The sequence below is a fragment of the Lycium ferocissimum genome, chromosome 2, assembly GCF_029784015.1.
Source record: "Lycium ferocissimum isolate CSIRO_LF1 chromosome 2, AGI_CSIRO_Lferr_CH_V1, whole genome shotgun sequence".
Taxonomy (NCBI): domain Eukaryota; kingdom Viridiplantae; phylum Streptophyta; class Magnoliopsida; order Solanales; family Solanaceae; genus Lycium; species Lycium ferocissimum.
The window spans coordinates 1184036-1256124 of record NC_081343.1 but is presented as its reverse complement, the minus strand read 5'-3'; the positions used below and the strand labels follow the sequence as shown (position 1 = coordinate 1256124).

Genomic DNA, 72089 nt, shown 5'->3' with positions numbered 1-72089 from the left:
TCTTAAGCGAGTCGTAATCGAACCGTACGCACGGGAGTATATCGGACAAACTCATCATCAGAGTCAGACATACTGAACTGTATCGAATAGGTCCGTAGTCAGAGTCGGACATACAGACATTTATATAGATCCGTAGTCGATCAGACTAAACAGATCCGTGATCGGAGTCAGACGTACAAAAATATATCAGACAAATTTGCCATCAGAGTCAGACGTACAAAAGTATATTGGACAAACGTGTTCAGATTCGGAAGTACCGAAGTACAGCAGACAAAATCATATTCCGACGTCATATCGAGCAGATTCGTAACCGGGGCCAAACGTACAGAAGTATATCGAACAGACCGTAATCGGAGTCAGACAGACGAAGATATATCAGACAGATTTGTAATCAAAATCAGACGTGCAGAGCTACGTCGGACAGATTCATAATCAGAGTTAGGCATACAGAGGTATATCAAACAGATTCATAATCAGAGTCGAACGAACGGAGGTACATCAAATAGAAGCGTAATCGGATTCGGAGATACAGAGGCATAATAGACAGAGTTTCATCGAAATCGGAGGTGTAGAAGTATGGCACACAAAATCTCGATCAAAGTCAAACCACTTTTCACTAATGCTTTGGGGTTTACGGAAGTTCCCTTGCTAACGTTTCATTACTCACTCTAATTTTTGTACCTTGAATCGTTGCATCAAAGTATCCAATCGGCTATAGCAAATAAGTCTGTATCCTTACGGAACTCTGTTTACCCTGTACAATAGCCTTTAGGTCCTTTTTGTACTTTCTCATACCTACGCACATAACCTTTTCTTCTTACCATCGTCTTCTTACCTTACATCCTACCCCAATCCATTTACAATACCACAAATATGCATCTTTTATTTATCACCTTAACACACTTCCCAGGGGGTCACCCATCCCAGAATTGCTCTGACTCCAGCACGCTTAACCTCGAATCTTTAAGGCATTCTAGTGTCCTAATGCTGGGATGGTCACGTCCATTCCCCCACACGACCTTTGTCACGTAATTTCAGGGCGCAGATCGGGGTCTCGGCAAATTTTCGGACGGTTCCCGTGGCGGGTCCCACCCCGATCTAGAGAAGAGTCTTTCACTTTTTTCGACCATATGCATATCGTGTCGCTCCTTATGTAAATCCTCAATACTTACCTTCGTCTATATATCAAATTCCACACATCCCACAAGTTTAAATAAGTTGCAAATTGCTGTCTCACATATCCTTTCTCGAAATAGAATTTCCCATACAAGGACGGTGCTTCTTACGAATAGCATAGAGGATATCTCTAAAAATTTTTCGTCCAATGTGATAAATTTACTCTATCAGTGCCGACGTTCAAGGCATGTTAAGAACGTACATCTCATTTTCCTTTTTATAATCTTTGAAGAAAATCGGGCGGAGGTTCTCTCGTATTTCTTACTACTCCAACACCCGTACGCGGTACATACCAATCATGCCTCACGGGGCCAACATATATACGTACGTATCACATCGTATCATAGCCACACACGGCTAATAATTTCAAGTAGAAATATGGAGACGTCGAGACTTACCTTGCATACTTGCATACATAATTCAAACGGCACCGATGGCATTTTCCTATTTATTTTCCTTTTCGATCTTCGACTTGACATTTCAATCATACTTCAAGCATACTTCAAATAACTTTCCCAATACACATCCTCCGTGCCATTACTTACCTGCATACTGTGTAGCTTCCAATATCATCAATCATTGTCTTCTATCGATGCCGTTCTCTAGCTGAAATCAAGGATTAGTAAAAATAAATGCATTTCCTACTTAAACTGGCTCTATCGCACGATCTAAGATCCAAAGAAAGGTAACATCCTAAATGTCCCGTAGCCTCCGCTTATAGATGTGGTGCACAACACACCGATAAACAAGACTCTACGAGACACGGCCGTAGACATTCCGAGGACGGATCGCTTCCGATACCACTTTTGTCACGACCCAGCTCCGTGGGCCGTGACTGGTGCCCTACGTAGGCACCCGAACAGACTTACAAATCAAATCGTCAAAATACCACACGATCGGATTTAACAGACATTATTCATACTGATAGTCGAAAGCAGGTATCATACAAATGCGGTCCTGAGCGGGCACCCGTGTCAAACATCACATCAGAATCAAAGTTGGCGGAATGTACATCGCCCAAACACACTCATGCAAACAGATGGGCCGTATCGGCCATAATAGCATACGGGGCCGCTTAAGGACGCGAATCGAAATCATATACGGACAAACCGAACCACACACACAACCAGGCCCGGACCCACGACCCACAAACATGACTACGTGCCCTCTACAAACAGAACAAAACAGAACATACGAACATATGACGGGACAGGGCCCCGCCGTACCCAAACAGTAGCAAATTTACAGAATACCCAAAGCAGAGCATATATGCCAAATGTGGGCTCCGGATCGAGGGGAGCACTCCAAGTAGCAGAATAGGTAGCCTAAACCGGGGAATCACCCAACCGAGCACCTGTACCTGCGCGGCATGAAACGCAGCCCCCCACAGAAAGGAGGGTCAGTACGGAAAAGTACTGAGTATGTAAAGCAGAAGATACAGTAATCCGAATCATAACTGGAGTGAGAAGATACAAAACAAATACAGAAGTAACAGAACCAAACCTGTACGGAATGCAAGTGTGCAGAATGCAAATAAAAATCGTGCATAACGCTCAGGAACGTGGTCACCCCCTGACGCTGGTGCCACAACACATCATACTCCAGAAGTTTTCAAATCTCCGTACATCTCCGAACAAATCACAATATCACACACATCATCAAATATAACAAAGGCCATATCACATCATAACTCCAAAACGGTAACCGGCCCTATGGCGAGGTCACGGAAACCGTAACACATCATACTGCCGAATATATCACAGTGCGCACGATCACAAAACCGGCCCGGGTACCGGCGAACGAAACCATAACAGTCGGCACGAGCAGAGTAGTGCAGAACTCATATGCATATTAAAAGTAAGTTCCAAAACTTGACACATAGTTTCATTTTCATATACATTAGTCTCAGAAGGCTCAAAACGAATATTGGGTAAATAGGAATTTGTATACGAAAGTCGCGGACTTTTAAATTATCAATTTTTTCTCAAAAACACATCGTAGATCATTTTCGGAAAATTTGGCATCATTCTTAGTGACGAGCGTTCGGATAACATAATCAGACATTTCGAACGGACCATAGAGTCGTAGGCAAACATTTCTTTTCGTATCATACAGAAAGGAGTCAGACAAACCAGATAAGGGAAGCCTCGGGACTTGCGGGCCCACCTCGGTCAGGCCGAGGCGACGAACATAATTTACAAACATTAGGCTCCATATAGTTGTCTATAAAAGTTTCGGAGCCATTTGGATTCATTTACGAAAGATACAAGGTTTATGCGTTCTTATATCCAAAGGTAAGCATTTTGATTCAATTGCACTGAATGAATAGTAACCAAAAGCAAACTCGGATTTCTAGGAGCAGAATTGGTCCCGAGGTTCCGTTTTCGGCCTAGTAGGCCTAGGACATGCCATATGAAGGAAAGGTGAGCTTTACATACCTTACGGACGTCGTATACTCGCTTGAACTTGAATCCCGTTTCGTCAAAAATCCGCAAATGGTCATCTTTACCAATTACTATTCATGCAAGTTGACATTTCAATCTTTGGTTTTCATTTGGCTACCGAAATTTCGGCAGCACTTCCCCTATAAATACGACACCCCCGAGACTTAGCTCGGCTGCTATATCAACAACAACAACCCAACAACAATATCCACAATACCAACAACTACAACAATTGTCATGAAACGCACTATAACATAAGTAGTCCTTCTTTTCGCATACAATGATACTTTTCATTCCAACTTCACAATATCAAGTTAATATCATTATTCTCACATTCATTTACCAACTCAAGGTTATTCAAACACAATTCGGACACACTTCTCATCATTTCACAAATTACACAAAATTCCCATCAAACCATAATTCATCCCAACTTCCAATTTTTCAACATAAGTATTCATAACATATTTCCATCTTTCAATTTCGTCATCCATAATCATAATTCATATCTATAACCTTACTTTCATAATTACATAAAATTACATAAAAATCTCATAACAACATACAACCAACTTTCATGCTAACTTAATTCATTAAACCTTTCTTTTCATCACAAACATCATAACAACACAACTAACAACTCTATAGAATTTAATTCACTTTACCTCACCATAACAACATCACACGGCCACCTTCAATTCTTCAACTTCATCCAAATTTTCGTTTCCAATACAATTTCCATAATTTCCACAACTAGAATACTACTAAAAAAAATTCAACACACCATGCCTACATAACCATGCATACACACGGCTACACTTGCATGCACACACAACACACGGCTAAGCACATACACATCACAACTCCATGTTTATTTTCTAATTTCAATCCTCATAACATATATACTTATTTCATAACATAAAACATGGAAATCTTACCTCTTTCTTGAAATTCCAACTTGCCGCAAACGTAACTTTCTCGCATGAATAACTATACCATGTTGGAGAGCACTTCAAACTTGCCAAGAATTCAAGAAGAACCAAATTTTTGAATCAACGACCAAGGCTCCAAATTTTTTTTTCCTTTTCTTTCTCTTTTCTCTCCATGGCCGAACCTCATCTTTCTTTTTCTCTTGATTTTTCTTTTGTTCTCTTGAAGTTTCTAAGGATAAAGCCACTTATATAATTAATTTGGCACATGGAGAAATTAATTAAAACATGGGTTGGGCCAAAGGCCTTGGCCGGCCAACCCCTCCTTTTGGGCCTCATTTTTCTTATTTTTTTTTTGAGCCCAATTCACTAGAATTCTCGTTTGCAAATTCCCGAAACATATCTCCAAAATTCCAATTTTGCCCTTAGGCCTTCTCCGGTGTTTTCGCATTCAAACTTCCATAACCGGCTCACACTTGCTAAGAAAAATCCAAATATGGCCTTATTTCTTACAAGCAAAAATTATTCCAAATTTTCCAAATGTGCAAAAATGCCGGATATAACATTCTCCCCCCCTTTAGAACATTCGTCCTCGAATGTTAAATTAGCCTTATGGGTCTTCCAAACACTTCGGGGGAGGCCTTCACTTTCCAAGTCCTTCTATCATTTTCCGATATTACTGTATTAGGGCTTTTCGGAATCTTTCTTAGTCCAGCGATTCGCAAAAACCTTGAATAAGACATATGACGAGCAGAATCTTTATCAGAGCCAGAAGATCAGACGGATGTTGGACGGAATCAGATTCGGAGTCAGAAGTAAAAGTACGACAGACAGGAGCATAACCCGACATTATCTTAAGCAGAGTCGTAATCGGAACCAGGCGCACAGAAGTATATCGGACAAACTCATCATCAGAGTCAGACATACTGAACTGTATCGAATAGGTCCGTAGTCAGAGTCGGACGTATGGTACATTTATATGCCGACGAGGTCGGACGTACGACGTATGGAAGAGTCGACGGTCGTACAAAAATATATCGGACAAATTTGCCATCGAGTCGACGTACAAAAATATATTGGACAAACGTGTTCAGATTCGGAAGTGCCGAAGTACAGCAGACGAAATCATATTCCGACGTCATATCGAGCGATTCGTAACCGGGCCAAACGTACGAAGTATATCGAACAGACCGTAATCGGAGTCAGACAGACGAAGATATATCAGACAGATTTGTAATCAAAATCAGACGTGCAGAGCTACGTCGGACAGATTCATAATCAGAGTTAGGCATACAGAGGTATATCAAACAGATTCATAATCAGAGTCGAACGAACGGAGGTACATCAAATAGAAGCGTAATCGGATTCGGAGATACAGAGGCATAATAGACGGAGTTTCATCGAAATCGGAGGTACAGGAGTATGGCACACAAAATCCCGATCAAAGTCAAACCACTTTTCACTAATGCTTTGGGGTTTACGGAAGTTCCCTTGCTAACGTTTCATTACTCACTCTAATTTTTGTACCTTGAATCGTTACACCAAAGTAATCAATCGGCTATAGCAAATAAGTCTGTATCCTTACGGAACTCTGTTTACCCTGTACAATAGCCTTTAGGTCCTTTTTGTACTTTCTCATACCTACGCACATAACCTTTTCTTCTTACCATCGTCTTCTTACCTTACATCCTACCCCAATCCATTTACAATACCACAAATATGCATCTTTTATTTATCACCTTAACACACTTCCCGGAGGGGGGTCACCCATCCCTATAATTGCTCGACTCCACAGCACGCTTAACCTCGAATCTTTAAGGCATTCTAGTGTCCTAATGCTGGGATGGTCACGTCCATTCCCCCACACGACCTTTGTCACGTAATTCTGGGGCAGATCGGGGTCTTAGCAAATTTTCGGACAGTTCCCGTGGCGGGTCCCACCCCGATCTAGAGAAGAGTCTTTCACTTTTCTGACCATATGCATATCGTGTCGCTCCTTATGTAAATCCTCAATACTTACCTTCGTCTATATATCAAATTCCACACATCCCACAAGTTTAAATAAGTTGCAAAATTGCTGTCTCATATATACTTTCTCGAAATAGAATTTCCCATACAAGGACGGTGCTTCTTACGAATAGCATAGAGGATATCTCTGAAATTTTTAGTCCAACGTAATAAATTTACTCTATCGTGCTTTCGACGTTCAAGACATGTTAAGAACGTACATCTCATTTTCCTTTTTATAATGCTGAAGAAAATCGGGCAGAGGTTCCTCTGTATTTCTTACTACTCCAACACCTGTACGCAGACATACCAATCATGCCTCACAGGGCCAACATATATACGTACGTATCACATCGTATCATAGCCACACACGGCTAATAATTTCAAGTAGAAATATGGAGACGTCGAGACTTACCTTGCATACTTGCATACATAATTCAAACGGCACCGATGGCATTTTCCTATTTATTTTCCCTTTTCGATCTTCGACTTGACATTTCAATCATACTTCAAGCATACTTCAAATAACTTTCCCAATACACATCCTCCGTGCCATTACTTACCTTCATACTGTGTAGCTTCCAATATCATCAATCATTGTCTTCTATCGATGCCGTCCTCTAGCTGAAATCAAGGATTAGTAAAAATAAATGCATTTCCTACTTACGGCTCTATCGCACGATCTAAGATTCAAAGAAAGGTAACATCCTAAATGTCCTGTAGCCTCCTGTTTATAGATGTGGTGCACAACACACCGATAAACAAGACTCTACGAGACACGGCCTGTAGACATTCCGAGGACAGACTGCTCTGATACCACTTTTGTCACGACCCAGCTCCGTGGGCCGTGACTGGTGCCCTACGTAGGCACCCGAACAGACTTACAAATCAAATCGTCAAAATACCACACGATCGGATTTAACAGACATTATTCATACTGATAGTCGAAAGCAGGTATCATACAAATGCGGTCCTGAGCGGGCACCCGTGTCAAACATCACATCAGAATCAAAGTTGGCGGAATGTACATCGCCCAGACACACTCATGCAAACAGATGGGCCACGTCGGCCATAATAGCATACGGGGCCGCTTAAGGACGCGAATCGAAATCGTATACAGACAAACCGAACCTACACACAACCAGACTGGACCCACGACCCACAAACATGACTACAGGCCTCTACAAACAGAACAAAACAGAACATACGAACATATGACGGGACAGGGCCCCGCCGTACCCAAACAGTAGCAAATTTACAGAATATCCAAAGCAGAGCATATATGCCAAATGTGGGCTCCGGATCGAGGGGAGCACTCCAAGTAGCAGAATAGGTAGCCTAAACCGGGGAATCACCCAACCGAGCACCTGTACCTGCGCGGCATGAAACGCAGCCCCCACAGAAAGGAGGGTCAGTACGGAAAAGTACTGAGTATGTAAAGCGTAAGATACAAGAATCCGAATCATAACTGGAGTGAGAAGATACAAAACAAATACAGAAGTAACAGAACCAAACCTGTACGGAATGCAAGTGTGCAGAATGCAAATAAAAATCGTGCATAACGCTCAGGAACGTGGTCACCCCCTGACGCTGGTGCCACAACACATCATACTCCAGAAGTTTTCAAATCTCCGTACATCTCCGAGCAAATCACAATATCACACACATCATCAAATATAACAAAGGCCATATCACATCATAACTCCAAAACGGTAACCGGCCCTATGGCGAGGTCACGGAAACCGTAACACATCATACTGCCGAATATATCACAGTGCGCACGATCACAAAACCGGCCCGGTACCGGCGAACGAAACCATAATAGTCGGCACGAGCGAGTAGTGCGTAAATCATATGCATATTAAAAGTAAGTTCCAAAACTTGACACATAGTTTCATTTTCATATACATTAGTCTAAAAAGCTCAAAACGAATATTGGGTAAATAAGAATTTGTATACGAAAGTCGCGGACTTTTAAATTATCAGCTTTTCTCAAAAAACACATCGTAGATCATTTTCGGAAAATTTGGTATCATTCTTAGTGACGAGCGTTCGGATAACATAATCAGACATTTCGAACGAACCATAGAGTCGTAGGCAAGTATTTCTTTTCGTACCATACAGAAAAGAGACAGACAAACCAGATAAGGGAAGCCTCGGGACTTGCGGGCCCACCTCGGTCAGGCCGAGGCGACGAACATAATTTACAAACATTAGGCTCCATATAGTTGTCTATAAAAGTTTCGGAGCCATTTGGATTCATTTACGAAAGATACAAGGTTTATGCGTTCTTATATCCAAAGGTAAGCATTTTGATTCAATTGCACTGAATGAATAGTAACCAAAAGCAAACTCGGATTTCTAGGAGCAGAATTGGTCCCGAGGTTCCGTTTTCGGCCTAGTAGGCCTAGGACATGCCATATGAAGGAAAGGTGAGCTTTACATACCTTACGGACGTCGTATACTCGCTTGAACTTGAATCCGTTTCGTCAAAAATCCGCAAATGGTCATCTTTACCAATTACTATTCATGCAAGTTGACATTTCAATCTTTGGTTTTCATTTGGCTACCGAAATTTCGGCAAAGCACTTCCCCTATAAATACGACACCCCCGAGACTTAGCTCGGCTATATCAATCAACAACAACCCAACAACAATATCCACAATACCAACAACTACAACAATTGTCATGAAACGCACTATAACATAAGTAGTCCTTCTTTTCGCATACAATGATACTTTTCATTCCAACTTCACAATATCAAGTTAATATCATTATTCTCACATTCATTTACCAACTCAAGGTTATTCAAACACAATTCGGACACATTCTCATCATTTCACAAAATACACAAAATTCCCATCAAACCATAATTCATCCCAACTTCCAATTTTTCAACATAAGTATTCATAACATATTTCCATCTTCCAATTTTCATCCATAATCATAATTCATATCTATAACCTTACTTTCATAATTACATAAAATTACATAAAAATCTCATAACAACATACAACCAACTTTCATGCTAACTTAATTCATTAAACCTTTCTTTTCATCACAAACATCATAACAACACAACTAACAACCTATAGAATTTAATTCACTTTACCTCACCATAACAACATCACACGGCCACCACAATTCTTCAACTTCATCCAAATTTTCGTTTCCAATACAATTTCCATAATTTCCACAACTAGAATACTACAAAAAAATTCAACACACCATGCCTACATAACCATGCATACACACGGCTACACTTGCATGCACACACAACACACGGCTAAGCACATACACATCACAACTCCATGTTTATTTTCTAATTTCAATCCTCATAACATATATACTTATTTCATAACATAAAACATGGAAATCTTACCTCTTTCTTGAAATTCCAACTTGCCGCAAACGTAACTTTCTCGCATGAATAACTATACCATGTTGGAGAGCACTTCAAACTTGCCAAGAATTCAAGAAGAACCAAATTTTTGAATCAACGACCAAGGCTCCAAATTTTTTTTTTCCTTTTCTTTCTCTTTTCTCTCCATGGCCGAAACCTCATCTTTCTTTTTCTCTTGATTTTTCTTTTGTTCTCTTGAAGTTTCTAAGGATAAAGCCACTTATATAATTAATTTGGCACATGGAGAAATTAATTAAAACATGGGTTGGGCCAAAGGCCTTGGCCGGCCAACCCCTCCTTTTGGGCCTCATTTTTCTTATTTTTTTTTTTGAGCCCAATTCACTAGAATTCTCGTTTGCAAATTCCCGAAACATATTTCCAAAATTCCAATTTTGCCCTTAGGCCTTCTCCGGTGTTTTCGCATTCAAACTTCCATAACCGGCTCACACTTGCTAAGAAAAATCCAAATATGGCCTTATTTCTTACAAGCAAAAATTATTCCAAATTTTTTGAAAATGCCAAATTTGAAGAAATTTGTGCTGAAAATAGTATAAGTCACAATTTTTCTGCTCCCAGAACACCTCAACAAAATGGTGTTATGGAGAGGAAAAATAGGACACTTGAAGATATGGCTAGAACAATGCTGACAGTAATTGGTGTGTCCAAAAGTTTTTGAGCTGAGGCTGTTAACACTGCTTGTCATGTGATTAATAGGTGCATGATGATATCCTTGCTTGAGAAGGCTTCTTATGAATGGCTAAATTGGAGAAAGCCTAAGCTGACCTACCTAAGAGCCTTTAAATGCAAATGTTTTGTTCTCAACAATGGTAAGGAAGCTTTGGAAAAATTTGACGCAAAGAGTGATGAAGGAATATTTCTTGGTTACTTGTCTTAAAGCAAGGCATACAAGGTCTACAACAAAAGAACTCAGTGTATGAAATAATGTGTGCATGTGATCTTTGATGAATCAAATGAATTGAGTGACAAAGGGACACACGATGATGAAGATGTAGATGGGGAGTTTTCAAAGGTTCCTGATGAAGCCATTGAAATCTCAAATGGAAAGACTAAATTGATGAGTCAATTCAAGTAGGGCAATGAAGAAGATGGAGCAAAATCTCAAAAAGGCACAGATGAACCAGGTCCTTCCATTACCCCACTTGAAGCTGAACATCGGGTAGTTGATGCTGTGTCAGGCACTCCTAGAGATGAACCAAAAAGCAGAAGTCATACCTCTATAGATGTCCATGACGGATCAAACGTGGAGGAACCTAGTCCCCCGAATCCTGAAGTACAAATATCCAACTGGAAGCACAAAGGTTCTCATCCACTCCACAATGTGATTACTCCCTTGACTCAGGTACTCAAACTAGGTCTAGGGTGAGAAACATGTTTTCCTTCACAGCCTTTGTATCTCAAATTGAACCCAAGAATATCAAGAAGGCCTTAAAAGATGCTGATTGGATAGCTGCTATGCAAGAAGAGGTCCATCAATTTGAGAGAAATAAGGTGTGGCACCTGGTCCCTAGGCCTTCAGACAGAACAGTGATTGGGACTAGGAGGGTGTTTCGAAATAAGCTTGATGAATTTGGAAACACTACAAGGATCAAGGCAAGGCTAGTGGTTCAAGGCTACAACCAAGAAGGAGGCATTAATTATGATGAGACCTTTGCTCTTGTTGCAAGAATGGAAGCAATCGGGATTCATAGTACTTTTGCATCTCATATAGAATTCAAATTATTCCAAATGGATGTAGAAGTGCCTTCCTTAATGGGTACTTGAAGGAGGAAGTTTTTGTCAAGCAACTTCCTGGTTTTGAAAGTCATGAGCATCCTGAGCATGTGTTCAAGCTTGATAAGGCTTTATAGGGTTCAAAGCAAGCTCCTCGGGCCTGGTATGAGAAATTGCCAAAATTTCTTCTTGAAAATGACATTACAAAAAGGAAAATTGACAACACCTTATTTCTGAAGGCAAGAGGAAGAAATTTGTTGATTGTGCAAGTTTATGTTAATGATATCATTTTTGGTGCCACCGATGATTCCCTTTGTGAAGAATTCGCCAAGCTTATGGGAAGTGAATTTGAGATGAGCATGATGCGTGAACTAAATTTCTTCTTGGGTTTCCAAGTAAAACAAACTCCAAAAGATGATGATGCTGAGCTGTAGCATAGGCGACTAGGACATGTACATTTCTCTCTGCTGAACAAGCTTGTTGCGAAGGACTAGGTCCGTGGGATGCCAAATGTCAAGTTCAAAGATCACAAGGTGTATGATGCTTGCATAAAAGGAAAACAGGTGAGATTCTCCTTCAAAGCAAAGAAGAAAGTGAGCACCTTAAGGCTACTAGATCTTCTTCACATAGATCTGTCTGGACCAATGAGGGTTCAAAGTAGAGGAAAGAAGTATATCTTTGTTATTGTTGAAGTTCTGAAGTTCTCAAGCTAGAAGGCATAAGGGTCAACAACTCTGGCTGCATCCTGGGGCTGTGCTGCAGGACCCGCTGGCTGTGGGGCAACTTGCTGTGACCATGGAGCTGCCCTCTGTGGAGGCGAAGTCTGTGGCTCAGTAAAAGCAGTCTGTGTCTCAACGGTAGCATGAACAGTATCAGTAGCTAGAGGGTCAGGATCTAAAGTCCAGATAGTCTTAGCAACAGGTGCAGTAGTGGCGGGTAACTCCTCCGTAGATTCATCCGCAGCCCCTGAATGAACAAACTCCTGAGGCATAGGAAAACCTCCAAGTGCAACCAGGAACCCATCCTCTTCTCCCTGGTCATCTCTAAGTGCTTCAATTTTTTCTCTTCTCCACAGAATAGGTAGACGAGGCTACAATTCAATGGTCGATGTCAGGCATAATATGCATACGTGCCCTTTGAATCAACTCTGTAATTAGGCACGGATAGAACAGTGAAGTGTTGGCCTAGGATGCCCTAAACTAGATCTTAGAAGTCGCCAAAACTCTGAAATCAATCGGGTACCTCGACATCAATACAGCCACAATGATCTGCCTGTCAGCCATGAGTATATTATCGGCCTGAGTGGGGAGAAGCCGCAACTGCACCACGCTCCACCAAAATTTTCTCTCTAAGGTCAACCATCTCTTTACCATCCGATTTGCCATGTTAGTACATTCAGCCCTCTTACTCGGACGACCAATAACTGTAGCCCCCCAATCTCTAACTGACTGTTCCTTGATTCTCTTTAACTTTCTGCCAACTCAAGCGTCCACATCAGAGCGGTATAATTATTTCCAAAATATACTCTGTTAATGGCCTTGGCGAATATATCAACACTTACCCCTCGGATCTCGACCTCTTTCAGTGGTTCTAACTCGTACAGTTTCTGGCGCCTTTTTCTTACTTTCTTTATCAATGCCCCATATGCAGCATATAACTCGTGCACCAATACTGGACAATAATTCCAAGGAACCTCATGCATAAACCCCAGCTGATAATGGTTAATGATCTCCCTAGCCTGGGTAATATCACGAGCCCCTCAAAACTGATTCGCCACTTCTCATTCATAGTGCTGTTTTCATTCCAGCTGGCTTCGTCTTTTCGAGCAATGCCATACTCAAACAACTCTTTGGCACCCTCAACTGTAAATTGGTCCTCGAGTTTCTTGCTTCTAATCTCCTGAGCCCTAGCTTCTTCATCATTATCATCATCATCATCGGGCTGTGAGCTCTAACATGTTGGGGATCCGGTGGGTGACTGGGAGGTATGTGAATAACCCCCAGATGCAGAGGCAAGTGAACCGCCTCCAGATGCAGCCTCTGAATCCTCATCAGCACCCTCGGCACCTGATCTGGATGAAGACGATCCCTCCTCTTCAGACTAAGAGGAATCGGAGTGTGAGGGTACTGTGACCTGCTTGTTCCAGACGAGAACAGCTGCCGTATTCTTCTTGGCAGGCATCACCTATACCTCATCATGCGAAGGTTTATCTCTCAGAGTGGTTTGACCACTGGGCCTCCTTCTACTCATTTCTCTCTGTGTTTGCCTTGAACCACCCCCTTGTGTAGTTAACTTGGGTGAAGCCATACCTGCAAGCAGAAAATCAAAATCTAGTTAACCTATATGAGTGAAATTAAAACTAAGTAATTTTAAAACAAACATATCAGTTCTCTAAATTTTGGACCTGCAGACCGTCGAGTAGCTCGGTGATACTGTCTTTGTACAAAGGTAGTCCGTCAGCCTATTGACGGTACCATCAACATGTTTACGATCCTATCAGCAACAACTGAAGGTTTGCAAGTTCAATTTTTAAATCCAATCATACAGATATCATAGAATACTTGTTCAACTTTTGCACATTTGGGGTTCGGAGCTTCGGGTTACTCAGACTTCATCCTCATTTTCGACATTTTTGACCTTTGGTACTTTCTCGAGTTTTGTTTGGCGGGCATAATGATGTCAAATCAAAAAATTTAGTCGAAATATCCTCCAACCCATTGGAGTTACTCAGACTTCACTCCTCAAATTTCATGCTTATCAGATATTCACTTTTACGAACCTTTGCCAGGCATAATAGATCAACACAAATTGTGGATCAAAATGCCCGTCAACTCAATGGAGGTACGATATTATCGTACCCATGAGTCCTACTAACAAGAACACATCAAATTCCCTTCTCCCAACCAATAATTTCACAAAATTTCAAGTTTAAGCATGAATTTCATCCAACAAGTACAAACCCTAGGTCATGATTTCTACCCTTTGTATTCAACATCACATATTTCACAACCCTAACCCAATTAACACACCCCCAACTTAATTAATCATGGTATATGCACAAACCTAGTTCCCATTCAATAGATACAGTAAGTTAGGAACCCTAGGTGTGCTTTTTGCAATTTTGAATAGATTTCACCAAACAAAAACCAAGAAAGGGTAATTTTACTCCCAACATACCTGATTATGAGAGGAATTAGAAGAAAACTCGAATATCTTTGAGAAAATTGGACACCTAACTTGACACTACTTTGTTTTTGGTTGATCAGAAGGTTTTGTTTTGTTTGTAGTAGGTTACTTAGAGCTTTTATGGTGGTTTTAGAGTGTTTAATAGAGGTATAATGGTGGGTAATGGAGGTGTTGATCGTGGGTCTATGGCAATGAAGTGGAAAAGATGGGAAGAGAAAGAGGCGTGACTTTTGGGATTTTAAACCTTTTGCTTGATTTTTTGGTTTTATAATTTTTTTTATAAGGACGAGTTATCGACATGTCGACGACTCGTCTTTGCGCAAATACGACTCAAAAATTAAAAAGAACTTACCTATTGATGAGTAAAAAGACGAACCATATTTGCACATCGATAATGTCGTCGATGTGTCGATGGTCCGTCGACTTACTCGTCAACTCACTTACCTGGAGAGTAGTAGGTTGCTAACTCTCAGAATAGCAACTATGCACACCATCGTTGCACATTGACGGTCCGACGACATGTCGACGGTCCGTCTTGGAGCTCTGTTGTTTTACTTTGCCAATTTTCTGACTTTCAGTTCCTGCACACTCAACACCTATTAAACAGTTCAAAAAACTAAAAACAACAAAAACAAAAGTACAGAAATCTAAACTTGGGTTGCCTCCCAAGAAGTGCCTAATTTAACGTCGCTGCACTACGGTGGTACCCATTTTTACTCTGGGTCAGAAGTGCAGACATTTTTCAGCCTGTGTCGGTCCACAATTCTATCACCATCAATGCAACCATGGTAATGCTTCACCCTCTGCCCGTTCACTTTAAATGCCCGAGTTTCATCTCCGGACTTTAACTCAATCGCACCATGGGGTGAAGCACTCACCACTTTGAATGGATCGGACCACTTTGATTTAAACTATTCAGGCAACAACTTCTGTCTCGAAGTATACAGCATCACCTGATCCCCTTTTCTAAAATCTCTCTTGAGGATCTTTTTATCATGGTAATGTTTCATCCTCTCTTTATACAATGCTGCACTTTCGTAGGCTTGGTATCAGAATTCATCCATCTCGTTAAGTTGAAACAACCTGAGTTTGGTCGCTTCTTTCCCATTCGTGTTCAATTTCTTCAAGGCCCACATGGCCTTATGTTCAAGTTCAACTGGCAGGTGACATGCTTTACCAAAAACTAGCTCCAAAGGCGAAGTCCCAATCAAAGTCTTAAAAACAATCCGGTAAGCCCATAGAGCATCATCGAGTTTGTGGGCCCAATCAGTTCTGTTTGTATTCACCGTTTTAGCCAAAATACTCTTTATCTCCCAATTAGAGACTTCAACTTGCCCACTTGTCTAAGGATGATAAGGGGTTTCCACCCTATGCTTGACTCCATACTTCTCCATCAATCCCGCAAAGGTTCTATCGCAAAAGTGAGAACCACCATCACTGATTATCGCCCTTGGGGGTACCAAAACGAGTAAATATGTTCTTTTTCAAGAATTCCATGACACTCTTGGCTTCGTTATTAGGTAAAGCCACTGCTTCTACCCATTTATAAACATAGTCAACAGCCACCAAGATGTATTTCATGCCACAAGAGCTCACAAAGGGCCCCATAAAATCAATCCCCCAAACATCGAACACCTCAATTTCCATCACAAAGTTCATAGGCATCTCTTAACTTCTACCAATATTCTCTTGCCGTTGGCACTTATCACAAGACCGCACCATCAAATTAGCATCATAAAAGAGAGTAGGCCAATAGTAACCACATTCGAGAACCTTTACAGCAGTCATCATACCACTATGATGGCCCCCAACTGGAGAGTCGTGGCAAGCCTTCAGAATCTCAAACTCCTCAATCTCGGGAACACAATGCCAAATAATATTATCAACGCATGTTCTGAATAAGTATGGCTCATCCCAATAGTACTGACGAGAATCGCGCAAAAACTTCTTTTTCTGGTAAGATTTGATCTCATCAGGAATGATACCAGTCACCAAGTAATTAGCCAAATATGCATACCAAGGTGCCACTTGCATAGACATCGCCAAAACTCTCTCATCTGAAAAAGCATCATCAATATCAAGTCCTCTGCTGGCACCCCAGTTTCCTCAAGCCTAGAGAGATGGTCAACAACCTGATTTTCGGACCCCTTTCAATCTTTCACCTCAAAATCGATCTCTTGCAATAAAAGGACTCAACGAATCAGTCGCAGCTTAGCTTCTTTCTTTGCCATAAGATACCTCAACGCAGCATGTTTAGTGTACACCACAACCTTGGACCCCAACAAATATGACCTAAATTTCTCAAAAGCATACACTATAGAAAGCAGCTCTTTCTCAGTCACCATGTAGTTCATCTGCGCCGCATTAAGAGTCCTACTAGCATAGTAGATCGGGTGCATAATTTTATTATGCCTCTGGCCAAGCACAACACCAATCGCGAAACCACTCGCATCACACATCAACTCAAAAGGTAGGGACCAATTAAGAGTAAAAATAACAGAAGCAGAAGTGAGACGCTCCTTCAATTCATTAAACGTCTTTCAAAACTTGTCAGCAAACACAAACTTAGCCTCTTTTTCAAGAAGATTGCACATCGGGAAAGTAATCTTGGAGAAATCTTTGATGAAGCGCCTGTAAAACCCAGCATATCCCAAGAAACTCCGAACACCTTTGACTGAGATAGGTGGAGGAAGCTTTGCAATCACATTTATCTTCACTTGATCAACCTCAATCCCCTTTTCAGAGATTTTGTGACCGAGGACAATCCCTTCCTTCACCATAAAATGGCACTTTTCCCAATTCAGTACAAGATTTTTCTTTTAACATCTTTTTAGCAATTGACCCAAATGGTCAAGACAATCATCAAATGAATCACCTATAACAGAAAAATCATTCATAAACACCTCCAAGAAGTCGTCTACCATGTCGAAAAAGATCGACATCATGCACCTCTGAAAAGTTGTTGGTGCATGACACAACCCAAAGGGCATTCGGCTGAATGCAAGTATCCCATAAGGACAAGTGAAAGTCGTCTTCTCTTGATCTTCTAAGGCAATGTTGATCTAATTATAGCCAGAGTACCCATCTAAGAAACAATAGTAAGACCTCCCAGCCAGCCTATCAAGCATCTAATCAATGAAAGGCATGGGAAAATGGTCTTTACAAGTGGATGAGTTTAGCTTCCTATAGTCCAAGCAAACACGCCATCTAGTAACAGTACGAGTGGGAATCAATTCATTCTTTGCATTAGGCATCACAGTGATACCTCCCTTCTTCGAAACACATTGTCGGACTCACCCACTTGCTGTCTACAATCGGATATATTACCCCAGCATCTAACCACTTTATGATCTTCTTTTTCACAACCTCTTGGATGTTTTGGTTCAATCTCCGCTGATGTTCAATACTCCGCTTGCTGTCCTCCTCTAGCTGAATTTTATGCTCACAAATACCAGAGGTATACCCTGAATGTCTGCTATGGCCCAACCAATAGCACACCTATACTCGCACAGAATCTCCAATAATCGCTCAATTTGTTCCTCAGTCAGTAATGCTGAAACAATCACTGGCAATGTCTTCTTCGGACCAAGGAACTCATACCTCAAGTGTGATGGGAGTTGCTTAAGCTCAAGCTTTAATGGCTCAATAATAGAAGGCTTAGCTAGTGGAGTGGTTCTATTTACAAGGTCTAGATCAAGCTTTCTTGGGTGGTAAGTGTAAGAATCCAAACCCTCAAGAGCATTTACAGTTTCCACGTAGCCTTCCATGTCATCAGCATCAAAGTTCACCGGAACAGCAGCAGAAGCTTCTCCCAAAATTTCTTCTTCTATTTTATGTTCGATAGCATCATTAATCCCATCAAACAAATCAATAACCGAGATATTCTCATAAGCAATTGGCAAATTCATCCCCTTACTTGCTTAGAAAGTCACCTATTTATCATTCACTCCGAACTTGATTTCGTTCTTTTTAGAGTCCATAGGCGCTCTGCCCGTAGCTAGGAAGGGTCCTCCCAAGATGATGGGAGTATCTTTATCAATTGCACAATCCAGAATAACGAAATCAGCTGGCAACATAAACTTACCCACTTATACCAACACATCATCTACAACCCCAACTGGCCTCTTGATTGATTCGTCCGCCATTTGTAATCGCATAGAAGTCGGTCTAGGCATTCTCAATCTGAATTTCTTGTAAATAGCAAGAGGCATTAAATTGATACTCGCCCCTTTATCACACAAAGAACGAACAAAATCATGATACCCAATATTACATGGAATGGTAAACGCTCCTGGATCTCCTTTTTTTTAAAATTGTGGTAGAAGCAATAATCGAACTCACGCGGTGAGTTAAATTAACTGTCTCATGTTGAACAAACCTCTTCTTTATAAGGTGTCTTTCACGAACTTAGCAAATTCAGGCATTTCTTTCACAACATCTAAGAATGGAAAATTTACCGTTAACTGCTTCAACTTATCATGGAACTTTTGACACTTAGCATCATCATTCTTCTTTGCCAATCTCTGAGGAAAGGGAGGTTTTGCTTTATACATCTGAGTGAAAGGGCGAGAGCCCCTTTTATTGTCTGTTTACTAGTATCAGCAGCTGATAACAATCAACCTAGGAAACTCTAGAAATCAAAATCAACAAAAGGGAAAAATAAGAGGATATGGGAAATTGGGAATGAGAACATAGAAGGATAGATACTAGACCCAATGGGTAATGAAATCTATAGGCAAACTTAGATATATGAAACCTAAACCCTCCTAATTGGATTTCAACTAAAGAACCTAAGCAATTTGAATTCAATAAAGGATGCCCCTAATTTGAATCCAAAAATGAGCAATCCTATGGAATTCAATGGAAAAAAGCAATTCACTTCACAACTAGGAAATGACACTTGCATTAATCAACCAAACAATCTATCATTAACTAAGCTAACTAAACAATCTCTCAATATTTGAGTTTTCATCAATATTCAAGCTAAGGAGCAAAGGAAGATTAAGTATCCTATTTATAGTCTTGACATTACAACAAAGACCCTAAAGTGGCTCCCCAACATGGGTCTTCAATGCTCATATTGACAAAAGCTTGCAATTATGACCTTAATTTTCAATATTAGCCTTGAATTGAATTCCTGACCAACATCTGCATCATATAGCCATATTTGCATTTCTATCCCTCTTGCGCTTCTAGCCACCTCGAGTAATGCCTGTTTTCTGTGGCTTCCTCTTCAATCCTTTCCCAAGCTACCTTCCACACATCATAGGCCTTCTTATGTGGCTCGCATAAGTCTCTAAAGATCTCCAATGCTTCTCTTATCATCCACATAGCTTGTAGGGCTGGGAGTTCTATGTCTTGGCCTTGGATGTAAGTCTTTAAGTGAAGTGTGCCATGTAGGATCATATCAGCAGCAATATCTGGAATATCAACAACTTTCTCTTCAACACGGACCTCATCATCCACATTAGGCACATCAGACTGCACCTCTTCTTCCTCATTAACCGGATCTAGATCAACCACATTCTTTTCAACACTTTGAAATATTTTACCGCTTCTCGTGCTAATAGCAAAAGAATGCTCCACACCACCACCTCCATTCGTAGGGTTTAGAATAGTATCACTAGGAAGTCCTCCCTTTTTAGCAGGATGTTGCTCTCTAGAAAGGTCACGCATCTGCTGTTCAAGGTTTTAAATAGCCGCTGAGTGAGAAACCATTGTCTCTGATAGCCCAGATAATGTCTTTTCAGTATTCGTCTGACTTGCCAATACTTTTTCAAGCATTGACTCCAACCTCGAACTACCTTGATCATTAGACTGCCCTTTTGGTGGAATGTAAGGGTTGGATCTTTTGTTTCTGAAGTTACCGTTATTGTTGTTGTATGTACCTTGGTTCGATCCACTATAGTTATTATTGTAGTTCCCTTGGTTGTTGTTGTATGCACATTGCCCTTGTTGAGGTCTCCAATATCTCTGAATTGGCCCAGGAACATCCCCTTTTGTTATGTAGTTTGCATAGTGAACATTTTTAACTGGCGGAGGGGGACCCTATTGATATGGACCCTCTTGGACTTGGTACATTCCAGGCGGCATGCCTGAGATATCTGCACAATCGTTTACTTTCTTTGCCTCCTTATCATTAAACCTCTTCGTCAGTAAAGAGATTGATAGCATCCACAGTAGCGTACATCCATTAAAGTTTGACGGGCTTAAATGTGAAATCAAGAAGATTCTTATCGTCGAAGAAGAGCCCAAGAATAAGCTCAAGAACTATAGCGAGGAGTGGACTAAGTACTACACGTATTTCATGATCCAAGTCCAAGTCCGAAACAAGGAAGATTTAGGCCCACAAGAAGCCCAAAAGAAGAGCCCAAAGAGGGGGTTGATTTGCATGAAATTAAGGGTTGATTTGCACACCCAAATTTGGGCTGAAAGTCACGCCCAAACATGGGCTCTTTGGTTGACTTTTTCCTTTATTTCTTTAGGAACAAGTTTGACAGTATTTTATATGCTTTCCTAGTTTAAGGTTTCCTAGTTTTAGGATTTCCTAGTTTAATCCTAATTAGGTTTTATTATTTAATTATTTCCATAAAAGTATATTCTAATCCCATTCTATTTGGGATAAGTTTCCCTATATATATAGGGGTGGATTTTGTTATTTTCATTAGACAAAATATTATTATTATTGAGAGTTTCTCTATTTTACACCTTTGTGTGTGGCTACTTTGGATTTATCTTGCAACCTTATAAGAACGATTCTTTTAAGAGGTAAGATTAATTCGTACTTGATATCTTTGGTTCTTATTCATAAATTAAAGAAGGTAATTAGTCTTATACTAATTATTGTCTCTAATTTCTTCGAAATAGGGGTCTAGATCACCTTTTGATATAAGTTCTTGGATTGACTCTATTAGTATCTTAATTAGTCTTAATCCACTAATTTTGAATACTAAGACCAATTAGGGTTCTTATCACTTAATCTTGAAATTTAGGGATTTTATTCTTGAATTTCGCCTATCTTTACATTCTTGTCTTTAATCTTCGTATTTTCGCTTCCGCATTATAATTTTGTTTTGTTCAAGTAACCCGATTCTTATCAGAGATATTAGTGGCCAGTTGTGCTAGTGTCTGCTGCGTCTCCTGGCTATTCTTCATAATATTTTGGATCAATGGTGTCCTAAGTGATAAACCATCATAATTACTTGAATTACATGCTTGACTGTGTATAGTCAATCGATCTAGTATATCAGTAATACTTGCATAGGACTTATTCATGAAATACCCACCAGCAGTATTATTAGCTATTACTTGAGTCAGAGGATCCAACCCTCTGTAGAACTTCTCCTTCAAAATATGATCTAGGAAATCATGGTTCGTACTCCTATCCAAATATTCTTTATACCTCTTCCATACTTCAAAAAGTTGCTCCCATGACGTTGTTTGAACTTGTAAATCGGATCACGAAACTCGCCCTCTTTTACTCGGGGGATACCACTACCTGAGAAACATTTTGACCATCTCATCCCATATAGCAATACAGTTTCGGGGCAGCTTTATGAACTAATTAACAGCTTCTTGAGACACAGCTCTTTTGACATGATGAGAACATACCCCCAAAAAATTTGTTATATGCTAGTGAGGATCATAATCGACTGCATTCTGAAATTATCCCTCTTATTTGAGCATATGATAGAAGGACGTTTCAAACTTAATAGTAGTAGCAGTCACCCTAGGATGAAGTATTGCAGATGCAAAGTCTTCCTCCATATTTGACTCATCACTAAAAACATTCTCGACTGGAAGTGCGTCGTCTGCCATAATCACCTGGTTTACAAGGTTGCAAACAAGGTGTGTTGGAATAGGACAAAGACTTTAACAAGAGTAAACACTATTTAGTAATTTCAACACTGTATTCCCCGGCAACGGCGCCAAAATTTAATACGCTCAAATTACACTAGTTAATAGCATAAAATGGACGCTGTCAAATATAGTAACCCAACTAGGTTGGGGTCGAATCCCATAAGGAATATGGTGTGAAAAGTTGACTAAACGAGTATTGGGTTATAAGGTAGCAAACAAGGTGTGTTGGAATAGGACAAAGACTTTAAGAAGAGAACACTATTTAGTAATTTCAAAACTATATTCCCCGGCAACGGTGCCAAAATTTAATACCCTCAAATTACACTAGTTAATAGCATAAAATGGACGCTGTCAAATATAGTAACCAATTAGGTTAGGGTAGAATCCCATAAGGAATATGGTGTGAAAAGTTGACTAAACGAGTATTATACTAATCTTGCAGTCCTGGTGTATTCCAGAAAAAGGGTTTTATAAGAGTTTTAGTTTGTGGACTAATTTAGAGTAAAGCGTAGGAAAAATTAATTTCGGAAGGAGTTGGAAATTTCGGACTAGAAAATAAAGCGGACCGCTATAGCGGTCAATGGACAGCCATAGCGGTACAGCTATAGCTGCTTAGCGACCGCCGTTCCACGCGGAACAGTAGCCCAAATTTCTGTACTTAGTCTATTTTTCTATCCCTTTTCAACAAAAGACTCTCAAGGGCTGCTTCTAGGGTTCCTCATGAAAGAAAAACCATGGACCCCAAGAAGAAGAAAACCCCTCTAATTTCTTTTCCACCCTTCCCTACGAACATTATCACGTATGGAATCGGATAAAAGCTAAGCAGACAAGCAATTCTCGGAGAATCAAATATATGTTCGTCAAAAAGGTAGGTTATGGTTTACTTTAGTTAGACTTTGATTAGCGAATCGTATATACATTTAGAGTGACGGGAGAAAGCATGCTTAGGTCTTCGAACACGGAGTTTTGGATTGGACGGATTGTTAATGTGATTAAAATATGGCATAAATAGGGCTATAATAACAATGATTTAGCTAATAAGAAGTGACGTTTTCACTAGAGAGATACCTCATGTTTGTTATTATGCAACTTTAGAAGGGGATGAATTCCGTCTATATGTCCTATTTTGTTGAACATTTATAATGGTATTTCCTCGAAATTAAGAAGTCGTATTAAAAGAAGTATATATTGAGTTGGGTTAACCTTACGCTCATCAAGGGCTGGAATTATGATTGAATTGTCATATGGTTTCATGCATGCACTGCATGGTTTATGCGGAGATACAAGTAACGGGCAAAGCCGAGTACGAGCATTGTGTTATCCGGCCTTGTGGTTGTGGGGTTGAGTACATGAATTACTTATATGTATATGATTTGGAATCCGCGACCGAGGTTCGTTCCGGAGAAGAGTTTTGTGCTCGGGCCCGAGGAGTATTCTGGAACAAGTGGTATATGGACACCATGGGTCCCCTGCAGGTCATGGCTACTGAGCAAAAACATCAGATAGCGTGTATGTACAGTGTGTGTGGGCCCTGCATCGCATTTGCATTGCACTACATCTCATAATTTTATGTTATATATGTGATACTACTGTCGTTAATATTGCTCGTTCATTTCATGCATGTTGTTGAGAGCCTGCTGGAGCGGGGGGTTACACAAGGTAAGGGTAGTGTTGATCGTCAGATAGGGATTTATTTCCTTGGATACATTGTATTATAGTAGTAATGTGAATAGCGAACTCTTTTAATAACAGGGGTAAAAGTAAAGTATACGGTGAGTGGGACAGCGAGAGTTACGAGGTTGGACGAAGGTAGGGAATGGTTATGATTTAGTAGAATACCTTGCATTTTGGTAATAAAAGAAGTGAGCTTCGAGGGTAGCAAGGCACGCGAGTATATGTTGTAGTAATTTTTGTTTAGAACTTTGAAGTTCGTTGAGTTAACTGCTTATCCTTTTGACTTTATAATGTATTGCGTGAACTAATCTTAGTCGACCTATGATGTTTACCAGTACGTGTCGTGTACTGATACTACTCTTGCTATGCCCTTTTTGGGCGTAGATGATTTGCAGGTTTTAGCTGAGGTTTCGTTGCGTGGATCTATCAGATACCCTCCTACAGTTTCGCCTATCTCACTCCCGGTGGAGGCTGTGTCATTTATTTTGTGTTCATGCATTTTAGGAGCTCTTGTACCTGTCTAGACTAGATCCCGGGGGATTCTTTCAGATTTTGTTGTATTTGAAGCGAGTCTGTAAGAAGTGTCTATTTTGAATTCTGTAATTTTTAAAGATGGTTGTCATATATTTTTAGGGTTGGGTTTATCGGTAAGGGTTCACCTACTAGGTTAGTAATATGGTAGGTGCCCGCATGACCCGCAGTTTGGGTCGTGACATTTATTCTTACCAAACCCTAGTTATTTGTTCGTGACATGGCGTTAGCTAATGTTTGCAACCGCTAACTATATGATTAAAACAAAGAACAAATAAACCCTAACAATCCATTATGTGTATATCAATCATAATCCCCAATCACAGAACACCCATCCTTGGGTTCACAACCTTAGTAAAGGTGTTTAGCTACACATGGCAACGAATAAACAATAAAAGATTGAAGATTGCATAATTGAAATTATTATTGAAACTTATGAATAAAACTGAAAGTTAAATGAATGTGATTGTCTGGAAAACCTTGAAAAATACTAAGAACAATATTGTCCTAACAAAAGTCTCAAAAAAATAAACTGTCTGAAAAACAAAACCCTATCAGGTATTTATACAAGTCAAACTCGAAATAATTAACCCCAATCTAGTTCCAGGTCGGCCTGCAAGTCGGCGGACCATCTCTGCACTTTGATGGTACTGTCGATATGTTGACGGTGCATATTGACGATCTGATGAAAAAAATCAAGCTGCAGAACATATATCGACGGTGCGAATCAACGGACCGTCGAACATATTGACGATCCGTCAATCTGCAAGCAGTGCATATCGTCAACCTTCCTGAGCTGCAGGACTTTCCATGCATATCGACGACCACGAAGACAGACCATCGACATAAAGACGGTCCGTACTTTGTGCAAAACTAGTACTGAACATCAAAAATCCCTTGTTTTCACTTACCTTGCATTCTAACTTAGAAATACCTGCACAATACACAAAACACGTCAAACTAACACAATCTTACTCAAAAACAAGTAAAACTTAAAGTTAAAAAAATTAGATGTGCCATAATTTCACGGCATATCAGCAGAGTGTTTGACTTTGAAATTGTTGAAAAACATGGAATGAAGGAGCTACTGGAGATTGTTGAGTTTCAGAAGTGGCAGCATCTATTTGCCTCCCCTGCTTCTAGTATTTTTTAGGATGAGGTGGCAAAGTTTTATGCCTCCTAAATGTACACTGATGACTCCACCTTGGTCATGACAAGAACGAGTTAAAGTTCAAGATGGACGAAACAAAATTGGCTGAAATTCTTGGTGTCCCAACTTGTTAGATGTTGTGCGTCCATAAAACAGTATATGGAGGGACCTGGTTATGTACCATTTCCCTTATGCAACACAGCATGAGAATCAACACAAGATTTTTATGAGGAAAACTCCTTGTTCAAGGGATTAAAAATCATGACCTACCCCAGTAGGATTTCAACTTCACTAACGAAACAAATTTAGGTTACAACTCTATTGCAAGTTAGAAGTTAACTCCCATAACCCCTAACCCTTACAATAATGCTTGTGCAACCCTCACACATGACTACCCCTAGCCAAGCACACTAATACACCTAGACTAACTCTAGCCTAGTGTACCACTCAAAGTTCTTGTGATGACACTCTTCAAACAAGCAAACTTTGAGAATTCAACTAATACGCCTAGACTAACTCTAGCTTAGCGTACCGCTCAAAGGCACCCTTTGAGAATTCACCACAGTGACTAACACTAGCCACCATACACTAATACAACTCAGCTAACTCTAGCCTAGTGTACCACTCAAAGGCTTGAGGAAACACACTTCAAATAAGCAACCTTTGAGACTTTAAGACACCTACTATCAACATCCCTTTTTATGGAAGAGTAAGTTCACATTTTAAGCACAAAATAACAAAGACTCAACAATCTAAGGACCTAAAGCATCTACAGTTCTGGATCTAGTCCTTCAAGTTGCTGAGGCTCCGTTCTTATGGAACACCTTGAAAGGTGGAGCCTTGCACTTAGGATGGAGCAATTTTCGGATTGTGCAAGAATGAGTCTTCTCTTAGAAGATGATGTCTTTATATGCAAGGGGAGAGAGAGAGAGAGAGTAGAGGTGACGACTCATGAAATCTAGACCGTTAATCAACCGGCCTTGCTGAGGTGCTATTGTACAGCTGCATTGTACTTTTCAGCAGCACACTTTACAGTTGTAGATTTAGAATTTCAACACTTCAGTGACCAGGATCTTTATCTGGAGGAACCTGGTCCCTCATCTGTTCTTCGAATAAGTTGTAAATATTGGCTATCTTTGTCGGTAGATTTAATGAAGAACGTTATTTGGCCGTGGAGATTCGATCCCATCTGGTCTTTCTGAATCAACATATTTGGTCTCTCATAGATGAGCAAATCCTGCAGGCATCTGATCCTTCAAGGAGCATGTTAGAATAGCAGCATATGAGATATCATAAGGTTAACCAAGTTCAAATAGTGGAACCTACTTGTTTCTGGTTCCTTAGGGTTTGTCATGTCATCAAAACATACCATTTCTTATCAATTTCTTCCTTTTTGATGATGAAAAAGTGACATCCTTTGTATTTCCCCTAAGGAATAGATACCTCATTTGTTCCCCCTGAGACTCAGACCTCAAGATACATAGTAGTATTCTGGTTCTTTGAGTAAAGTTTGTCAAATCATCAAAACATGTCATGACATATCAATTTTCTCCTTTTTAATGATGATAAACTCATAGACAAAGTTTCCCCTGAGAACCAGATTCCCATCTGTTCCCCCTGCGGATAAGACTTTCACTTGCCTTACTTGCTGTCCTCTTTCCCTTTTTCACCGTTCCCCCTATCTTCCGCATATGTCTTTCCCACACATATCGATTAGTTTCTTGAGATTGTGAGGCGTATGAAAAGGCCATATTGAGGACCGGGTTTCTCTCTTTGGTTTCACTAAGTTTGACAATCATCAAAACATATAGTCATTTTCCCCCTTTTTGATGATGACAAACTTAGAGACTCTATTTATACAAACTTAGAGATTCTATTTATAATCCTGCTCTCCCTCATTCTTCCTCCCTTTCTATAGTCTCTCTATCCCACACCTTTGTTTTCTTCCCCCTTTTGGCATCATTAAAAAGAGTAATAAAAGTAGCACAAGCCAAAAAAAAAGTTCAGTAGCATTAACTCATGGCCACTAGGGCAACATAACATAAGCAACAATAGTAACAACAAGTTTTAAGATCATTACACAAATCAGAGTAATTGCCCATTTTAGATTAAGCATATAAAAAACATAGTAGTCTTACTCAGTATAAAATATGATGCTTAAACTGCCATGAGCGCCATAGTCTTAAGCGATGGAATACAAAGGGAGAGATATTCAAGGGGACTAGGAGGGGCTCAAGAACTAAAGAAGAGTGGGGCTAGACAAAGGCTTCCTTTGCAGAACCACTGAGACCTGGTCCCCTTGCCTGCTTGAGCATTTTCATTTCTCCATAATTACCACATCATCCTCAATGTAATATCATGCACAACGGGCAACCAAATGTGCATAATAGGCTGGTGAAACCATGGAGACTGAACGTGTGTACCTTGCATATGTAGCATACCAGTTTGTAGCTGCGCTAGATTTATTCTCATCAACCAGTACATGGTAATGAGCTAGACGGCTGGTACCTCAGATTTTAGTGTGGCTATACCAAGAACATCAAGCTCCATAAGGTGGAACATCTTGGTATCTATCACAGTGTTTCCATCCTTATCTGTCATGTTAGGATCATTGTGATTTGCAGGGAGTAGATGTGTATGATGTCTCTTCTGCACTACCATAAGGGTTACTCGTGACAGATACCTTTCTCCCATTGGATTGCATGCCTTGTGGATTGCATCCATTTCTTCCCTAATAGGTTTTACTCCCTTCATCAGTTTAGTCGTCAGATCCTTCTGAGTTCCTTCACCACTTTCTTTAGCCTTCAAGGCCTCTACAAACCCCTTAACAATTTCAACCCGTTAACAATTTCAGTTCTACTTTCCATGATATTAGATCTGTTTCTCTCCCCCTCAATTAGAGTCATCGAGGAGAAGGTCTACACAGGGCTCATAGAGTCCTTTATTTGTTCTAGAATGATCGATGCAAGTGGGGCTTACCAGAGTCAAGACTATTTTTTGGATCTGGTAGTGATGTGGTAGGGTTTAGATTCTGAAGAGTGAGGAAGGATGATTCAGATTTAAATATGGTAATTTTTTTGGTAAGATCTGAAGAAGGAAAGGTTTTCTTTTGAAGTATGAAGAGGTTCAGGATGGACAGGCATTTAAAGGCTTAATTTGGAATAGGAAGCAGAAGAGTCTTAATGACGTGCCATTCTAAACAGTTTGAGACATATTAAGCACTGAAAAGACTACTAACCTGGTCCATAGGGACCACGACCCTTGACAATTTTGAAGACGAGGCAAGCGCTCTGAGATGTGCAATGTCACTTATGCTTGTGTTGTCCTGATCCTGCCACGCGTGTGTACCTGTAACGGTACAAGAGTGAATTAGATGCCACCGAAAAACACCTTTTAACTTTGTACCTTTCCTCTTAACATAGCCAAGCATGAGGAAATTTGAGAAAAGGCAACAAGTTGAGTTTGATCAAACCCATCTCCTATCGATTTCTTCCAAAGTGCTTCCTATTCAGCGTCATTTCAAAAGAACACACTCCCACTTGAAAGTCTTTGAATGAGGGGAATCATTCATTCTCTCAGTAATATGGTAGTCTCCTTTCATGTAACTTTTTGACTGCCTCTTCTCACTCAAATCTGCAACCAGATTCACTCATTTGATCTAGGAACCCAAGGTATCTTCGGTCTCATACAATGATAGAACAAGTGAGTTTAAGGTTCTTTTTGTCCATGCAGGCAACACCTTCTTCCTTTTCTGAAAAAACTAGGTCAGTCAACTCTTGGCTTCTTCTCAATCTATTGACCAGTCCCAAATCCAGCCCCACAACTTTTCATGGAATATAAGGTCCATCACAATTGATGTCCCACAGCTTAGATCCTCAGCCATGAAAATTTATGCCTTCTCCCCTTCTACCATCCATGATATTCTCTGTTGGATCTTGTTGGTCTTATGATAGATCCTCTTTTCTCTAGATTTGGTGAAATAATCGTGATGGAGAGATCCATTCTAGGTGTTAACCTTTTAGAAAGAACCTGCTCTGATACCAATTGTTAAATGTTGTGCATCCACCAAACAGTATATGGAGGGACTTGGTTGTGTACCAGTTCCCTTATGCAGTGCACTATGAGAATCAACACAAGATTCTTACGTGAAAACTCCTTGCTCAAGGGATTAAAAATCATGACCTACCCCAGTAGGATTTCAACTCCACTAATGGAGCAAACTCAGGTTACAATCCTATTACAAGCTAGAAGTTAACTCCTATAACCCCTCACCCTTACAATAATGCTTATGCAACCCTCATACTTGACTACCCCTAGCCAAGCACACTAATACACGTAGGCTAACTCTAGCCTAGTGTACCACTCAAAGTTCTTGTGTAGATACTTTTCCAACAAGCAACCTTTAAGAATTCAACTAATACACCCAGACTAACTCTAGCTAGTGTACCACTTAAAGGCACCCTTTGAGAATCGCACAGTGACTAACACCAGCCACCCATACACTAATACAACTAAGCTAACTCTAGCCTAGTATACCACTCAAAGTCTTAAGGAAACACACTTCTAACAAATAACCTTTGAGACTTCAAGACACCTACGATCAACATCCTTTTTTATGGAAGAGTAGGTATACAGTTTAAGCATAAAAGAACAAAGACTCAACAACCTAAAGACCTAAAGCATCTTCAGTTCTGGATCTGGTCTTTCAGGTTGCTGAGGCTCTGTTCTTGAGGAACACCTTGAAAGGTGGAGACTTACACTTAAGATGGAGCAATTTTCGGATTGTGCAAGAATGAGTCTTCTCTTAGAAGATGATGTCTTTATATGCAAAGGGAGAGAGAGAGAGAGTAGAGGTGACGATTCAGGAAATCTGGAACGTTAATCAATCGGCCTTGCTGAGGTGCTGTTGTACAACTGCATTGTACTTTTCCGCAGCACACTTTTACAGTTGTAGATTTGGACTTTCAATGCTTCAGTGACCTGGACCTTTATCTGGAGGAACCTGGTCCCTCATTTGTTCTTCGAACAGGTTGTAAGTATTAGCTATACTGTCAGTAGCTTTACAGTTGCGTTGTTGGCTAAGCATCCCATCTGGTCCTTCTGAATCAACATATCTAGTCTCTCATATATGAGCAAATTCGGCAGGCATCTGATCCTTCAAGGAGCATGTTAAAATAGCAGCATATGAGATATCATAAGGTTAACCAAGTTCAGATAGGTGCACCTAATTGTTTCTGGTTTCTTAGGGTTTGTCATGTCATTAAAACATATCATTACCTATCACAACTGACTGACTGAAAACAATTGAAGGGAAGGCATCACATGCTTTCAAAGATATAGTTATCAAAAGGGTAGTATCTGCAACTGGTGAGAGGTTTCATAAGAAGTAGCTTAAGCCTGAGTATCAGCTTTTTTTTTAAGCTTGTCAACAAAGTGTTGCTTCCAAGGTCTGAAAGGAGATGTATTGCCTCTGTTGCGGACCTGATCCTTCTCGAAGCTCTATCAACTTTTCAATCTATCAATCTTCCTGCTCCAATGATTGAGCATATGATCAAAGTGGTTAATGCCAGAGAGGGCAAGCATGGTCTTCCATATGGCTTTTTCTTAACTAAGGTCTTTGAGCACTTCCATGTTAAGACTGGAAAGGCCACTATGGGGACTAGAAAGCAGATGTTCACCATAAGGACTTTGGAGAAATGTGAGTGTTTGGAAAAGAAAGAGGGTATTGGCAGCAGTATTGGCAGCAATTCAACCATTTCCAGCCTGATTGAGGCTCAGAAGTAGGCCACTGCTGAAATCAAAAGGCTCCATGCTGAGAATGCCATCCTGAAAGCAAAGCTGGTTGCAAAGGCACAGGAACCTGGCCTCAGTAATGAAATGGCAATTGCTAATCTTTGCGTTAAGGGTTGAAAATGCTGAGTTGAGGCAAAAGCTTGATGTACTCCCTGACCAAATGGTCCAGGATCAGGGTTGCCAGTGAGAGATATGATAAAATTCTCAAGGCTTTCGCTCCTTAGTTCCTTCCCAGCCTGTCCTCAATCTACATGCCCCTTTAGCCCATTCCTCCCCTGTTAAACTCCTGTTTTGTTTATTCATATCCTTTTGATGACATTGGTACTTTTAACATTTAAATTATCATAATTTGTACTATTTTGACTACTATGTCTTGGATATTATCATGTTTACTATATTTCATGGGCAATTACTCTGGTTTATGCAATGTTTTCTATTTGTTGTTCTTGTTTTTGCTCATATTGTGTTGCTCCAGTGGCCATGATTTAATGTTACTGAACTTCTTTGCGCTTGTGCCGCTTTTATAACTCTTTTCAATGATGCCAAAAGGGGGAAGTTTTCAAAGGGGTAAATTGATATGCTGATGCTGAAAGTTCAAGGGGTAAATTTCAAATGAAATGGATGTTAACGTGTTGTTTAAGTCTAATCCGCAGGGAGAACAAGTGGGGAAACTGGTTCTCAGGGGGAATTTCATTTATGGGTTTGTCATCATCAAAAAAGGGGAAATTAATAAGTTATGCCATTTTGTGTTTTGATGATTTGACAAACACTTGAGAGGCCAGGTACTCGATCAGATCTTCTGAGTGTCGTACATCAACACGCTACAGTTATAAAGCTGCGATATTGTTACTGTGCCGACTGACAGAACCGCAGATGCACAACTGCAGTTTGCTAGAGGCCAAACCTACAGCTAAAGGCCAATATTAAAAGATTAAATGTCCCTCATATCCATGGTCATATGTTTCTCACATGCTCCCCAATATATACACAACATGTTACAATGCTTAACGTAACACTTGCAAAATCAAAAAATCATATTCTCTCAAGTGTAGCCGCCATTACTCTCTAAGTGCTCTCAAGAACAAAGCTTCAACAATTCCAAGGACCAGATCCCAACAACTGAAGATGTCTTAAGTTCTAGGTTTTTTAAGTCTTTGTCATTTTGTTCTTCACTTGTAATCCTACTCTACTTTCGAGAAGTGTTATTGTAGGAAGGTTTCAACCTTTGTTTATTTTGATTTCTTAGCTAGAGTTAGTCAAGGTGTGTTTGCGTGCTTGGCTAGAGTTAATCAAGGTTAGCTTGGATGCTTGGTTAGAGTTAGTCAAGGGTTATAGATTACAATAGAGTTATTATAAGGGGAGAGGGATTAAGAGTTTAATTCCTAGGTTGCAAAAGGTTGTAATCTGAAAGTTGCTCAGTTTAGTGAAGTTGAAATCTTACTCTGGTGAGACTTGATTTTTAATCTCTTGAGCAAGGAGTTTTTCACGTAAACATTTTATCTTATTTACTTTCGGATTTTTACTTGAGGAAACAGATAGAGAACCTGGTTCTCTATACTGTTTGGTGGACTCTTGTTTCTATCAAAATTGATATGAAAAAAAAGTTGCAATTTATAGTACTTTTCATGTAGTTTCAAATATATAAATTTAATTTTAAAATATCGAGTTAACATAATCCAATTTAACTTCAAAGTTTAGTCAAATTGACTCTCGAAAAGCAAAAAGTGCCACATAAATTGGGACAGAAGAAGTAATTTTTAACTTTTTTAAGTTCATTAATTTTGGCTCGTATTTTTAGGCCAAATTTGTAAAAGCATATCTGGAACTCCATTATTTAGGTTAGAACTTTTATTTGGCTGTATACAATGGAGTTTCTCCCAAGTTCTTTTTATATATTTGGCTAGAGAAAGAAGAAATACGCAGTTGTCATCACTGCATCTCAAGATGAAATAAAAAGAACTCTATAACTGAAAATTCATTATTTTGGCCAACAAATTTATTTGTGTAAAAATAATGGAGTTATAGGAATTTATTTATGAATTTTACTAGAAAGAAAAAGCATACAACTGGAATAAATAATCGTTGCCTTCAAATAATAATTAAAACTTTATAGGTGGAAACTCCATTATTTTAAAAAATTATTTGGCTAAAAGTACGGAAGCACTAGTTATTATTTTATTTTTTACAGATTTTCCCGAAAGAAAAAATATAATTAGAATAAATATTTTAGTTTCATCAATAAAGTACACATTTTAACCAACAAAAAAAAAAAAGGAAAAGGATTCAGAAGAAAAAGAATAAGGGCCTGTTAGGAAAGCCACCTAGGTAATTGGAATTGGGTGTAACTACATAATTTGACCTGTTTGTTTGATTAAGTAATGACACAGTTAGGTGAGAATTTGGTGTAATTGAGAGGGTGTAATTACACTCTCCAAATTCTCGAGGGGGGGGGGGGTTGAGAATTGGGTGTAATTATACCCTGGAATTACAGAGTTACTTTTTAGTTTCTTTCTTTTTTGTTTATTTTAATTTCTTTTGATTTTTAATTTATTTTTTATTTCTATTATTTTAATTTCTTTTTTATTTTTACTTTTTAATTATTTTTATTTTTAAAAATATATTTTCTTTTTATATTATTTATTTTTTTCTCATTCCCAACCTTTACTTCTTGTGGTTCCATGTAATTGCTCGTATTTTTTTTTAATTTTATTCATTTAGCATAACAATGTTATTATTGTAATTTTTGAAACTACTCCTCTTAATATTGGAAAGAATGAGTCATTAACAAACTTTTCATATAACGAGTGACGTTATTAAAGTAGAATTTCGTTGTGAATGAGGTTATAAACTTATATTTTCCCTTTCTTTTGAATTATTTACTTAAGTTACGTTGGAACTTTCTTATGTAATGTTGGAATTTGACATAAGAGTATTATATTAAACTTTTTCTTTTGGATTTTGAATTTAGGTTATATTTTGAGTTTTAAGTTATTTACTTTCATATTGCATGTTGTTTATTTTTTTACTTATATTTGATGGATTTTTTGTGTCAAACATTTGAATAATGTTATGGTATTATATTTATAAATATTACTATTTTTTGTCAAACACCCAATCCATAACGTTCTCACAAAAAAAGTCTTCTTTTAAGTTTTATAATTAATTAAAATTAAATATATCGCTCTTTCCTTTGTCCTTCCCCCCTATTTTTGCCCTATCACTATTATTAATTTGAAAAATATATATCAATTATTTTTTACATTATTAGTTACAAATATATGATTATTAATCAATATATTTTCAAGAAACAATGTGTTATCAAATAACTAATTAAATATCATTTATAAAGGCAAATATTTTTTAAATATTAATTTTAACTATTTTATAACTAAATTTTATTTTTAAATTAAACTAACTGTGTAATTATATTTGTGCAACCAAATAACTTATAATTAAATTATAATTACGTTATAACAAGCAAATAAGTCAATATAATTATATTACTGTATAATTACTAGGCTGTGTAATTACTACCCTATTAATTACACTAATTCCAATTACCCGGCGGCTTTCCAGCCCTAAATATTTTTAGTACTCTTCCATAAGATTTCTAGTGCCAATTTAAACTTATTATTACTACCAGTACCAATTTTCCTCGTATATAAACCCTAAATAATTAACAAATGGAGTAAATCAGCCACTCCAAAATCCAGTAAGGTATCATCTAAATTCGCGATGCGCAGCCTAATTGGTCACAAACTGTTGAGTGGAATCGGCAGTTTGAATCGAAATAGTCGGAGATGTTACGGTCTAATCCCTATGGTAATAGAGCACTCTTCCCGTGGGGAGAGAGCTTACGACATATTCTCAAGGCTCCTCAAAGAGCGCATCATTTGCATCAATGGACCCATTAATGATGACACTTCCCATGTTGTTGTTGCCCAGCTTCTCTTCCTTGAGTCTGAAAACCCTTCAAAGCCTATTCATATGTACCTCAACTCTCCCGGTGGCGCTGTTACCGCAGGTAACTCACTCGATTTTGGTCCCTCAGTTATTGATAAATTATGATTTTGGTCCTTGTTATATCTAACTAAGCACATTTAATCTTCAATTAATCAACAACATACCCAGTGTAATCTCACAAGTGGGTTCGGAGGAGTGTGGTGTGTATGCATACCTTACCCGTCTACCTTTGTGGGGGCAGAGAGGTTGTTTCCGAAAGACCCTCGGCTCAAAAGGAAAGGAAAGAAAAAAGAAAATAAAGGAAAAGGAATTCGACACAGACACAAAAAATATGACAGCAAAAGCGCTAGATAGTAATACACTTCGAACAATAGACAACTACACGATTACTAAATACCACTACTACTAAGGATACGTGTAGAGGGGGCTAGCCCCCACCTCTACCACCTACAGTGCGACATCAATCGACTACCTACTAGGCTACTACAGTGTTATCAAAAGCGAAAAGCGCAAAAAATCTCTACGGTCAGCAAGGGCTTTAAGCTCAAATAAAGCGTGGGCTTTAATGAAAAAAGGTGCAATGGTGCAAAAAATACAAATCTATGTATGTTTAGTCCAAGACTAATAATAATGAGCATGAATAACAAATATATGGACAAATTTAGTCCAAGACTAATAATAATGAGCATGAATAACAAATATATGGACAAAGGAATTGTAAAAACATTATGATAAAGTGAAATATGAATTATCTAGTGTCGCCCCTTCAAGAGAGACTCATTGCCAAGGTAAAGTATGTCTTAGAGCCTTGATGATGACACTGAAGCGCACATAAAGCGAGGCGAAGTGCTCAACATGTTTTGAGCCTCGCTTTAGGGCTTAAGCGCGCTTTAAGCACGCCTTTGACAACACTGGGCTACTATCCTTCTACCCTAATCGCCGAACTTCACACTTTCCTATCTAGGGTCATGTCCTCAGTAAGCTGACAAATGGGTAATTAAGTAATGCAACGGCTAATAATTATGACTAATTTATGAATATTTACAAGCAATGGGATCGAAAGTGCTTAGTCAGATATCATAAGGACTAAAATTAGAATTTATCAATAATTGAAAGACCAAAAATTGCTTTTTCCTTTGTTTTAATTGATTATATTTGAAAACTTTGCTAAACTAGCTCCTGTTATTTTGGAGTGACATACTCTTTTGCAATTTTGATTTGCTTGTTCAGTGAAATAATGCATGCCTGCTGGCACTGAAGTAATTGCAAAATTTCAGTCGGCAATTCAAATGGTCCTTTGAATACGAGATGAAATTGATTTGTTATGTGCCTTCTAATTTTAGAGCATGAAGACAGGGGCAAAGCTAATGCGTTGCCTACGGGTTCGGACAAACACCAATAGCTTTCGGTTAGATCCTTTATTTGTATTAGGGAATTCATTACACATGTATACATATTTAATTAGGAACCCGATTACTACAACAGACATGGTTCCGGTGACAAGTTTAGAACCATAAATTTCAAATGCTGGCTTCGCCTCTATGTGCAGACATGATTGAACACTCTGAAACACATTGTGCCCAGAGTGAATTCACTTGGATCAAGATATAATGACTATTTGGAATTCCAAGGACTAGCTCTTAGTAGAATTCAGTTTTCAAAAAGAAAATTGCATCAATTTTACATTTTTAATATGATTATCAAGGGCGAAGATGGTTTGTAACAGGCTCTCTATTTCTATGAATGAAGTTTGACGAATACTCTAATTTTGGTTGAGCTGTTTGTCTCTATGCCTTTACATAAGAAGAAATAGATTTGGCAGTCCGCATATGAATGTGTGTGGTGCTCTCAGTTGAATCTATAACTGGAAGTTAAGATTAAGTTTTTATCCTTTTCGTTACCCGTTGTATTTGTATGTCATGATGAAATTTGGCAGCTCATTCTTGAAGGATGTTGATTGTGCTTGAATGCAAACTTAGAACCGTGTCATTATATTATCGGAACCCTGATGTTACATTCTCTTGTTCTTGCGTATAGGTCTTGCTATTTATGATACAATGCAGTACATCCGGTCTCCAATCAATACTATATGTCTAGGTCAAGCAGCTTCAATGGGATCCCTTCTCTTAGCTGCTGGTGCCAAGGGTGAGAGGCGGTCTCTCCCTAATGCTACAATCATGGTTCATCAGCCTTCTGGTGGATATAGTGGGCAAGCTAAAGATATGACAATTCACACGAAACAGATTGTTCGAGTATGGGATGTATTGAACCAACTATACTCCAAGCATACTGGACAACCAGTGGATGTAATTCAGAAGAACATGGATAGGGATTATTTCATGACAGCCGAAGAAGCCAAGGAATTTGGGATAATTGATGACGTTATCGATCAAAGACCAATGGCTCTGGTAACTGATGCTATTGCTAATGAGGCCAAAGATAAAGGTTCAACTTAGAATATGTGGTAAGAACAAAGCTTCTTCACAAAACTTTAAGAGAGAGAGAGAAAGAAGGAATAAAAAGCTAGACTGCAGTATTGGTTTATAGTTTTTCTAGGTACTATTTACATATAAGATGTAGAAAATCACCCGTGGAAAAGGAAAAAAACATCTGATATGTACTTTTATGCATATTTTTCTTTGCATTGCTGGTTAATCCCATGTTTATTACTAATGTGTAAGAAAATGTTAAAGCTTTTTCTTTGTAATGCTTAGGAATTCTCTGGGTTACTTGCTGGTGTTAGTACTTATGAATAAGTTGGACGAAATGATGTCTCAGTTCTTAATTTTCCTACTTTTAGACCTTGGTAAGTTTATAAAAGCAATCTAATATTTAAAACAAAAAGACAAGAGATGCAACTTATGATGATTACATGTATAGACACAAAATGTTCTCTTACTTAAGTGCATCTTTAAGCCTAAAACCACTTTTGTGTTTCAGTCTAACAGCAACTGAGAGCTAGTGCTTTTCTGCCTATGCCCTTCAGTTAGATTTGGACTAATCTTGTGAGAACAAGTCTTAGAAAATTCTGAAAATTCTTAGCAATGTCCCTTTGGGGATGTCCTATAGAAAATTCTGAACAAGTTACTTGAGTGAATTCTTTTTCTTTACATCAGAATCTTTTTCCTTGCTCAGTGTTGTTATGGAAAAGAACTGTCTGACAGAGGCAAGAACGCTTTAACATATTCCCAATGAAGCTAAAAGCAATATGCTGGAGCATAAGAGTTGAATGACAAAGACGAGAAAAATGGTTAAGCTGCTGCTAAAAAAGTGAGTGCTGACCTTGTTTGTTTAATTTAAACCAAAATGAAAGGCAACAAAGGCATGAGATAAATAGGGGGCTCTAAATGGGTTGAATAGGCTGAGATGGAAGCTCAAGGTAGTAGTGGGCATATAGTCATTTATCGGGACAAAAGAAATGAGAGATGTAGTGAGAAACTTACTGGTTTGCATTCGGTCACTGTTCATAGGGAATAATTAAACTATGGATTCAACTGTATTTTCATATGGGTTTATGGGCCAAGTGACAGTAAATGTACGGGTTTGAGGAACTTAAAAATTCATAATAAGTGATTGTACATTAAATGGCTGTGGAGATTCAATGAGAATGGAGTTTAGCCTTGCAAGGAAATAATCATCCAGATATGGTAGGAATGATATTGGAGCCCCTGTTCAATCATGATGCATACAAAAAGGGGGTTTGGAAACACATATGCAAGTTATGGCTGGAATGTCAAAAGTATGTAAAATTGGAGGTTGGGAATGGGAGCATTACGAGGTTTTGGATAGATGTTTGGCTTGAGGGTGAAAGACTTATGGATAAATTTCCCATTTCAATGTACAGTGGCTGAATGTCATACGGGGTCTTGACGGCAGTTCAATTTCAGCATAAATTTTGAAGATTGGGAATTAGAAGAAGTTAAGTCAATTATTGCATCCTTTGGAACGTGCAGGCCTTGATATCAATTGGTTGGACTTTCAGATCTAGTTAGCAGGAAATGACTGAAAATTTTCAGTTATAATTTGTTTTGGCCTTGGAAGATGTTGTGGAGAACAAGAGCATCTCTAACGGTGACTTGTTTTGGTTGGATTACAGTTCTAGTTCTGGATGCCTGTGTAACTATAAAGATATGCTACAAAGGAAAGGCTTCTACCTTTGCAGGGGATGCTTTTTTCTGTGAAGAGACACAAGATTCTGCAAGTCATCTTTTCTTACGTTGCGAACAAACAAAGCAGGTTTGGGATTTTATTCTAATCATTTGCTGGGTGCACTTGGGGTTGCGACAAATTGAGATTTAATGGAGTGCTGGAGTGTTAGAAAGTGATCAGAAACTGGAAACAGATCTGGAAAACAATCCATTTTTGCTTCATATGGACTATTTGCTTAGAAAGGAATAAGAGATTCTTTTAAGATCAGAAGCATCATATCTCTTTTGTAAAAGGTGGATGCCTACAGAATCCGTGCTTTTGGTGTAGTAGTAGCATGATAGAAAATCTATCTTAATATTTTGATTTTTCGGCGTTTTTGGGGATGTAATTGGAACAGCAATGTTGTAACTGCTTGTTTGTTTCCTCTTGTGCAGTACCTCCTTGGTACTCCATCAATGAAATTTAGCTTAGCTTATCAAAAGGAAAAAAGCATATGAAAAACAAAATTAAGTTGGTGTCCCCATTTTAAGTTTTAGGGATGTGCTAGTGTTTTTTTGATAAAGATGTGCTAGTGTTTTAGAAGGCCCCAATTTATTTTGGGACTGTGACACAGCTTTGTTAGTGTTAACAACAATCAACAGCAACAACCACATACCTAGTGTAATCCCACAAGTGGGGTCTGGGGAGAGTAGGATGTACGCAGACCTTACCCTTACCTTCATTAGAGTAGGAGGGTAGATGTATTAATTCTCAAATTGGATTTTTCACATTGGACGATTATCAAATGTGTTTTGTATTTAACACTTATTTATATGCCTTGTATTCATCATATGAAGACATCAGTATATCTCTTCTTTTTCCTTGTTATAACCTTTTTGGCCAAACTTCCAAAATCTACTTATTTTTATGAGTGCTCCTTGTTAAAAGTGCTTTTTGAAAAAGTACTTTTGGAGAGTAACAATTTGTGTTTCGCCAATCAATTTGGAAAGCACGTTTGTTAATATTATAGCAGAATTTGTGCTTGGCCAAGGTCCTAAATCTGTTGTTGGGGAACAGGTACATTTTTCAGCTATTGAAAAACAGTTTCTGCTACTCTATTCAAAAGCACTTATGTTTTTCCTTGAAGCTTGACGAAACACCACGCCCTTTTATTTTACAAGGCACTTTTAGCTTTCCAAAAGTTTGACCAAGGCCATTAATCATTACCAATAAAGAATGAGTTGCATACCTCACCATTCCAGGCCTAATGGCAGTTTCAAATGCACTGGGTTGTCACAACTTCCAATTAATGCTTTAGAAAACTTTGCTAGGGATATTGACAGGAGACTTATGGTTGAAAAGCTTCTAAGATCTACTTATGTTGAAATATGCTCTTTGTCAGAAGTGCTTTTCGAAAAGTAGTTTTGGAGAGTAGCAGTTTGGGTTGGCTAATCAATTTTGTAAAGCACTTTTGTCAATATTAGAGCAGAATTCGTGCTTGGCCAAGTTCCTAAAACTGCTTTTGTTTTCTTTGGTTTTCTTTTGAGCCGAGAGTCTTTCGGAAACAGCCTCCCTACCTTCCAAGGTGGGGGTAAGGTCTGCGTACACTTAACCCTCCCCAGACCCCACACTGTGGGATTCAACTGGGTATGTTGTTGTTGTTCCAGCTTCTAAAAAACAGGTTTTGCTACTACTCTAAAGCACTTATTTTTCCTAAAAGCTTGACGAAACACCACTTTTTTCTAAAATAAGCACTTTTGTTTTTGTGTTTTGTTTTGAAAGGCGCTTTTAGCTTTCCAAAACCTTGGCCAATAGAAATTTTCTTGAATCATCTTTGATGTCTTAGAATGGCCAAAGTGACCAGCTAATCCACCCTCATGTGCTTCTCTAACAATGGACTCTCTTAAAGAGCCTTGTGGTATGCAAAGTTGTTTGCCATAGTAAAGAAAACCATCTCTTATCAAGAACATTTTTTGTGTACCTTCCAAGCATCTCGTCCAAATGACTCCAAAGTCTGCATTAGCCTCATAAAGTTCCTTAATATGGTCGAATCCGAATACATTAGTTTGCATGATGGAAAGCACACATGGTCTTCTACTAGGAGCATCAGCAACTTGATTTAGTTTTCCAGCCTTGTGCTTGATCACAAATTGAAAATTTTGAAGGAACTCTACCCATTTTGCATGCCTCGCGTTGAGTTTTTGTTGATGATTAAGATACTTTAGTGCCTCATGATCAGAATATAGAACAAACTCTCTGGGCAGCAAGTAATGACTCCAATGTTGCAAAACTCGAATAATAGCATAAAACTCTTTCTCATAGGTGGAATACCTCAGCTTAGGTCCACCCAACTTCTCACTAAAGTATGCAATGGGTTTACCTTCTTGACTAAGGACTCCTCCAATGCCAACACCGAAGCATCACATTCTACTTCAAATAGATCATTAAAGTTTGGTAACTGAAGGATAGGAGCTTGTGTCATCTTATTCTTGATCAATTCAAAACTCTTTTGGGCAGTTTCATTCCACTTGAATATGCCTCCCTTTAAACACTCAATTATAGGAGCAACCAATGTGCTGAAATCTTTAATAAATCATCTATAAAAGGACTCCATTCCATGAAAGCTCCTTATGTCTGAAATTGACCTAGGAGTTGGCCAACTTAAGATTGCCTCTATCTTGCTTGGATCAACTTGAATACCAGCACTAGTTACTATGTAACCAAGGAAGTAAACGTTTATCGGATAAAAGAAACACACGGAGTTGTGCATATAACTTCTCCCTCCTTAAGGTTTCAAAAACCTTCTCCAAGTGTTTCTCATGTTCGACTTCCTCCTTGCTGAAAACTAAGATATCATCAAAGTAAACATCAAGGTCTAAACACATGAGTCATAAGTCTCATGAATGTGCTTGGAGCATTAGACAAACCAAAAGGCATTATCAACCATTCGTACAAGCCTTGGGTAGTCTTGAAGGCAGTCTTCCATTCATCACCTTCTCTCATACGAATCTGGTGATATCCACTCTTCAAATCAATCTTGGAAAAGATTTTAGCACCATGCAATTGATCAAATAGATCGTCTAACTTAGGGATTGGAAAGCAATACTTGATGGTGATTTTGTTGATTGCCCGGCTATCAACACACATCCTCTAGGTGCCATTTTTCTTAGGAATAAGCAAAGTGGGTACAACACAAGGGCTAAGGCTCTCTTTTATTAAGCCTTTCTCTAGTAACTCTTCAACTTGCCTTTGGAGTTCAACTTGTTGTGTAAGATTCATCCTATAAGCAGCTTTGTTCGGCAAAGAAGCCCCATGTACAAGGTCAATTTGATGTTGACTATCACGCATAGGTGGAAGTTCTAATGGGACATCCTTAGAGATCACATCATCAAACTTAGTAAGTAGCTTTTTGGCTCATGCATCTAACTCTTTCTCCTCCTCTTGTGAGTCTTCTATAGCTACTGCAATATACAATGGCTCTTCTTTATTAATGTGGCCAACAACTTGTGATCTGGTCAATAGGGCATCACCTATGGGTTTGGTCTTCTTATTAAGCTCTCTTGTGCAATGGCTTCAAAGTTATCTTACGTCCATCAACAATAAATGAATAGGTGTTAAGGTATCCATCATGATGAGCACGCCTATCATATTGCCATGGTCTGCCAAGTAATAAGTGGCAAGCATCCATACTCATTACATCACACCAAATCTGGTCTTTATAGATTTTACCGATTGAAAAAGAGACCAAATATCTTTTTGTGACCTTCATACCTCCACCATCTTGTAACCACTTAATGTTGCAAGGCTTGGGATGTTTCTCTTCAAACCCAATTTAGTCACCATCTCTTCCGAAACAAAGATTAGTGCAACTTTTACCATCAATAATCACAGAACATACCTTGCCATGTGAAGTACACCTAGTGTGGAAAAGTGTTTCTCTTTGACATGGCTCTTCATCTTTATGTCTAGCATGTAAGCTTCTCCGAATAACTAAACAAGCACCTTCATCGGCTTCAATTTCGGCATCCTCACGTTCCTCATCAACTTGATCAGATTCTTGGTTGTCTTCATGATCAGCCCCATCATCTTCCTCAACCATCATTATAGGCTTTCGATCGGGACAATCAGCTTGTTGATGGCCAAAACCGTGGCACTTGAAACACTTTCTCCTAGTTGAATCCCCTTGAGGTTTCTTCTCATCAATCTTAGCATTAGTTGAATTAGAAGAATTACCTCTATGAATTGCCTTGGAATTCCCAGCACCAGTACTATTACTCCCCTGGTTAGAATAGTTCTTCTTGGGGTAAGATCTTTTCGGCTCCTTTTGTTGCGGTTCAACATTGATAGCAAGTTTTCGCACATCATTGAATGTCCAATAAGGTTGCAGTCGAATAGCATCTGCGATGGAAAGCCGCAACCCACCAATGTACCTTGCTATAGTTTGCTCCTCATGTTCTCGAGTATCACACTTAATCATGAGATATTCAAACTCCCGAGTATAGTTTTCCACGGTCAGGTCTCCTTGACGAAGATTATGAAACTTCAAATAGTTTTCTTGCTTGTATGTATCAGGAATAAAACGTCTACGTAGTTCTCTTTTCATCTTTTCCCACGTTCGAATCTTTCCACGACCTTATCTTTCTCTTTCTCGTTTAAGATTCTTCCACCAAAGTGATGCATATCCTTTAAGCTTGATGGCAGCAATCTTAACCTTTTTCTCCTCAGAATAGTCCTTGAACTCAAAGATTTGTTCAACAGTGAGTAACCAATCCATAAACGCATCCCCTTGGGCTTTTCCATCAAAATCAGGAACATCAACCTTCACATCATCTCTTTTCTCCCTTATATGATTCCTCCTTCTTCTTGGATGATCAAAATCACCATCTTGTCGTCTCCTAGTAAAATCAGAATTATTGCTAGAGTCATCTTCATCAACATCATGAAAGGGATTAATATCAGACCTTTCGTCATCATCCTTAGGAATCCTTTGTCGTTCTTGCCTTTGGTAACGTCGAAGTTGTGTTTGTAATTGTTGTATGGTCCTTCTCATCTCTTCCATCTCCATGTTACGATCCGTCGCTTCTTCGGTCATCTTCTTGAACCCAACGTCCTTTTCTTGCTTGCATATTATTAGCCATGGTACTCCTCAACTGAGCTCTGATACCAAATTGATGTGATTCGTCGAGTTAACAAAGAACCAATCGACCAGCATCTTGTTCTTGAAGCGATTGATGGGCAAAATTCAAGAAACGGACGTATCTCAAGTTATAGGCGTCATATTAAAGTGATTCAAAAACTATGTAAAAGATGACGATTTGAACTATAAAAATAACTATTGAATCGTTTATATCAAGTAAGTATTGAGGGAAGAACGATGGAAAGAAAATTAAGGTCCGAGTATGAACTAGAATGAATTTTAATCAAGAAACGCGTTCTTGAATGATCAAGAACCAACAAAGTTCCTAAGTCACCACTTGAAATCAACTTACGTGATAAAGAAACACCACACGCTATTGAAAACAAGATAAAGACTGTCACCACCTTGCTTGGAACCAAAAACAAGGATAAAGAACAAGAAATAGAGAAAATAACTCTATTGCAAAATTTAGGTTTATGCTAAAAACGTGAATAGTGTTTAACAAAGAATAAGAACCCTTTATATAGGCCTAGGGTCTCTTCTTTGATGACTACAACTCTCCATTCTACTCTAGAAAGGAAATAGCTAAAAACAAGGAATGCAAAATCCCTATTCTACAAGGAAAGGGGAAAATAAAACCTACTAGAAAAAGGAAAACAACTAATCCTAAATAATTTTAACTTGGCTTCTTGGGCTTGAAATCATCCTTGGGCTTCTTGAATTTGAAGACAAGTCCACATACCAATTCTTGGGTTCACAAGAGCTTGTTGTTGACTCCCTAAATAACAAAAGCCCAATATAGCTTCTTGATTTTCATCATGGACTTAGGAATTTATCTCAGGTATGACGTCCTCGTGGCACTAGGTTTTGAAGTAGAATATTCTGAGAACAGAATCTCAGAGGAGACAGAATATTTGGATTCACAAGTATGGAGTCGTTGATGCTCGATTTTGAGTTAAGGTTATCCTTGAAGTGTGAAAAACGAGCTTCAGGGAACCTGTTTGGTTCTAATCCAGGTCATATGTGCATTCTTGCCATATCAAAGAAAGTGTAGTAAAACATTCTTTAAAATTTTGAGTTTCCTGTAAGAGTCTATGAAAATGTGCTGTCAATGAGATGGAGCAGAAGGGAGCTATCATTGGGAATTGATGAAATTACAAGCATCTTCTAACTCCAATTTCCTATAACCTGCTTAAATAGTTGCAGTTGGTAACAAAGAATCCCCTATATACAAGACAAGGAAGCAGCCGTGAGGGTCTGCTCGGTGATTTTGTAAACCTATCTTAGGTTAAAATTGATGTTTTTGCCATAGTATAGTCAATAGTTCTAGAGAATTGTGGCTTCCTACGCTTTTTGATCTTTTAAGATAAAGAAACTTGAGTATATATCAAGTCCACTTTATGTCAAATGGTGGCTCCAGCTTACGAGGTTTTTGTTTTGGTCATCTCATAGACTTGAACAGCTTCCTGTGTCTTTTAAATTCTTTGGGGCCACAAAAGTCTTCTTTAATTATTGAAGACTTGTGTTGCACTCTGTAAGGTTTTGTTTGATCAATTAAATAACAATTATGTGGTCGATTGATTTTGAGTTATTCTTTTCAAATCTTACATTGAAAACTTTTCTTTGGAAAGATTGAACTAGATTTCGTTGTGGTTGATTTGTAATAGTAGGATTTGTACACTAGCAGTCAGACTCGAATTTGATTTGTAATAATAGGATACTCACATTCTGTTTCATTTGGATGCAGGGATCTGGAACCTGGGTTGATATCTGAGAACTTTCAAGGGATATTTCGCTTATGGAGATTAGCATGAGTACTTTCTTGAAGTAGTAATAAGAATGATTTTCAGCAATGTAAATCATTGTTCATTTTTATCGTGTAGAAGCGAGGAAGAATTGTTGCGCTAAAATTCCCGATTTAGGTTTCTCATTTTGAGCTTAATGCCAAAGATGTTATTTGCAGCTGCTTCTGAGAATTTTTTCTTCTACTACGCCGTTATGGCGATATGTCATTTAACGCTGTTTTAGATAAAAGAATTTTTGTGTGCACTGGAAAGCTGCTTGGCATATTTATAGGCTTTAATGCCGTGATTCACTGCCCAGCAGTTTATAGGCTATGTTTGTAAAATTGAACTTGTTGCTTATGAATGTATTTATCTGTTTTTTCTAAAATTAATTGATGAGAACGGGAAAAGGGGACAGTGTGAATGAAACCCACCCCTATTGAGTGAAAGACTCTCACCGTTGTCACTAGATTATTAGGTAAAGAGCCTAAATTACAAGGGGTGCTAGTGCAAGGGCTAACCAACGGAGGGCGGTAATATGGAGCTCAAACTAAGCTTCAATTAGTCAGCAAAGTTTCATAGGAAAAGTTGTCCACCCTCATCTCAAATTGAATGATGCTACTACTGTATATATAAGTCAAATGTTTCGCTGCATGCATGTACGTTGAACTTTGAATATCCTTGTATACTTTTAGCGAAAGAAGTTTTGCTACTAAATTATGTTGAAGGAATGCTAGGAGCAGGGTATTATGGTGGAATCAATTTGTGAACGAGATTTGAGATACTCAGTTCGCAGCGTGGATTGTTGACTTTCAGATTTGAACTTGAAAATTGGGCGTTTGAAGTTACAACCATGTTCATGTGTTTCATCTACACTTTGCTACTTAGCATCGTCAAAACAGAGGTTGCAAATGAGAAGAATACAATATTTCTGAGGCCTTCCTTTCTGATTCCAAAAATATTGTTGCGAACAAAAAGTTTCCATTTGATCTCTAGGGGAAGATGTTGATTAGTGGGGAATGAGAAATTTAAAGTTTATTATTTTCCAAACTTAAAAATGGGTCATTCTTTTAGGAATGCCAAATAAACTGGAATGGAGGGAGTACAATTGATTTGCCTCTTTTTAATCTTTGTTCTCCTCGTCTCACCTACTCTTTCTGTAACTTGGAACTCATCCTTGATTTCCTAATTTTATGCATCAAAAAATCCAAGCTCGTATACCTGCGAGTTGTTAACCAAAATCATCCCTCTTGTTTCACCCCAATTTTCAATACATCCTCATAATATATCACTTAACCGAAAACATCCTTTAAGTTTCTCATAGTTAACCAAAAACACCCGTCTGTTAATATTGTCATCCATATTTAACGGATTCATCTCATGCGCTCTTTTTCTTTTTTCCAGAAGGAAGAGCCTTCAACTTCAGCGAGCCTTTCATTATTAACGATAGAATGTTGCATCTTTTTTCGTCTTTGATATTTTCTTATGTCTTTCTCGCGAAATCAATTAAAAATAGTTTTTTCTCTAATTTGCTATTTCTCTATCCTTTTCCTGTTTCAAATCTTCTATTACTGATCAATCGAAACTTCTCATTTCTTTTTCCTACAATTTTTCTTTTTGCAGAATGTGAATCTTTGAATTGAATTCGATGCCTTCTTCTGTATTTGGGTAGAAAATCATGTGCCGAAACTGAAAAATATGTAGATTTTGGTCTGCATAATGCAAAAAATATATGCAGAACGCAAGATACTGTGGTGCACAAAATCAAATTTAAGTTCAGAATCAAGAAAAAATAATGCAGAAATTGAAAAATGTGTAGAAACTGAAATTTAAGTGCAGAATCAGGAAAAATATAGTGCAGGAATTGAAAAATGTGTGCAGAAATTTAAGTGTAGAATCAAGAAAAATATTGTTCAGGAATTGAAAAATATGTGCAGAAACTGAAAAATGTGCACAAAATGCAACAAATTATGGTGCAGAATAAAGAATCCATTTAATACGGATGGAAATATTAACAGAGGGATGTTTTTGGTTAACTTTAGGAAACTTTAAAGCTTGTTTTCGTTTAAGTAATATATTATAATGATGTAGTGGAAGTTGGGATGAAACAAGAAGGATGAATTTGGTTAAAAGCTGATAGAAACTAAGAGTCCACCAAAACAGATAAGGGACCAGGTACCTTATCTGTTCCGTTAAGCAAAGAACAGAAAGTAAACAAGACACAATGTTTACGTGGAAAATTCTTTGCTCAAGGGATTAAAAACCACGACCTACACTAGTAGGATTTTCAATTTCACTAACTGAGCAACGTTTTCAGATTACAAGCCTTTTTGCAACTAAGGAATTAGCCCACTAATCCCTTCCCTTACAATAACTCTATTGCAAGCACTCTCTTGACTAACTCTAGCCAAGAACCAACTAGTTCAACTACCTCTAGCTGAACTTCAACTCACCATAACTAACTATAGTCAGGTGTTTACACAAAAAGCTTAATAAACCAAACACCTACGAAAGCCCTTCTTAAAAGAAATGTAGGTTTACAATATTTAGACCAAAAGGCAAAGACTAAAACAACCTAGGACTTAAGACATCTTCAGTCTTGGGATCTGGTCCTTGGAGTTATTTAGTCTTGATCTTGAAAGCTCTGAGAAAACAGTGACGGCTCCTCTTTTCAACAAAATGAGAAGAATATAATTTCAAGTGCTAGGTCAAACAAATGCCAACATGTTGTTTATATATGTCACGACCCAATTAATGGGCCATGACGGGTACCCGGAGCTGACTACCGAGCACCGCTCATCATGCTATCTATCATACTTAGCCTGGACATACATCATTCTCAACACAAGACTAATCATGAAACAACCTCCAAATATCTCCCAAAACATGTATATAACGTAGGCCCATGAGGCTACAAAAATGATGTACAGAATATGCAATGAAGAAGGTCACATAACATCTACAACCCACACATAAGTATCTACGAGCCTCTAACTGGAATACTGAAGTCATAAGGACGGGACAGGACCCCGCCATGCCTCAAATAGGTACACAAAAGAATATACCAATAGGCTGCACCTCCTGAGTAGTGGAGTGCTCCTGCAAACCCGCTGAGTAAGCTCCTAAGTGTCTGCACTGTCTCCCTGTCTACCTGTGGGCATGAACACAGTGTCCACAAGGAAAAGGACATCAGTACGAACAAAGTACTGAGTATGTAAGGCATATATGGTAACATAATAAGGAAAATATAGAAAGCATAAGAAGAAAAGATAACTGTAACTGCTTGCCTCTTGAGGTGGAATCATGCATGCTCACATTTACCTTTAAAACATATAATATATACATACATAAGCTGTCTGAATCAATAACATCATTAGCCCGCGTACGAGTCTCCCGCGTTCGGGTCTCCCGCGTCCAGGGTAATCGTCTCACGCCGCCCACTAATGGTGCTGCCCGTGCCATATAGACACGGTGTAATCATCCATAAGTCGCCCATTACGCTCACCATAGTGGTGCGGCCCGGCCATCTAGGTGCGGTGTAATCTTACATATATATAAGCTAAAGCATGCATGGGAGCTCAAATAAAAGCTATCAATCTATCGGAGTGACGTAAGGTCGGGAACCTCCGATTACATTATGGAACATCATCATCGCTATGTCTCGCCTTGAAAGAACTAGTATCATGGGGTGAGGCAACAACAAGGAATAACATTAATGAATCGTAACCATAAGATTCTCAAGCTCATGAAGGCATCGTTATCATCATCACTATCATAGAACATAGCTCGTAAGAAGCTCTCAAGGATCTTTAACTTTCATCTTTAGGGATGTAAGAAGGTCATGGGAATATAGGGAATGATTCACAATGTGAGAGTCATGCCTTTGAAAGAAGGGGAGTAGCCTCACATACCTTTATGTCTTCTTAACGACTGAACGTTCTCCTTCCAAGCTCACAACACTACATTCAAGAGAAGCCGTATCATGATTAGATAACCGGAAACATACTTAAGCTTAAGCTAAAGCAACTAAGGGCTAATGAAGATTTGGTGACAACTTCCTCCATAAAATAAGACAACTTCCAAACATCAATAAGAACACCCATAATAACATAATCAATAAATTCTTCAAGTTAAACATCGTTTACTTCTCAAATCCACCTTCAAAATCATCCCTAACCACAACTATAATACAACACCCTATTCATTCTTATATAATACTCCTTCAGCATCATTTGTATTATTCATCACAAGATTGTACTCAAAACATGTCAAGAACTATAATTCAAGTCAAGTCATTATTCAAGAATATCACTATTTCCATATTTGCACTCCATATTCTTCTTCCTTCTATAATCCAAGTCTTTCAACCACTCAATATCCTTAATAACATGAAATAAGTGCAAAACTCACCTTTTAATATGTAGGAATGGATCTTGGATGAAGGTACTTTAATTGGAGAAAAACCCCACTTCAACACTAAGGAGATTCTTGGTTTCCACAAACCCTATAGGGCATCCTTGCACTTGATTCTACTAGTTTTGGGTATTTGATCTTTGATTTACTTAGGCTTTATACTAGAGAAGTGTAGAGAATGTTCTAGAGCCTTCAAGACTTGTGAGGAAAGTGAAATCTGAAAAATAAGAGCATGGCTCGTCTATTTATAGCTGAAACCAGAAAATTCCAGAGAGGCGGTTCGACAAGCGGGTCGACGACCCGCGTGTCGACGGTCCGTCAACTTACGCCTACAAATACCTGATCGCAGAAACGCAGGGACAGTACACATCGACAGTCCGTCGACACCGTGACTGGTGCCTGCAAACTTTTGCTGATGCAGTTCGGATTTCACCGATTTGATCCGTTCAACTTATAGTCTCAAATTACCGGGAATACCTGCCGGTACACTCATACACGGGGTAAGACACTCTCTGCCTTAACTTCCTACAACGAGCTCTCCTCTCTCTCCTCGAGTGTATTTGGAATCTTAATTAGAATTATTAAGTATCCCTTCTTACTTGTAGGGACACCATAAAAACCCATAACTTGCGTTAGTTTATCTATCACGCAACAACCCGAAATTTCGAGGTGTAACATTCTCCCCTCCTTGAGAACATTCGTCCTTGAATGTTAAGTTCTCAGGGATTCTACAAAAATTTTGCCAGAGTTTCCCCTGTAATTTGGCGCTACCATCTTGTCACAGCATCCCAAATAACATCGCCTCACAGGGACATAATAACAACAGCAAGAAAACATAGCCATACACGACCAAAAGCATTATAAGAAAGCATTACATACCTTATGTCAATGGCATCTCGTCTTGAACTTCTTCTGGAGGGGTGGAAACAAATGCGGATATTTGGACTTCATATCTTCTTCCGCTTCCCAAGTCATTTCTTCTCGATTATTGTTTCTCCACAAGACCTTGACTGAGGCTACCTCTTTGTTTCTGAGTTTCCGCACTTGCCTATCTAGTATGGCAATAGGTACCTCTTCATAAGCTAAGTTCTCGGTAATTTGAACATCATCTACTGGCACAACTTTAGAAGGATCTCCAACACACTTGCGGAGCATCGACACGTGAAAAACTGGATGGACTGATTCAAGTTCTGGAGGTAAATCTAATTCATAAGCCACTTGGCCCACCTTGCGCACAATCTTATAGCCCAATATATCTGGGACTGAGCTTACCCTTCTTGCCGAATCTCATTACGCCCTTTATCGGTGATACTTTTAAGAACACCCAATCATTGATTTGGAATTCCAGGTCTCGTCGGTGATTGTCCGCATAAGACTTTTGGCGACTTTGAGCTGCCAATAATCGGTCCCTGATAAGCTCGATCTTTTCCATCGCTTGCTGAACCAATTCTGGACCTATTAGTTGTGTCTCTCCGACTTCAAACGATCCAATTGGAGATCTACACTTCCTTCCATACAGAGCTTCATACGGAGCCATCTGGATGCTGGAATGATAACTGTTGTAATAGGCAAATTCAATAAGTGGCAAATGATCATCCCGATTGCCTCTGAAATCTAATACACATGCCCGCAACATATCTTCCAGAGTCTGAATAGTGCGCTCAGCTTGTCCATCAGTCTGTAGGTGAAATGTTGTGCTGAGTCTCACTTGAGTTCCCAAACCTTCTTGAAAGGATTTCCAGAATTTAGCAGTAAATTTTGCTCCTCTATCTGTGATAATAGATACTGGAACACCATGAAGTCGCACTATCTCCTTAAGATACGACCTTGCATAATCTTCTGCTGAATATGTGGCTCTGACTGGAAGAAAATGAGCTGATTTCGTGAGTCTGTCAACAATCACCCATATGGAGTCATACTTGCGCCGAGAACAAGGCAAACCTACAATGAAATCCATATTGATCACTTCCCATTTCTAGGTTGGAATTTCCATAGCTTGCAATAATCCTCCTGGCTTTTGATGCTCGATTTTTACTTGTTGGCAATTTGAACACTGAGCTACGAATTCTGCTATAACCTTCTTCATTCCGTCCCACCAATACATTAACTTAAGATCATGGTACATCTTGGTTGCTCCTGGGTGAATAGAATAACGGGAGTAATGAGCTTCTTCTAGAATTCGATGACGTAGTCCTGCAATATCTGGGACACATAGCCTGCCTCGATACCTGAGAACTCCATTTACAGAAACCTCAAATGGTGACTTCTCTTTCTGAGGAAGCGTATCTCAATAATGACTCAACTGGGAATCTTCATATTGGCGCCTTTTCACCTCTATGTCCAGGAATGAAACGGATGGGTTGTGAATATCAACTCCTACATTTCCTGAATCGATTAAACGAACTCCGAGGTTAGCTAGCTGGTGAAGCTCACGAACTAATTCTTTCTTCTCTGGTTGAATGTCACATAAACTGCCTATGGATTTGCGGCTAAGAGCATCAGCCACCACATTTGCTTTTCCCGGATGGTATAGTATACTTACATCATAGTCTTTCAATAACTCCAACCATCGCCTCTGCCGATGATTCAACTCCTTTTGCTTGAAAATATCTTTGGAGGCTCTTATGATCCATATAAATATCAACATGAACACCATAAAAATAATGTCTCCATATCTTCAAATCATGAATAACCGCTGCTAATTCCAGATCGTGGGTCGGATAGTTTTTTTTATGTTTTCTCAACAGTCTGGAGGCATAGGCTATAACCTTCCCATGCTGCATCAACACGCAGTCCAATCCGACGCCGGAGGCATTACAATAAACAACATAACCTTCTGACCCTTCTGGAGCGTCAGGACTGGGGCTGAAGTCAATCTATCTTTCAATTCTTGAAAACTGCGCTCATAAGCATCAGTCCATTGAAATTTTGTTGAATTCTGTGTTAGCTTCGTCAACAGTGCAGAGATAGAAGAAAATCCTTCCACGAACCTTCTATAATAACCTGCTAAACCCAGAAAACTATGGATCTCCGTAGGCGTTGTATGCCTTGGCCAAGTCTTCACAGCCTCAATTTTCTGAGTATCGACTCGAATGCCGTCAGCTGAGATAATATGGCCCAGAAAAGTCACGCTTAATGTAACCAGAACTCACATTTTAAAAATTTTGCATATAATTCTGGAGTTCGAAGGATTCCAAGGACAATACGCAAGTGATTCACATGCTCAGTTTCTGATCGAGAGTAAACCAAAATGTCATCGATGAACACGATTACAAATAGACCTAGAAAGGGCCTGAATACATTATTCATCAGATTCATAAACACTGCGGGGGCATTAGTCAAACCAAATGACATAACCCAAAATTCATAGTGGCCATATCTGGTTCTGAAAGCCATTTTTGGAATGTCTTCTTCCCTAACTCTCACTTGATGATGCCCCGACCTCAGATAAATCTTAGAAAACCACTTAGCACCTTGTAGTTGATCAAACAAATCATCAATTCTCAGAAGTGGATATTTATTCTTTATCGTCACCTTATTCAACTGCCTATAGTCAATGCACATTCGTAGAGAACCATCTTTCTTTCTTAAGAATAAGACAAGTGCTCCCCATGGCAATGAACTAGGCCTCATAAATCCCTTCTCGAGCAAATCCTTCAATTGTGCCTTTAGCTCTTTCAATTCTGCAAGAGCCATTCTGTAAGGAGGTATAGATATAGGCTCGGTGTCCGGTAGCACATCAATAGTAAAATCAATTTCCCGTTCCGGTGGAAGACCTGAAAGTTCATCTGGAAACTCATTTACTACCGGGACAGATTGAAAAGTTGGCGGCTTTGCTTCGGTGTCATGTATTCGGACCAGATGGTAAATATAGCCTTTTGCAATCATCTTTCTTGCTTTGAGGTAAGAAATAAACCTACCTCTTGGGGCTACTGTATTACCCTTCTATTCAAGTATTAGTTCGCCTAGAATTTGGAATCGAACTATTTTCGTTCTACAGTCCACATTAGCATAACAAGAGGCCAACCAATCCATGCCCATAATCACATCAAAATCCAACATTTCTAGTTCAATTAAATCAGCTGTAGTCTAGCGAACACATACCACAATCACACAATTTCTATATACTTGTCTAGCTATTACTGGAGTACCAACCGGAGTAGATACCTCGAAAGGTTTAATTGGCTCGGGTTCCACCCGTAGAACCCGGATCAATCAATGCATAAACATCGTGAGAAAATATAGATAGTATACCTATAACCACATCAGGGGAGGACTCAAGATCTTGTCGCCCGGCTAACGCATAAATACGGGGCTGGGGGCCACTTGAACTGGATGCCACCCCTCTGCCCCTACCACAGCCTGGGAAGTCTGACCCACGGGGCGCACGGACGAAGAAGAGCTGGTTGCTGATCCTGTAGGATGGGCCCCAACTCTACCCCCCATCGATGGACAATCACGCATCGTATGCCCAACCTGACCACGGGGGTAGCAAGTATCCGAACCTCGGCGACACTGACCTGACTACAATCTATCGCACTGGCTACATCGCGGTATCGGTGGTCTCCTTTGACTAGAATTGTTACACCCCGTAGTTTCGTATGTTGAGATTCGAGCTACCTTTCAGGAGGTATGTGAGCTTATATGTGTTTAACTTATGATTATAAGGATTTAAGTTCATATAGTAAGCTATGAAAGGATTGAAGGGCAAGTGAAATAAGGAAATTAAATTATTAGAACTTGGAAGAAAATATGAGGGACAATTTTGGCCCAACTTGGAGAAAGAATATATTTTAGTAGATGAGGAGTTTTGAAGCAAAGTCAAAGCCTAAAATAAAGTTCGTCATGTCTAGTTTCCAGCGCAACAAACCGCTCGTTGATACGACATCGAAGTGGAGAATTATGAACGTTACAAGTTAGGCTGGCAGAGCAGAAACGCTGCTATAGTAACCGGGCTGCTACAGTACCGACTTGCTACAGTGACCCCGACCCGAATTTAAACCACTATTTAAGGATCAAATCTGATCCTAAACTTCATTTTTCAGCCAAGAACACTCCAAACATTTCCCAAATCTTCTAGAAAATTCTCCCAACTTCCGTCCACTAGATTTTAACGCAAATTAAGTGAAATCCCCGAATTTAACTTCGGAAAACACATAGCTGCGATTATAATATCGAATTGCGGCGAAACTTGGCTTGGATTCAAAGTGATAATCGAAGATATTGCAATTCTAGCGGGTGAAAGGTATGAATCTTTCCTTATTAGTATTGATTTAAGCTTATCTAAGGAGGAAAAATTACTAAATGAGCGTATAATGAATTTACGGGTCGAGAAATTGGATAAAACATCGTGTGAGATGTTTATGGAATATTTTGGTGTTGATAATATTGTTGTTGATGTTGGTATTGTTGTTGTTGTTGTTGTTGTTGTTGTTGTTGGTTGCTGAATTGAGATATTGGGCTAGGAATATAAACAGGGGAGATGCTGCCCGAATTTTGGCAGATTATAAAGGAGTTTGGTTTAAGGACTTGAGATAGGCATATAACGATAAGTCTAACGGTAGTATAATTTCTCTTGAGTGTAGATTTGCAAGTTCAGGAGAATAAGCGTTAATTCGTAGGAGATCAACCAGGTATGTTAAGGCTAAACCTTTCTTTCTTAAGGCATGATTCCTTTGTTGTGAACCTATATATGACATCTTCAATAACCTTGTTTCTAAAAGTACTAAAGCTTACAGTTCCCGATGTTCTTGTGATATCCTTGAGATTGTTTCATGGCTATTGTTGTTATTCATTGATGTTGATCTCATCTTATGACTTTGTTCCTTCAAGGTGAGACGTGTCCATGATGACGCTCCCCATAATAATCCAATGAGTTTAGTTTAGGAATGTGTTCTTAAGGAATGTTTTATAGACATGAGTAGAGTGCTAGTAGAGGATCCCTAATGAGGTATATAGTGTTCGAAGAGAGGTTATGTTGTATCTTAGGACTTGGTTAATGTTTAGTCAAGCGGGAAGAAATACTAATGGCTTGAGCTGTGCTTATAAGTCTTATGTGATTATGTAGACCCTACGGGTTAAGTGATGACCGCGGGAACTGCATAGAGATTTCTTGTAGAAGTTTAGTTATGATGTTGATTATAATTACCACTGGTCTACGACCAGTTGGGCAGATGTATATATATTTACCACTGGACTACAGCCAGTCGGGCAGTTACCACCGTGCTACGGTCGGTCGGCGCTACCAATCGGGTCGGGCTTGCGCTCTACCGTCGGGCGATAATCGACGAGCAGTTATTACCACCGGCTGGAGCCGATCGGGCAGTTACCACTAATCAGTTGGGCAGTTAGTACAGGATGATTAGTAAGATAGAGACACAACACTATACCTAGATATAGTTAAGCATGCGAGAGTATAAAGAAACATGTATCATATATGGATCGGGTTGCACGCCGCAACACATATTCAGATAACATTTGATGATAAGGTAACCGTGACTATGGGAGGGTATACGTACCTAGAAAGATTGCAAGAAGAGGAAGAGGTATGTATACATATGCTAGATTTCCATCGGTAGTTCGTAAATGCTGTGTTGATTCTTATTCTCATCTTTAGTATATGGCTACTTTGTTGCACTTTCCACCTTGCATACTCAGTACATTGCTCGTACTGACGTCCCATCTTGTGGACGCTGCGTTTCATGCCCACAGTTCGGAGATACAAGATACGCCGACGGATCTTTCGGCAAGGATACCAACCACCACTGTGTAGAGAGTCGTGGCACTCCTCTTGCTTCGGAGTTGCCCTGTGAGTCAGCATGGCTGCATATGCATTGGCATGGGTATGGTGGGGCCCTTTTCGGGCCACTTTATGTCATGTAATCCTGTAGAGGCTCGTAGACAGATATACACAGTTAGATATCCTATAATCATCTCGACTTATACTATGTTGTATCATTATTATGGATAGCCTTACCGGCAAATGCACTCGAGATTAGTTTGAAGACGTAAGTATGTTATCTTTTGGGCTTTTGCCCCTATGGCTTATAGTACCTTTGTTATAGCCCGTACTTTGTACGTTCGGATATTTCGAGGTAGTCGTGGAATGTTGAGGGCAAGATCATTTTTTAAAAATTATTTTAAGATACCAGTTGGTTATGAATATTGTTCATGAATATTGTAGTATGGAAATATTGAGAAAGTCCATGGGCAAGAAGGAAAATTTGCAAAAATGATTCATGGTAATATTGGGAAAGGCTAGGGGCGAAATGGTAATTTCACAAAGGTTCAAGAAAATTCTTGAAGGGCTAAAGTGTATAAAAGAAGACACTTGGTCTTCTTTGACCATGTGAGAAAATTCAAGAAAAAGAAGAAGAAAGTTCTAGAAAATAAAAGGAAGAGAAAGAGAAAAAGAAAATTCTAGAAAATGGAGAGAAGGGCATGTGCCCCTCACATGATCATAAGGGATATATAAATATATGTGAGTGGTCATCTTTTAATTTAATAGAGTGGAAGAGAAAGAGAGAGCAAACAAAAAGAAAGAAAGAACAAAAAAAAAAAAAAAAAAGGAGAATTCGGCCAAACAAGGCCAAGAGAGAGTAAAGGAGAAAAATACTTTTCTTCAAGTATTCCTACCAATTGGGAGGGTCCTTTATGACATGGAAGAGTTGTTGGAACAAGTAGAACCCATATTCTTGCAAAGTTACAATTCTAGCCAAGCGAGGAATCAAAGGAAAGGTAAGGTTTCATCTTTTTAGTATGTTGTGGATGGTTTGTATATGTTGTAGGTTGAAGAAATGGATAAAATATATGAAAATATGTGTGTGTTGCATGTTGGCCGAATATACGTGTGGTGTTGGATTGAGGTGATGAACTAATATTATTTAGTAATTTGATTGTTGAGTTGTGGATGGTAGTCGTAGCCGTGTATTGTGTTGCATGAGTTGGTTGTGAGTGTGTGTTGTGCATGAGAGAATGAGTTGATTTTATGTAGCATATTGTTGTAGTTGAAATGTATAGAGATGGATGGAAATGCATGAAAATGTATAAGAAGTTGTTGTAACCGAATGGTAGGTGATTTGGTAAGTTATGGTAAAGTGATGTTATTTGACATTCTAGTTGTTGTCAATATGGATCATGTAACGTGGAATGAAGGTCGTTGTTGAAGTTAATGCATATGAATGATCATGAAATGTATGGTTGTTGTTGAAGTTAAAGGTTTCGGATAAAGTGGCATGTTGATTGAGTGTTGGAATATTATGTGAATTGAATTGAATTGAATTGAATTAGATTGAATTTAACATTGAAGTGTTACTAGAATAATTGTTGATATTGTTGGCCGAGTTGAATTCTCAGATTGTTGTTGATGAAATAAGTTCTAGTGGATTCTACAGATGGTATATTTTACGAAGGAGAGACGCCGCCGAAATTTCGGCGGATATAAATGAATTTGTTTGAAGCACCGAGATAAGTATATGGTGATGAGTCTAATGATTATGTCAACTCTCTTGAATGTAGACCAACAAGTTTGGATGGATAAGCGTAACTACTAAGGCGCGGCACAGGTATGTTAAGGCTACGCCCTTTCTTTCCATGGCATGATTCATATGTGAGACGTGTTAAAAGCTTCCATAACGTTCTCATTTTTCAAACGTTAGAAGTAATGGTTCTAAGGCATGATTTCCCTTAAAGTTTGCAAATGTTTTCCAAAATATTCATTTTTCTCCAAAAACCAAGTTTGATGATTTTGAAAGCTTTTATGGCTAAAAACGACGAACATGATTTTATGATGACAAGGATGATGATATGAGAAAATGTCTATGACGAATACATCAAGGATATGTTCTTACCATGAACATGACGATATGGAATGTTAAGCTATTTCTTTGATAATGACTATTTTTTTAAAAGGTTCCAAAGTATATGAAACGATATGTTATGATCCCTTTTTTATGTTTCCGTGAAGTTACTCTTCATTGATAGTCTCGCCTTATTATCCTAGTTCCTTCAAGGTGAGGCAAAGCGCCCATGGTTATTCCATAACATCATCGGAGGTTACCGACCTTACGTCACTCCGATAGAGTTGCGCTTTTCACTGGGCTCTCATGCATGCTTTATATTTACATATGATTTATTTTATGACACCGTGCCGTCCAACGGGCGGCCGGGCACACACCACCGGGAAGGTGATTATACCCCGGACGCGGGAGGCCCGGACGCTGGCTCATTCCACCGCGTTCCTATACGGACGGGCGGTTATACACCGATCCCACGGGGTCGGGCAGCTTTACTTACGCGTATATTTACATGTTTTTTTTTAAAAAAAGCTAGCATGCATGGCATCCGCCCTGCAAGGGGCACTCGATGACGTATTACTCCTTTATTCCATGGTCCGCTTCGGTAGCGTTACACCGTACCTATATGGTCGGGGCGAGTCCACCGCACCTATATGGTCGGGGCGCTTACACACACCTACACGGTCGGGGCAAACTTTTACTTGTAGTATCTATATAGTACTCCAAAGGTAAAGTTAACTTGCACAATATACATCGAGGTAGACAAACAGTTACGTGTGTTATATCACTCTCCTCTATGTCATGTTTTTATGTTCTCTATTATGATTTCGTGATATTACTCATGCCTTACATACTCGGCACATTACTCGCATCGACGCCCCATTTCGTGGGCGCTGCGTTTCATGCCGCGTGTGTGCACCCAGAGATGAGTAGAAGCGATTCTGTTGATGACATTCTGGGCCGGAGTTGGTAGACCTATTTGTACACAGGCCGCTTTGTGTCGATTATATGTGATGCGTGTATTGTTCGAAGCTAGAGACTTTGGCAGCACAGTCGTGAGTCTCAGAGTGCCGCCTTTAGAAATGGTCCGTTAGCCGACATGTTTTTATTATACATTATGTTACAAAGTCCTTACGCTTACGGAATCGTGATTAATTTGAGAAACGACAAAAGGTTTTTGAAAGTTCTACTATGTACTTTACTTTCATTTGATTTAAGAATCCAAAGAGAATATGTGTGTAACAAGAGTCCGCGAGTTCGCTCGGCTCCGAATATGGGGTCGGGTGCCCATCACACCCTAGTAAGGTCGGGGTGTGACAACCTTGGTCTTATGTTGCCTTTCGAGATACAGAAAACGTGAGTTACAGTGTGGTTCGCTCGGTTCCCATATGGTGCCAAGTGCCAGTCACGCCTTATTAAGGTTGGGGTGTGACAAGAATCACCTCCTAACTGAGGACCTGAGACCCTCGAACTCGACCCGACTGCGTTATAACGGGCGATCAAATTCTCGCTCGCGAACCGGGGTGGTGCACTAGCTGTGAACTGGCTTGAATATTTGGAGTACTGTTGCCGCTGACCCTCTCTGTACTCACTACTAGCGCCAACAAATCTATCCCTCTTACTATGCCCTCTGTCCGCATCACGCTCACCCCTTTGCGGCTATTGTTGCTCTTCCAAATTTTGAGCGTGGGCCTGGATACGGGAGATGTCCATCCCCTCCTGTAATGAAGCCGTCAAGCAATCTTTGAACAAATGGGCCTAAGCTGTCGTACACAAATTTATGTACTCTGCCTCCCATGTCGCCCACCATAGCCTGAGCATACACGGCCAATGAATTTAAGCGAAGACTATACTCCCGACACTCATATTTACTTTGTTTTAAATTCAGAATATGTCACCTCGGCCCGACGACCTCGGTGGCAAATAATGACGAATAAAAGCATCCACGAATTCTTGCTAAACGGGAGTGTATTTTCCTTTCTCAAAGATATCCAATTATAACGGCGACATCCCGCAATCTATAGGACGCTAACTCCACTGACTCAGTATCGGAAGCATGTATAATCCTCAGCGTCCTCAACATCTCATCTATAAACCCCGGCGTGTCTTTTGTCCCATGACCCAAAAAAAAAATTTGCGTGTTCAAACCACAAAAATCACTGCTCGCACCAGCCGGCTCTATCACCCGGACTCCGCACCTACCGAGCCTCGGGCGGCAATTCAGTTGAGTCGAATAGCTGAATAGCCTTGGTTATCCGCCGACCGAGCGCCCCGCCGAGGAACCGGAAGTACGGAGTCGTGGAACCGAGGCCCTTCATGCTCCTCTAGTAATAAGGTGGTGTGAGAGGCAATGCAGATGGAGCCCTCATTATGGGACTCACCCTCCTCTACACGTGTCGACGAAGTTCCCGGTTCAACCCGCCTTCCTACCGTAGTCCCGCCCTTTCGCGCCCTCGCCGCTTTCTTTACCGGCATCAATCGAAATCATAACGCACAATTAGGAAAGAGAAAATCTTATAACATAGCTCTATCGCACGATCTATGAAGAAGAAAGACATGGCCATTATCGTTCCTAACACCAGCCTTTTGTTTATAAGCGTGGCGCGTTCACACCCATAACCAAGACTCTACCGGACTCGGCTCGTACACACCCTAGGACCGAACTCGGCCCGATACCACTTTTGTCACGACCCAACTAGTGGGCTATGATGGGTACCCGGAGCTGACTACTGAGCGGTACTACCGAGCACCGCTCATTATGCTATCTATCATACTTAGACTGGACATACATCATTCTCAACACAAGGCTAACCATGAAACAGCCTCCAAATATCTCCCAAAACATGTATATAACATAGGCCCATGAGGCTACAAAAATGATGTACAGAGTATGCAATGAAGAATGTCACATAGCACCTACAACCCACACATAAGTATCTACGAGCCTCTAACTGGAACACTGAAGTCATAAGGACGGGACAGGACCCCGCCATTCCCCAAATAGATACACAAAAGAATATACCAATAGGCTACACCTCCGGAGTAGTGGAGTGCTCCTACAAACCCGCTGAGTAAGCTCCTTAGCGACTGCGCCGTCTCCCTGTCTACCTGTGGGCATGAACACAGCATCCACAAGGAAAAGGACATCAGTACGAACAATGTACTGAGAGTAAGGCATATATAGTAACATAATAAGGAAAATATAAAAAGCATAAGAAGAAAGATAATCAGAATCGCTTGCCCTCTGAGCCGAATCATGCGCTCGCTTTTACCTTTAAAACATATAACATATACATACATAAGCTGTCTGAATCAATAACATCATTAGCCCGCGTTCGGGGTAATCGTCTCACGCCGCCCACTAGTGGTGTTGCCCGTGCCATATAGCACGGTGTAATCATCCATAAGCCACCCATTATGCTCACCATAGTGGTGCGGCCCGGCCATCTAGGCGCGGTGTAATCTTACATATATATAAGCTAAAGCATGCATAGGAGCTCAAATAAAAGCTATCAATCTATCGTAGCGACGCGTGTCGGAACCTCCGATTACATTATGGAACATCATCATCGCTATGTCTCACCTTGAAAGAACTAGTATCATGGGGTGAGGCAACAACAAGGAGTAACATCAATGAATCGTAACCATAAAATTCTCAAGCTCATGAAGGCATCGTTATCATCATCACTATCATAGAACATAGCTCGTAAGAAGCTCTCAAGGATCTTTAACTTTCATCTATAGGGATGTAAGAAGGTCATGGGAATATAGGGAAGGATTCACAATGTGAGAGTCATGCCTTTGAAAGAAGGGGAGTAGCCTCACATACCTTTATGTCTTCTTAACGACTGAACGTTCTCCTTCCAAGCTCACAACACTACATTCAGAGAAGCCGTATCATGATTAGATAACCGGAAACATACTTAAGCTTAAGCTAAAGCAACTAAGGGCTAATGAAGATTTGGTGACAACTTCCTCCATAAAATAAGACAACTTCCAAACATCAATAAGAACACCCATAATAACATAATCAATAAATTCTTCAAGTTAAACATCGTTTACTTCTCAAATCCACCTTCAAAATCATCCCTAACCACAACTATAATACAACACCCTATTCATTCTTATATAATACTCCTTCAAACATCATTTGTATTATTCATCACAAGATTGTACTCAAAACATGTCAAGAACTATAATTCAAGTCAAGTCATTATTCAAGAATATCACTATTTCCATATTTGCACTCCATATTCTTCTTCCTTCTATAATCCAAGTCTTTCAACCACTCAATATCCTTAATAACATGAAATAAGTGCAAAACTCACCTTTTAATATGTAGGAATGGATCTTGGATGAAGGTACTTTAATTGGAGAAAAACTCCACTTCAACACCAAGGAGATTCTTGGTTTCCACAAACCCTATAAGGCATCCTTGCACTTGATTCTACTAGTTTTGGGTATTTGATCTTTGATTTATTTAGGCTTTATACTAGAGAAGTGTAGAGAATGTTCTAGAGCCTTCAAGACTTGTGAGGAAAGTGAAATCTGAAAAATGAGAGCATGGCTCGTCTATTTATAGCTGAAACCGTGTAAAATTTCAGAGAGGCGGTTCGACGAGGTGTCGACGACCCGTCAATGTGTCGACGGTCCGTCGACTGGCTCGTCGACTCACGCCTGCAAATGCCTGATCGCAGAAACGCAGGGACGGTACACATCGATGGTCCATCGACATGTTGACGGCTCGTCGACCGTGACTGGTGCCTGCAAATTTTTCTTGATGCAGTTCAGATTTCACTGATTTGATCCGTTCAACTTATCGTCCTGTAAATTACCAGGAATACCTGCTGGTACACTCGTACACTAGATAAGACACTTTGTGCCTTAACTTCCTCCAACGAGCTCTCCTCTCTCTCTTCGATTGTCTTTGGAATCTTAATTAGAATTATTAAGTATCCCTTCTTACTTGTAGGGACACCATAAAACCCTATAACTTGCGTTAGTCTGTCTATCGTGCAACAGCCCAAAATTCTGAGGTGTAACAATATAGGGGACCAATGAGAGCATGTGAGGATTATGTGATATAGATAGAGACGTTGATTCGTCCGTCCGCCGTGGCTCGCAAGTTGGAATAAACGGCTTGCACGCCCCTTTACAGCTATCACGTTCTTACAGTGCCCAAGGGACCTGATCAAGGACCTGGTCCCTGGTGCATATGTCGATCATTAAAACTCATAACTTATCAATTCCCCCCTTTGTGATGATGACAAACTCGTAAGTGATGTTCCCTCGGAGAACCAGGTTCCCCCTGCAAATTTGACCCTAACAACATGTAGCATATCATATTCTCATTTTCATTCTGAGAACCAAGGTTCCTTTTGCGAATACGAACACATCTTCTCCCTTTTGGCATCATTGAACAAAGACAAAAGTTGACACAAGCATTAAGAAGTTCAGAAACATTAACTCAGGCCACTTGGGCAACTCAGCATGAGTACCAATAGAAACAGGAACACAACATGAAGGAAAACATATGCAAAAATTAGAGAATTGCCAATCAGATGATATTTTAGTACAAAACATAGTAATCAATTCAACACAAATATACTAAATTAATTGTCAAAATGCCAATATCAAAAAATGTTCAGGAATTTGGCGGAATAAAGGATCAGGGTTGGGCAGGCTTTGATGGGTTGACAGGGTTGAAAGCATTGAACATCATGTCTAGTCTAGCGTCCGCAGCTTTGTGATTAGCCAGGATTTGCTCCTGGAGCTCGGCAACTTTCTTCGTGAGACTAGAATTAACCTCTTGCAACTCTGTAACTTCTTTTGCTGTATCACCACTGGGACCAGGTCTCTCCACCTTCAGTCTGGTGATTTCAGCCTTCAGCAGGGTGTTCTCAACCTGCAATCTCTCAACATCAGCCAAGATTTTCTCATTCGCTTCAATCAGACCCGATCTAGTGGATGTGGTCCCTGCTCCTCCCTTCTTTGGGACACATTGACACTCCTCTAGGGTGGACATAGAAAAAAATTTGCTTCTTAGTCCCTTTGGAGGCTTTACCAATAGGCACTTTGAAATGCTCAAATACTTTGGTATGGAGAATTCCAAAGGGCAGACCATGCTTACCATCTTTGACATCCACCACCTCATGTGCTGCAACATTATTCCAGGAAGACTTATCAAGTGGCCACCATCCAGAATTTCCATAAGGACCAAGTCCGTCCTGGAAGCAATACGCCTTTTCTCAGTCCGAGGAAGCATGACCTTGTTCACAAACTCAAAGAGCAACTGATACTGAGGATTCATTTATTTCTTACATATGGTCTCAGTCGTCACTTGCTAGCCCCTTTTAACTATGTGAAGCTTGAAGTCTGCAGTAGCCTTGTCTCCTTCCTCCAGTCTATTCACTCCATCAATTGGAACACCAAGAATTGTCCCCAGCTACTCTTCATCGAGGGTGAACTCCACTGCACCAACTTGGAAAACCAATGAGTAGTCATCAGTGTACCGAAGATTTACAAAGAAATCAGCTACTTCTTTTTCATAAGCCACAGCAGGACCTTCCATTAAGTGCTCCCATTTTTTAGATTTGAGCACTTCCATTAATTTCTCTAATGCTTTGTGCCCAGCAATCTATGGATCAATCACTCTTCCCAGTAAAACTTTCTGCCCTTGTAGATTGTGTTGTCTTTCCTCCTTCAGTTCTTGCTTTCTTTTCTTTGATGAATCAGGTCGTTCAACACTAACTCTTCTTCTTTTGGAGGAACCTCCCTCCTCACTAACACCGTTTTTTCTTTTCTTAGGGTATTTTGACGTCTTTTTCCCTTATGCCATCAAGGCTTCCTCCTTTTCACTTTCGTTATTATCTTCACCATCACCGCCTTCAGCCACAGTTTTCTTCTCAACAGCCACTGACGTTCTTCTACTTTTGGAGTTTTTCCTGACCAAGGTGGCTTCTTGCTCCTCTTCTTCTCCATCAGACACAACAATCGCCTCTTCCTCTTCATCCCTCAACTTACTCAAATTTGCCAAATGTACTCTCCTCCGCCTCTTGCCAGTAGTCTTTGGTTTGTTAACCAGTAAGGCGGAGTCTAATCTTGCTTGAGACTTCTGCCTTGTGGTAAGAGGTCTCTTTCTTTGTTTACAAGCAGGCTTCCTATCTGTGAGATGTTTTCTCCTGCTTTTCCCCTTTTTTCATCTGCTTAGCAACCCCAGACCTCTGCCTATATACAGTTCTCAATACAACATCATCATCAGAGTTTATTTCTGTCACGACCCAACCCACGGGTCGTGCGGGCACCTACCATATCACTAGCCTAGTAGGCAAACTCTTACCAACCAACTCAAACATCCCGCCAGTTTATAACAAACAATTTCTTAAAAGCACAAGGTTAAAGTAAAAGCTCATACAAACTCTGTTTTAAATACAAAAAAACTTAAAAGAACTCCCTAGGACCTAGTTTAGATAGGTACAAGGGCTCATACTATACAGGAAGACAAAATAAATGACACAGCCTCTGCCTGGAGTGAGATGAGCGAGGCCGTAGGAGAATTCCTGATAAATCCACACGACGGAACTTCAACTAAAACCTGCAACATATCTACATCCAAAAAGGATGTAGCAAGAGTAGTATCAGTACATCACACGTACTGGTAAGCATCATAGGTCGACTAAGATTAGTTCACGCAACATAATATAAAGTCAATAAGACAAGCAGATAAGCCCAAGACCCTCCAGATTCTCAATATAAATTATTACACTCTCACTGACTTACCTTTCTACTCTCAGCTATTCACTTCTTTTATCCCCATAGGAAAATACCGGTTATCTAACTAGTCATTTAAACCCATTCCACCTTCCCTTAAGCCAATTATTTAAGTCTCGTATTCTCATTTACACTAACCTCTACTTCCTAACTTTTAGCCATAAAATCTTTTTATCCAGTTCACTTACCGCTTATGATACCCCCATGGGACAACTTACCACTTAGTACTTATTCTTACACATACCTTCATAATAATCACCACCTTACACAATCTTTACAAAATCATAAAAGATGCACAATGCAACATAACAGGCTGGCAGTACTCACAAGCAGGACGTAGAAATATGAGATGTAATACAACGCAGATGCGATGCAACGGCCCAACCACGCTATACATACATGCTAACTGATGTCATTGCTCAGTAGTCATGACCTGCAGGGGACCCATGGTGTCCATGTACCACTCGTTCCGGATACTCATCGCACCCGAGCCATAAATCCTCCGCTCCGGAAAGAACCTCGGACGTGGATCCACATCATATAAATTTCTCACATTCTATCCTAGATAACATAACTGTCCTATACTCAGTCCTTCCTGCTCCATATATTTCCTCATGACTCATGCAAAGCAATGCAATGATGCAATAAATCAAATAAAGTCATAAATCATGCCCTTGATGGGCGTAGTACCAATCCTTATTTACTTCAGTCCTCTCAATACAAATCTCTTGTTAACAAGAAAGACAATCATGTGCATATTTCAATACATCTGGAAATAAAGACGGAATCAAATATTCCTAGGGATGCATAATCTAAACAACGCAGTAACCCTCAATGATGATAGCACTCCCCATTCAAATATTTATTCCTTGCTACCCTATCTATTATTTACACACAGTTTCCATTAAGTTTTTGAATATATTCATCCAAATTTCGTGTCCGAAGACCTAATCATGCAATCTCCCGTCAACTCAAGATGTGTATACGAGTCACTAATCAAAATCTAACTCAAGTAAACCATAACCTACCTCGATGACGAACAACTACATTGAATTTCCATGAATTGCTCGCCTTCTTAACCCTTATCCGAATCCATGAGAGATGTTAGTCACCGGGAAAGATGTGGAGAAGGTAAGGTAAAACCTCTTCTCTTGGTGTCAAGGATTTTTCTTCTTGTGCAAAACCTAATAGCAACCTTGGGAGGTCTTTTGTTAAAAGGGAGGGTGAAAAATAAACCAAGAGATCAAAATACGGCTACTGCCCTGCCTCAATCGCCGCGACGATCGAGGTTCCTCTATAGCGGGACCGCTGCGGTGGTCACTTGACCGCTATAGCGGTCCGCTTCCAGCCCTGGCCCACAATTTTTTGCTCTGTGCGGAATTGATTTTTCCCACTATTAATCCTTAAAACACCCTATAAGGCTTATTATTTACGATCATAGACCTAGATTGGGCATGGGTTTTGCGAAGTATTAAATAACGACCGGACGGGTCATTACAATTTCATTACCTTCAGAGTTAACCTTCTCAGAATAGTTAGAGGAACAAGGTTCCTCCTCTGAAGAGGCTTTCCTTTCAGGTGTGGGTTCTTTCTAGGGAACTGCAATTAGAGACACTTATTTAGAGGCAGACGCTATTTGAGAGGGACCAGGTCCCTCATTCACCACAGAAGGACCTAAACTACTCTATTCCCCCTGAGTTGAAACACCCACTTTCTTAGTCTCCATCTCCCCATCGTTACCAGGTACAATAGCAATAACATTATCTACGTTATTCTTAGCAGTTTCACCACCCGTTACCACACCTTTATCCAAATCACCAGAAACATCCACATTTGCAAGAGTAGTTGGATTACCTGAGCCTGGAGGAACTTCCCTTAAGTTCACCCTTTCAATTGCAGTCTCTGTTTCCACTCCTTAACTTGTCACTTCCATTTTATCGTCCTTCTCATTAATTTCCACAGATCCCTCAAGATATTGAGAGGTCGTCATAGTATGAGTGCTTCCTTCTGAATTTGGTTTCTAAGAAGTGCAGAAGTAGGCACAAACTTCTTTAGGATTTGGCTTTTACGAGTTCTAGTGAAACCAGTAGTTTTTGGGGAAGACGTTTTAGGGTTTGGTTCTTTGGGAAGGGAAACTACTGGAGATGATGAGCTTGTTTGTGGGTTGGTTGGAGTAAGCTGGTTGGGAGAGGAATGTGAGGGATTGACTTCTGAGACACTTGGAGATACAGCTTCTTTGTTTGACATGGTCGATTTAATGTGAGAAGATATGAACAATGAAAGCTTGAGTATTGAGAGGAAAGTGTGTGAGAGAGAGAAATTTGCGGTTGGGTTTTAAAAGAGGGTGAAGAAATCGGTTCCCATTTGCTAACAAACTGTTTCATTTAAGTCGGATCGGTTCTGACAAAGTATGATGATTCGACGTTGGAATTTGAAAGGGGGAGGGAACAAATGATAACATGGCACTTTGACAATTTAAGAGTATATAAGTACTGAATTGACTGCTAACCTGAGTCAGAAGGACCAGGTCCCCTGACTAATTTGTGACAAAGCTTAGGCACCAACTCTGAAATATGCAATGGCTTTAGTGCTTGTGTTGTCCTGAGAGTGCCATGTAAGTATACCTGTAACAATATAAGAGTGAGTTAGATGTCTCCAAAAAACACTTTAAGCATTGTACCTTTTCTCTTGACATAGCCAATCATTGGGAGACAATTAGTTGAGCTTGATCAAGCCCAACTCCAAGCGATTCCTTTCAAAATGTTCTCTGCCCAGTGCCTTGGTGAAGATATCTATAATCTGATCTTCTGTGTTACAGAACTTCATGCAGATCAATCCCTTTTCCACATTATCCCGTAGGAAATGATGTCTCACATCAATGTGCTTTGGTTCTTTTGTGGTGCACTGGATTTTTTACCATATTGAATGCACTGGTATTGTCACGCATCAAAGGCACACAAACAGTGAAGACAGGAAAATCCTCAAGTTGTTGTTTGATCCACAGCAATTGAGCACAATAAGAGGCAGCAGCCACATACTCAGCCTAGGCATTAGAGAGAGCCACAGAGTTCTATTTTCTTGTTCCCTATGAGATCAAGCATGACCGTAAAATATGCCACACCACAGGTCCTTTTTCTATCCACCAAGTAACCAGCATAATCAACATCAACATAACCAACCAAGTCAAAATTGTCTCCAGATGGATAGAAAAGGACCAGGTCCTGTGAATCTTTAAGATACCTCAATATTCTTTTAGCAGCTTTCAAATGAGACTCTTTAGGACTTGATTGGAACCTAGCACACAGCCCTACACTGAACACAATGCCAGGCCTGCTAGCAATTAGGTATAGCAGAGACCCAATGATACCTCTATACATGGTTTCATTCACAGAGGGACCGGATTCATCTATGTCCAACTTAGTAGCAGTTCCTATAGAGGTATCAATAGGCTTTGTATTTTCCATTTCAAACCTTTTAAGCAGCTCCTTGATATACTTTTGTTGACTAATCATGGTACCTTTTTGAGATTGCTTGACCTGTAGTCCCAAAAAGAAATTTAGCTCACCCATCATGCTCATTTCAAATTCACTTCTCATGAGCTTAGTAAATTATTCACATAGGGAATCAAGAGTAGCACCAAAGATGATGTCATCAACATATACTTGCATATTCAGCTGATTCTTCCCTCTCCTCTTTTGAAAAAGAGTGTTGTCAATTCTACCTCTTGTAAGCTCATTTTCCAGAAGAAACTTTGACAACCTTTCATACCATGCTCGAGGAGCCTGCTTTAAGCCATAGAGAGCTTTGTCGAGCTTGAAAACATGCTCAGGATAATCATGACTTTCAAAACCGGGAGGTTGCTTGACAGAGACCTCTTCCTTCAAGTTTCCATTGAGAAATTCACTTTTAACATCCATTTGGAACAATTTAAATTCCATATGGGTTGCAAAAGCAATTAGAATCCTGATTGCCTCCATCCTTGCCACTGGTGCAAAAGTCTCATCATAGTCAATACCCTCTTCTTGATTATACCCTTGAACTACCAGTCTTGCCTTGTTTCTGGTAGTGTTTCCAAACTCATCAAGCTTGTTGCGAAACACCCACCTAGTCCCAATCACTGTTCTGTCTGCTGGTCTAGGGACCAGGTGCCACACCTTGTTCCTTTCAAATTGATGAAGCTCTTCTTGCATAGCACTAATCCAGTCAGCATCTTT

General features: G+C 39.6%; 1 protein-coding gene across 1 annotated transcript; it reads left to right on the top strand.

The window, feature by feature from the left end:
* The first annotated feature begins 35506 nt into the window (after positions 1 to 35506).
* Positions 35507 to 47255, top strand: LOC132032578 (ATP-dependent Clp protease proteolytic subunit 2, mitochondrial-like). Its single transcript, XM_059422211.1, has 3 exons — positions 35507 to 35909; positions 37886 to 38312; positions 46861 to 47255. The coding sequence occupies exons 1-2, from the start codon at positions 35621 to 35623 to the stop codon at positions 38302 to 38304; spliced, it is 708 nt and encodes a 235-aa protein (XP_059278194.1). The 5' UTR covers positions 35507 to 35620; the 3' UTR covers positions 38305 to 38312; positions 46861 to 47255.
* Positions 47256 to 72089: the final 24834 nt, after the last annotated feature.

Bases quoted from the DNA above. Each gene is read 5' to 3' on its own strand.
- LOC132032578 (XM_059422211.1), top strand. From the start codon at position 35,621: ATGCGCAGCCTAATTGGTCACAAACTGTTGAGTGGAATCGGCAGTTTG. The intron at 35,910-37,885 runs GTAACTCACTCG...TCTTGCGTATAG, and splicing joins CGGTGGCGCTGTTACCGCAG to GTCTTGCTATTTATGATACA.